Source organism: Hordeum vulgare, chromosome 5H (genome assembly GCF_904849725.1).
Source record: "Hordeum vulgare subsp. vulgare chromosome 5H, MorexV3_pseudomolecules_assembly, whole genome shotgun sequence".
In the NCBI taxonomy this organism is placed as follows: domain Eukaryota; kingdom Viridiplantae; phylum Streptophyta; class Magnoliopsida; order Poales; family Poaceae; genus Hordeum; species Hordeum vulgare.
The window spans coordinates 45101251-45173339 of record NC_058522.1 but is presented as its reverse complement, the minus strand read 5'-3'; positions in this window follow the sequence as shown (position 1 = coordinate 45173339).

The following is a 72089-nucleotide window of genomic DNA, read 5'->3' as shown; positions in this document are numbered from 1 at the left end:
CCTAACCCTATCTCTTTTGAAGTATTAACATTGAAGGAGAATGTTGAGCTACGTGCTCAATTTGATTTACTAACTAGCAATTATGGGAAGTTGGAAGAAAACCATGCAATGCTCACAAGCTCTCATGCCGATCTTCTAACATCCCATAATGTGCAAAAGTTAGCTCATGAGGCTATCATCACCAAGGTAACATCAAGTGAGACTCATGTGGACAATGGCACCACTTCTAATCAAAGTACTATATCTCCATGTGCCAGATCTCGTAATTCGTCTACTCATAATGTTGCTACCTCGTGTGATGAATTACTTTCCTTGCCTTGTTGCTCTAACAATGAAACTTACACTTCCTCTAGTACTTTTATTAACACTAACCGTGCAGAGGAAATGAAAGAGCTCAAGGCCCAAGTCACTTCTTTGAAGAAAGACTTGGAACAGTGTCATGAAGGGATGTCCACACTCAACAACGTCCTATGTGAGCAAACATCTCCGAATGACAAAAATGATGTTGGAGTAAACTCAAACAAGAACCAGAGTGGCCTAGAACGAGATAAGAATTCGGCCAAAATCATTTGCTTCAAGTGCAAAGTTAAAGGGTACCATGTTAGATCTTGTCCTCTGAAGACGAAGTCTCAAAGTCACAAGCAACAAGGGAAGCGGCCACAAACTCAATCACACACTCAGCTACAAGTTGAAGGAAGGCCTCTTCCCAATAAGACCCAAGCCAACACTCCCCGAGGTGAGAAATCAACTGGGAAGAAAAAAAAGGGTAGATGTTGCTACTTATGTCGGGAGAAGGGTCACGTTGCTTCGTCTTGCACGAGAGGTAACTTATCCAACCCAATTACTATTGATGATAGCTATTCCCTTGGGAAGGATAAGGTTGGCAATGTGTTTGCCAAGTTTGTTGGAACTCAAAATGGTGTCAAGAAAAGAACCATTTGGGTTGCCAAGCCTATTGTGACTAACCTCTTAGGACCCAACGTGGTTGGGGACCAACGAGCTCAAACTTGATCAATAGGTGACTCTGGGGGACATTGGAGACTTGGATACACAATGAAGATTTGAGGACTCTTCATCATTCGTATCATCTCAAGCCAAGTCACTTGGATTATCGAGCCCATATCACATATCCAATGTGCCTCTTTGCGGTGACTTGTACTTAAATTGTTTACATTGAAAGTTGCCTGCCCCACTCCCTCTCATGTTTAGGTTTGGTTCCTAGCATGTACTTTGACATGTTGCGCCTACTAGTATGATTGTTATATGTTATCTATCATGTGTAGGTCGTTACGTATGCCACATAGTTGTGTGTAGTCCTGATCATTACTTGCATCCTAGTTGCACCGTTGTGTGGGTCTTTTGCGACGTTAATGGCTCATCACATTAAGGGGGAGTGTTCTGCTCTACGCACACCACTAACCCAAAATGTGTACATATGTGTTGGACTCCATGTAGTATTCGGTGCAAGATTATCCAATCAATTAGTTTGATGTCAAGGCCATCCGAAGTTTAAATTGGCATCCACCATCACCTTAGTTGGATGGTTGATTGCCTTGTATGATAAATACATGGATTATCACATTATGTGAGGATGATATGCTTTGTGCATGTCACATCCCCTTGTAAGACAAAACATCCGATGTATGCCACTCAGAATGCATCACATGTGGTTATCCTGTAACTGTGTGGTGTGTCATGCTACACATATCTTAATTCGCATAATAAGCCCTGTTGGTATCTAAATTCCTTAGATGTGCGTGAGTATAATGTCCTACTACACCAATGCTCATGGCTTAGCCTCTAGATCGTATCTAAAATAAGGGCATTGTTGATGCATGCCTTTCGAATTAATCCTCCACACTATGATCTAACTAATTGGGATGTTAACGTATGTCATCTAAATATTATGCTTATGGTTGAACTCCCATATCACACTTGTGTGAGTATGAAACGATCCTTGTGCTCGTTGGCACCTACCACCACTGATAACTCTAAATGTCATGTGTTCTCTCACACATGGTATCTCTGGCTTGGTAGTGTTTTTCATGGTCACTTTATTTCGGCTCTATCTTCAGTTGACCTACATAACGTGCCGAGAAATTCATGTGTCTCCCGGTAGAGCTCGCACTACTTATTTCATAATGTTGTGGGAGTTATAATCATATTATCTACACCTATAAATCTACTGGGTGAGACATGCATGTAAGGTTATGCAAAATGCATGCCTTACATGGCTTGATGCCTTGGCCAGTTCGTGTGTTGAACTTGGGGTGCTACCATGTGTTGATTTATCACCCTTATCCATTTTGGATGACATGAATGTTCTGTAATATAAAATTATGTGTTCATTTGTCCAAATTGTATATCCTTGGATTTTGATAGGATTGTGTAAGCATATCTACTATGTGTAGATGCACATGCCGTGTCTATCGTATCTTTGATCCAATATATGTATATGGTAAATTAGACGTATTCATTAAAAAGGTTAGGGTGTGCTTGAAAGTAAACCTTATATCTATATGCACATAATTGAGTGATCTTACCCTATATATATATATTGTAGTTGGACTAACTACTTCGGACCCAATAAGTTTGGGGACCATATTGTGCTTAATTGGTGGTTTAGGTACTTTGGAGAAGCATTGCTATTTTGACTTGTTCTCAGAAAAAAGATGGTGCGAGTCACAAAGAAATTAGAGTCAAGACAGGACTCGGCTACTTCTACGTCATACCAATGCTTTTCCGGTAACAAGTATTTACTTCATGCATATACAACATTAGAGTCAACACTGTGTAGGTTGCATCATGGCATGAACATAGTACTTTTTCCCACTTTGTAATTTCCTGCCTGTCCTTGTCAATCACATTGATGAAATGCTTAGTGTTGGTGTTCTCTTAGCTTTTCATGGTCATATGAATGAGACAAATTTGTGCCATGACCCTTGTGTCATGTGCCTTGCTCTCATAAGAGGATAACTTGTGCATGATTCTATGCACTCATGCGTTTGACGTATTTTGGACCCACATTTATCGTAGTAATCGTATTAAAAGACTTACATCAGACCATGTCCAAAATATGTTAGTTGAGAGGTCTCTTTGGCTGCTACACATGCGAGAATACTTAGTATCACCTCATCATAATTTTTTTTTTCCAGAATCAGATTCTTCCTCCTCCTCTCTCTCGGTCGTCCGACTTGTCTTGGACGTCCGGCGGCAAATCTCCTTCCGGTCGTCCGACCAGTGTCGGTCGTCCGGCGGCACAATCCTCTCCGGACGTCCGACGCCTGTCGGACGTCCGACGCATCGGGGCCTATAAATAGCTGGGCGCGGGGCTGGGCTTTGCCCTAGCCCTCACGCACCCCCTTTCTCCCCTACAACCGCCGTCGCGAGCTCTAGGAGCTCCCGCTAGCGCCGCCAGACTCGAGATCGGGCCGATCTCCTCCGCGGATCCTCCTATTCTTCCTCCTCTTCCTTCGCGGGATCCGTCTAGAGGTTGCTCCTCCGTTCCCTTCGCGTTTGTTTTGGTTCCCTCTCCCAAGTCTCCATGTTCGTTCCTTATTTGGGATTTTTTTTTCATCCACGTAGGATATTGTGCACCATGCCGAAGACCAAGCACGCCGCTCAGAAGAACGTGGCTGGCTCATCATCTCGCGCCCCTCCTAGCACGGGGTCGGACTCGGATGGGCCATGCCGTCCCTTCAAACGGACTGCCCGGCGTTCTCCGGCCCGGCGTTCTCCGTCTCCACAACTCCCCTCGTCGTCTGATGGTGATGACCCCGACTTCGAGGAGGAGCTTGCCGTCGAGGACCTTGCTGACCAGCACGCCGATCGGAGGTCCAAGCCAAAGCCCAGGACTCGCAGGGCGTCCTACATGCCACCACCTCCTCCTACCCAGCCCGCAAGTGAAGCTCGTCGCATCTCACTAGAACCCCCTGCTACCTTAGGTCGTGCAATCACGAACTTCACCACACTTGCCAAGTCGTCATACCTCACTTTGCGCCGCGACATTGATCAATATGCTGTCGTGCGTGACTCTACGGACTCACGTTTCCGCACACACGTCCAGGCGGACATTTTTACCACAGTCATAGTTCCTAAGGGTTTATCTGTTCATCTCTATATAGATGTTGAGCATATTCGCATGCACCCAGCGAAATATCCGGGTGCCATTGAGCTTATTGAGGCATCGGGGCTTGCCGCCCCGTTTTCCTTTCATCGGGACTTTAATGTTGCTGCCATTCACCAGTTCTATGCCACATGCTACTTTGCTCCAAACCACACTGTCAGCTGGATCACCTCTGACGTTCGCTTCACAGCTTCTTATGATACATTTGTTGCCGCACTTGGTTTCCCCAACTCCGGCTTCAAAATACATAGGGATGATCCTAACCATGCGCCTAAGTCCATTGAGGCGTGTGGGTATCTTCTCAAACCACTAAGTGAGATTGATGCGGATGAACGCATGAAGGACCTTAACCAGGTATCCATCTGACGCTCACCTTACTTCGTCATTTTTCAGTGTCTCATCCGCACCATCTATCCCAAGATGGGTGATAAGGGTTCTTGCAGTGGCTATTGTATTGACATCATGTCTCACTTGTACGAGCACCTGAAGAGCAAAATTAATGTGCCTCACTTTCTATGGCATGAGATTCGGCTTGCTAGCTTTCAGTACAAGCGAGCCTTTCCTCATGCCCCCTTCATCCAGGCTCTTATTAATCATGTTGCTGATTTCTCTATTGCTGTCACTCACACACATCGCAAGTGGGTCATTCCCGCTCACATGGCAGATAACTATGCTCCCAAGAAAGCCCCATCCTCCAAATCCACTTTCCGCACTGCTGCCCGGTCAGCCACCCCCTCATCTAGCTCCGCTCCGCTCGGTCGCATTGCCAAATTCCTTGGCAAGGCACATTCTGCTATGATGAAGGTCGTCTCTTTCCAGTGTGGTCAAACCCATGATGTGGTTTCTCGCTTAGTCTCCTCCAATAATGCCCTCAAGGCTCGTCTGAGAGCCTCGGGCGCTCTTGATGTGAGTGATGATGAGGCCCCTCCTGCCGGTCCTCCTTCTGACTTTGGCTTCCCATCTGGTCCGGAGTGGGCTGATTTCCTTGACGAGGCTGGTGGCAGTGGTCTGCCTGATGATGAGGATGATGAGGATGATGATGTTGAGGATGATGCCTGATTAATGATGATATTGATGAGGGTGATCCTTGAGTATGTGATAGCATTGCCGGTTTTCCCTCCTTTTTGGTCCTTGATGCCAAAGGGGGAGAACATTATCTTATCTTAGTTTTCGATTTTAGTTCCTCTCACAATGTATGGTATGATGTATTATGTCGAAGTTAATGATGTATCATCATGTAACGATACTTATGGATGGTGTGTTATGCGATCACCTATGGATGATGTATTGTTGAACTATCATGTGGAGTTTTATGCTATCCTATTGATTCATATGATATGATATGTATTGTTGAACTATTATGGTGTTATATCATGCTATTATCTTCAATGCACACATTAAGGGGGAGCTCCCGCACTTACCTATTTTACTATGCATATAATAAGGGGGAGCTTCATAAGCATCGTAACAAAACTCTCCTAAGCCACACATGTCTATTACTATTGTTGAGAGCTATATGTATGTTGTCATCAACTAACAAAAAGGGGGAGATTGAAAGTGCAGTCATGCCCTTAATCATGTTTTGGTGTTGCTGACAACACACATATAGATAATTAATCACTAACCCTTTTTAAGCTACTGTGAATGATCATGTGTTGATAAGGACAAGCTCATGTGCTAACAAGGACAAGATCAAGATAAGCATTCCTGAGCACTACATGCTTGATCCTTGTGGATGTTCACATGGTGGACAAATGAAGATAAATATATAAGCTAGGCTTTCCACATTGTGTATGGGAGAGCTACTTGAAGACTTCATCATTGTCACGCCCAAGATGCGACCCTATCCTCAATTTGGCACGAGGGCCTCGTCAGGGATAGAAGCGCATCTCGTCGTGTCACAAGAATGGATATCGTTACAAGTACATGTACTGAGGAGAAGAGATAAATATAAAGAATTGGCTTACAGTCGCCACATGCTACATCAGAGTCACATCAGTACATTACATAATCATCAAGAGTAAGAGCAGGGTCCGACTACGGACGAAAACAAATGACAAAAGAAGAACGACGTCCATCCTTGCTATCCCAGGCTGCCGGCCTGGAACCCATCCTAGATCGATGAAGAGGAAGAAGAAGAAGCAACTCCAAATGAACAATCAATGCGCTCGCGTCATGTAACCTTTACCTGAACCTTCAACTGGTGTTGTAGTAATCTGTGAGCCATAGGGGACTCAGCAATCTCATTTCCAAAGGTATCAAGACTAGCAAAGCTTAATGGGTGAGGTATGGTTAAGTGGTGAGGTTGCAGCAGCGGCTAAGCACATATTTGGTGGCTAACTTACGAGTACCAGAAATAAGAGGGGGAAGATCTACGCATAAGGGACGTGACTACTGATGATCAAATGAATGATCCTGAACACCTACCTACGTCAGACATAACCCCACCGTGTCCTCGATCGGAGAAGGAACTCACGAAAGAGACAGTCACGGTTACGCACCCAGTTGGCATATTTTAGTTAAGTTAACTTCAAGTTATCTAGAACTAGTGTTAAACAAAGTTTCCACGTTGCCACATAACCGCGGGCACGGCTTTCCGAAAAGATTTAACCCTGCAGGGGTGGTCCAACTAGTCCATCACAAATTACCACAAGCCGCATAGAAATGCTCAATCACGAAGCTCGCGATCTCGTCGGATTCCCTAGTGGAAAACCTCAACTCTGAGATTACCCAAAGCATCACCGGAATCCCGATGCACAAGATATCTCGTCAAAGGTAAAACTAATCCAGCAAGGCCGCCCGACGTGTCGACGATCCCGATAGGAGTCGCGTACCTCGTTCTCAGGACACGGCGGATGAGCTAGACGTCGGGATCGCTAAACCTCCGGGTGACCAGAGGGGCGCCGGACATCGCTCAGGTGGGGCCAACACTCATGAGGAGCACTGGCCCGGGGGTTGATTTAATTATCCTCGGGACCGAGGAAGTCCCTATGCAATTTTATTAGGTGATTAGGCAAATGTAGTGCCAAAGTTGGGCCTTGCCAGACCAGCTTTAATCTAAAACGAATTATCAAGGGGGTCCCCATAACAACCCCGATCGTGTTAGGAGCGCTCAATTATGGAACATAACACCGGTAGCCGAAACTAAGGGGGCAAAGGTGGAACAAAACACCAGGCTAGAAAGGCCGAGCCTTACACCTTTTACCAAATATATAGGTGCATTAAATTAGATAGCAATTGATATGGTGATATAACAAGGAACCCATGTTTTCACATGGAAGCATCTGCACCTGCAACTAGCAACGCTAACACAGGGTTAAGCAAGCAGTAACATAGCCAATCAGTGGTTGCTAGGTCGAACAGGTTGAAGGTTAACATGGCATTGTTGAGGGGCTGATATTTAACATGTGGTAGGCAACGAGACATAATCGATAGAAACGGTAAAACTAGCATGGCAATGATAGTAATGGTATCTGGGGAAATGATCATCTTGCCTGAGATCCCGCTTGGAAGAAGAACAACTCGGTGAAGCAGACGAACCAACGTGGATGAACGGGTCCTCACATTCCGACACGCTTGCGGAACTCTATCGAGACAGAGGGAAACGGAAACAAGCATCAACACACAATATTCACCACACGATGCACAACACATATGATGCATGAATGGTTAAAAAATGCAAGGCATGGCATGACAATTCACATCACGCAAACACTACACATTAAATGAAGTTCAATATGCAACGAGTTGCATATTGACGAAACTCCACGTTAATTATTTAGTTATATCCCGATTAGATACATGGCAATATTAAATGAGGTTAAACATGGCAAGAGGTGAAGCGTAATTAAACTACCTATCTATGCATTTTAAATGAGGTCGGAAATGACATATAGCATCTCCGAAACGACCTCACATGTTAATTAACAATTCTGTTCAGATCTGATCTAACACATTTAATTAGTTGTTAAACAGAAAAACAAATAGGTTCACGTGATTCTACGCATCATTTCAAGCAACCTACACATAAAGAACATCTTCAACGGAGCTACGGATCAAAAGATACAAGCACCGCAAGATATGATGGCATGAATGCAATATGTGTGCAACGACAGTCACGAGCACTTCAAAACATTCAAACAGCAAGAGAAAATTAAACTACACGAGATTCTAAGCAAGTTTCATGTAGGACACGAACAAATCGGAGCTACGGTTCAAAAACTACGAGCAAAACAAGAACTGACTACAATCTGCCAAAATCAGCCACATAGCACTTTCTACGCCCCACAGCTACAATAATCTCAAGCAAGGCATGGCACGGAAGAGGGCAAGAAACGCTACTACGAACAACTAACAACAACTAGCATGGCAGCAAGGTACACTAGGGAAAGAAGTCACAAAATGGCTTCCCACACACTATTTCAGACTTAGTGAAAATAACACCTCATGAAAGTGCAGTTTTCAGCCTGAAGGCATATTGACAGCAGCAAAACCATAAGCTACAGGGCTCCAAATGGCATGAAAATTTACAGCATGCTAGAGAAACACAAAGGGTACAACTAACTCCATTGGATCAACCAAAAATGAGCTACAGATCACAAGATACAGGCAAGACAAGACAGCAACAAAATAATAACAGATCCCAGACTTAGAAATATTTCAGCACGTCTAAAACAGCACTATTTCTAGCAACTTGAGGGCAGTCAAACCACACCTAAACATGCATTTCTATTGCAACTAAAAATACCAGGGGCTAGTCTAAACACCCAAGATCAACTCTCTAGTTGACAACACCGTCAAACGACGCACGGAATAAATCCTACGAATTAAACAAAAGGGCAACTTAGCAAAATATCTCGCGATCTAACTTGCTCTAATGCTAAAACTAATTGCACAGAAAAATCCCATGGATTTTTCTATCCCGGAAACATATAAAATATGTGGGGTTTGCAACACAAAATAAAGCCACACATTAATGCGAGATACTAACCTATACGTGGGAAAATAAATTACCGGCAAAACCCTACACGTAAAAATACAATTGAACGCTCTAAAATACATGCAAAAATGATTCCTAAAACATGGGCATTTCTACTACGGCATACGAGCAATCCGGACTTGCACGAAAATTAAATTTAAACTACCTCAAATAATTATGCAAGTTTGATAATCGTGTTCTACGTGCAAAACTAGACAAAAACCATATGCAAGTTAAAAAACACAGAGGGCTAGGGGAGCTCACCTTGGGCCGGCTCGGACCGGCTTGGTGAGGAGGCTGCGACTTGAGGCGACGGGGCGACGCGGACGGGCCGGTGGGGCGGCCTGGCAGGCCGGGGCGAGGCCCACACGGGCGAAGCGGGATTGGGCCGGGGCGACGCGGGGCCCAGCTGGCCGCTGGAGGCTGGTGGATCAGGGGGAAGCCGATCCCGTGGTCAACTCCCTCGTCCCGATCCGATCTGGATTGGGGACGAGGCGGCGGCGGTTGCGGCGAGCGCCAGCACGGCTGCGACCGGCGGGAGGAACAGATGACGGCGGGGACGAGGGGACGGCGAGGCGGCGCTCGTGGCCGGCGGGCTGGAGCCGACCTCCATGGCAAAGGCATGAACCTCTCATGGCGAGCAAGAAGAGAGGCGAGCAGGGGATGGCGGCGCGGGGAAATCGCCGGAGGCGCGATTGACGGGGCCGGCGTGGTCACGGCGCGGCAGCACCGACGAGCGGCCAGCCGGAGGTGAGTCCCGGGATCGGCGGCGCTGGACCAAGGGGGTTGGCTCGGTGCCATGGGCAGGAGCCCGGGGCGGCGGCGGTCGATCCGGCTCGCACGGGCCAGCGGCGACGCCAGATGGGCTTGGCGGGCCGCGCGCGGGCTCGGGCGGGCCTGGCGGCTCGGAGGGAGACACGGGAGAGAGGAGCTGCGGCTGGGGTTGGTGGGGTGCGGAAAACGAGGTAGATGGCTAGGGTTTGCTGTCTAAAATGCATGGGGAGGTCTATTTATAGACAAAGGGGGGCTAGGTTTAGCGAAATTCCGCCCCAGTTTCAACCGCGCGGTCGGATTTGAATAATTCCGAACGCGGGATGGACTAAATGGCCGTGTAGTGTAGATAACCGGAGACGAGAGGGAAAACGGGCGGCACGACAACGATTTTTAAAACACCGACAACCGTCCGACGGTAGACCGAATACGGTGCCGCTACGGTCGACCGTTCGGGTACGAGACGAACTCCGATCGTGACGAAATTCGACAAGCGGCCTAGCTAGAACTAATTACGACTGCACGTCAAATCTCAACCCGATCAGAGAAAGTTTTAAACGCACTTTAAAAACAGGATTTAAACGTTGCCGCGGGCGCGTGCGAGTGCGGTCGGGCTCAGAACGGACAACGACGAGAACCGGCAACTACTAACGAATGCAAGTTTTGAAAACGGGCGGCAACGAAGACGCCGATGCAATGCAGATGATGCGCATGATGCGATGATGATGCCGCAAATAAAATAAATCACATGACAAAAACGAAATAGAAGGGGAATCTTCTGGAACGTTGGCATCGAGCTGTCACAATCATGTCTTGCTTTCAACATTGAGCCAAGAAGAAACAACAACATCAAGCTCAAGTGAAAGGGCTAACTCAAGGTATCAGTTACTTTGATGTTAGCGGTGCGGAGTGATGATCAACGAATAAAAGTACACACTCAAGTATGGATCATCGGTATCCCTTTTACAATTCTTGATTCTTTAGGGATCCCGCACTATTAAGAGGGGATCACAGGTTTTTGTGATTAACTTGCTCAAACTAGATATTCACTATCCTACTCAATACCACATATTCTCTACTCTGCCCCTATCTCAGTACAGGTCTACTGCCTCGGACTTCCGGCTCCCTCCGGACGTCCGTGGGCCGGACGACCGGCAGGCTTCGGAAATCCGGAGCCCTCCACCAGAAGAAATTGAGTTCTATAACTCGGATTTCCGGCTCCCTCCGGACATCCGAGCGCCGGACGTCCGACCAGCTTCGAAAATCCGGAGCCCTGCACCAGAAGAACATAAGCTCTATAACTCGGATTTCTGGATCCCTCCGGACGTCTGAGGCCCGGACGTCTGTCCCTTTCGGAAATCCGGAACCTCCCACGAGAAGAAGTTGAGTCGAATAACTCGGATTTCCGGTCTTCTCCGGACGTCCGGTCGCTGTTCATTTCACAGGGGTTCCAGTCATATCTACAGCCCTCGTACGACCGACCCCTGTCGGACGTCCGACCCCTCGCGGACGCTCGGACATCCGGCAACTGTCGGACATCCGGACCCTGTGTGACTTGAAGTGTCCCCAACGGCTGTTTCACACTCCCCAGTATATATACCCCTCTCCCACTTTGTGTGAGGGTGCCCAACACAGCCATATCCTCATAAGAACACATTTCCACCTCACACACATTTGCTCACATCAAATCTTAGATCCCAAGAGCATTTGTGAGCCCCTTTGAGAGTTGTTCCAATCAAAATATAGATCGTCTCCCTCTCCTTCTCTCAACCCAAGCTATTTGAGATTTGAGCAAGTTTTGAGCATTTCCCGTGATCTTGTTACTCTTGGAGGTTGGAGACTCCTAGGCGGTAGGAGTTCTTCGGAGAGGAATCAATCCGTGTGATTACTCCCGGAAAAGTTTGTGAGGGTTTGGAAGCCACCTCAAAGGCTTACCACTAGTGGTTGAGAAATGCCTTCATGGTGTTATCTCAAAGGGAGAATAGGGTGAGCCTTCGTGGAGTTGGTGTGCCTTTGTGGTAACATCCACCTCTCTAACGGTGACTAGCTTCCCTCCAAGGAAGTGAACATCGGGATACATCTTCGTCTCAGTGACCTTGGTTATCCTTAACCCTAACTCCTTACTTGTGGTTTACTTGTGTTACTTGAGCATACATACATTGCATATTGTTTGTGATCATTATATTGTGTTGGCTATTTCTTGTACAAGATTAATCATTCAAGCATACCTTCTATATCCACACGTTCATACTTGCAGCTTTTGATATATCGTGTGATATAGTGTGATCTAGTATCTTGTGTTGTTCACCTACTTGTCGTGTGATATAGCTCAAGTAAGTTTGTGTAACTTACTTGGGCTTGTTAGTAACTGTATTGTGTCCATCTTGGTAGATCGTGTTGTTGATACACGTTGCAGTGCCTAGTGCATTTAGGATTTGTGCTTGACAAGTACCCTCTTAGTTTATTTCCGCATTAGTTTCAAGCCAAATCCAAAGAAGTTTTTAAATATCCTATTCACCCCCCCTCTAGGCGTCATCGAGGTGTTTTCAATAAGTCATGCTATAAGTAGTCATGTGAATTTGGTATTCGTTCGATATTTTGATGTGTTGTATGTTGTTTTTCCTCTAGTGGTGTTATGTGAACGTCGACTACATAACACTTCACCATTATTTGGGCCTAGAGGAAGGCATTGGGAAGTAGTAAGTAGATGATGGGTTGCTAGAGTGACAGAAGCTTCAACCCTAGTTTATGCGTTGCTTCGTAAGGGGCTGATTTGGATCCACTAGTTTAATGCTATTGTTAGACTTTGTCTTAATTCTTCTTTCGTAGTTGCAGATGCTTGCAACAGGGGTTAATCATAAGTGGGATGCTTGTCCAAGTAAGGGCAGTACCCAAGCGCCGGTCCACCCACATATCAAACTATCAAAGTAACGAACGCGAATCATATGAACATGATGAAAACTAGCATGACAGAAATTCCTGTGTGTCCTCGGGAGCGTTTTTCCTCCTATAAGAGTTTGTCCAGGCTTGTACCTTGCTACAAAAGGGATTGGGCCACTTTGCTGCACCATTGTTACTTTTGTTACTTGTTGCTTGCTACAAATCATCTCACCACACAACCACTTGTTACCGATAATTTCAGTGCGTGCAGATATTACCTTGCTGAAAACCACTTGTCAGATCCTTCTGCTCCTCGTTGGGTTCGACACTCTTACTTATCGAAAGGGCTACGATAGATCCCCTATACTTGTGTGTCATCATAGAACGATGAACTCCTTGCTCTTGTGCTTCAAAATATAGTCTCCTCAACACTCAATCACTCTCTCACACATTTGGCATGGGTAGGAGAGATTGATTTTGTGGAAAGCAACTTGGGGAGGCTAGAGATCAAGTTTCAAATGGTTGGATTGGAATCTCTTGATCTCAACACATGAGTAGGTGGCTCTATCTCACAAAAATGGATCTGGCAAGTGGGTGGGTGTTTTGAGTGCTTCCTTTGTGAAAGAGAGGAGGTGGAGGGGGTATATATAAGCATCCCCCAAAATCCAACCGTTACAACATTATTGCCCAACTCGGTGACACATAAATGAATCTCGGTGGTACCGAGTTCCACTGAATATGAATTTTTTTGAATTCTCAGCGAGACCGATATATAAATCTCAGTGGTACCGATATGATGACCTAGGACAGTTTCCAAATCTCGGTGAGACTGATTTCAAAATAGGAAATTCAGATTCTTGAAATCTACTCAACAGAAAGTTGGTCACATGCTTTTCCGTGGCACCGCATGATACTTGGGTGTACCGAGAGAAAAGGATTTGGCAAAGGATCCGTCACTTGAAAAATCGGTAGGGATGAGTGGGAAAAGTTGGCAGCATCGATTTTGCTATTTTGGCTTGGAATAGAGATATTTGTGGGAGAATGACTGAATAATTTTGGTGGCTATATCTAAGCACTTGAGCAATCAATTCGTCATAATAAAATTGGAAATATGCCCTAGAGGGAATAATAAAACAGTTATTAATATATTTTCTTGTTAAAGATAATCGTTTGTTATCCATGCTAGAATTGTATTGAATGGAAACTCAGATACATGTGTGGATACATAGACTACACACCGTCCCTAGTAAGCCTCTAGTGGACTAGCTCGTTGATCAAAGATGGTCAAGGTTTCCTGGCCATAGACAAGGGTTGTCACTTGATAACGGGATCACATCATTAGGAGAATTATGTGATGGACAAGACCCAAACTATGAACGTAGCATGTGATCGTTTCGTTTTATTGCTACTGTTTTTCTGCATGTCAAGTATATGTTCCTATGACCATGAGATCATGTAACTCACTGACACCGGAAGAATACCTTGTGTGTATCAAACGTCACAACGTAACTGGGTGACTATAAAGGTGCTCTACAGGTATCTCCGAAGGTGTCCGTTGAGTTAGCATGGATCAAGACTGTGATTTGTCACTCTAGGATGGAGAGGTATCTAGCGGCCCTCTCGGTAATACAACATCACAACAAGCCTTGCAAGCAATGTGACTAAAGAGTTAGCCACGGGATTTTGTATTGTGGAACGAGTAAACAGACTCGTCGGTAACGAGATTCAAATAGGTATAGAGATATCGACGATCTTATCTCGGGCAAGTAACATTCCCAAGAACAAAGGGAATGTTATACAAGATTAACTGAATCCTTAACATAGAGGTTCAACCGATAAAGATCTTCGTAGAATATGTAGGAGACAATATGGACATCTAGGTCATGCTATTGGTTATTGACCGTAGAGTGTATCAGTCATGTCTGCATAGTTCTCGAACCCGCAGGGTCTCCACACTTAAGGTTCGGTGACGTTACGGTGTAGTCTTACGTATGTTGGTGATCGAATGTTTTTCGGAGTCCCGAATGAGATATCGGATGTCACGAGGAGTTCCGGAATGGTCCGAAGACAAAGATTGATATATAGGAAGGGTGTATTTGGCTTATGGAAAGATTTCGGGCATTACCGATAAAGTACCGGGAGTGACAAATGGGTTCCGGGGTTCCACCAGGAGGGGCCACCCACCCAAAGTGGGACCAAATAGGCCTAAAGGTGGTGCACCAACCCCTGGTGGGCTCGGCGGCCAGCCCAATAGGCCTATTCGACCGAAATAACAAAAAAGGAAGGAGTCCACTAGGAAAGAGAGTCCTCCTCCACCAAACCGAATTGGAGGAGGACTCCTCCTCCACCTTGGTGCGTCGGCTGGCCCTAGGTTTTTTCCCTAGTTTCAAGAAGGGTAACTCAAAGAAGAGTGGCAAAGCAGTTGCTCCTCCCACGAAGAAACCCAAAGCTAGATCTAAGCCGGAAACTGAGTGCTTTCATTGCAAGGGGGCTGGTCAGTGGAAGCGGAATTGCCCAAGTATCTGGCCGATAAGAAGGCGGCCAACGCCAAAAAAGGTATATTTGATATACATGTTATTGATGTGTACCTCACGAGCTCTCGTTGTAGTGTCTGTGTATTTGATACCGGTTCGGTTGCTCACATTTGCAACTCAAAGCACGAACTACGGAATAGACTAAGGTTGGCAAAGGACGAAGTGACAATGCGCGTGGGAAATGGTTCCAAGGTTGATGCGATCGCCGTTGGTACGCTCTCACTTCAGTTACCATTGGGATTAGTGATGAACCTGAATAATTGTTATTTAGTGCCTGCATTAAGAATGAACATTATATATGTATCTTGTTTATTGCAAGCCGGTTACTCATTTAAGTCAGAGAATAATGGTTGTTCTATTTATATGAGTAATATCTTTTATGGTCATGCACCCAATTTGAGGGGTTTGTTAATATTGAATCTCGATAGTGATGACACACATATACATAAAACTTATGCCAAAAGATGTAGAGTTGATAATGATAGCACCACTTTCTTGTGGCACTGCCGCTTAGGTCATATTGGTATAAAACGCATGAAGAAAATCCATGTTGATGACTTTTGGAGTCACTTGATTTTGAATCACTTGACACATGTGAACCATGCCTCATGGGCAAGATGACTAAGACTCCGTTCTCTGGAACAATGGAGCGTGCAAGTGACTTGTTGGATATCATACATACTCATGTGTGCGGACCAATGAGCATAGAGGCACGCGGTGGTTATCGTTATTTTCTGACCTTTCACACATGATTTGAGTAGATATGGTTATATTTACTTGATGAAACACAATTTTGAAATGTTTGAAAAGTTCAAGCTATTTCAGAGTGAAGTTGAGAATCAGCATAACAAGATCAAATTCCCGCGATATGGTTGGGGAGGTGAATATCTCAGTTATGAGTTTGGCACTCACTTAAGACAATGTGGAATTGTTTCACAGTTGATACCGCTTGGAACACCACAACGTAATGGTGTGTATAAATGTCATAATCATACTTTATTAGATATGGTGCGTTTTATGATGTCTATTACGGATTTGCCATTATCATTTTGGGGTTATGCATTAGAGACAACGGCATTCACTTTAAACAGGGCACCATCAAAATGGGTTGAGACGACGCCATATGAACTGTGGTTTGGCAAGAAGCCAAAGTTGTTGTTTCTTAAAGTTTGGGGATGTGGTGCTTATGTCAAAAAGCTTCCGCCTGAAAAGCTGGATCCCGAAGCGAAAAAGTTGGTCTTCATAAGATACCCAAAAGAAACAGTTGGGTACACCTTTTATCTCAGATCCGAAGGCAAAATGTTTGTCGCTAAAAATGGAGCTTTTCTTGAGAAAGAGTTTTTCTCGAAAGAATTGAGTGTGAGGAAGATAGAACTTGATGAGGTTGTAGAACCTTTACTTCAGCCAGAGAGTAGCACAACACATAAAGATGTTTCTGTGACTACATCACTTGAAGAAGAAGCTAATGATGATGATCATGAAACTTCAGATCAAGTTGCTATCGAACCTCGTAGGTCGACAAGGACACGTACTGCTCTTGAGTGGTACAACAACCCTGTCTTATCAATCATGTTGTTAGACAACGATGAACCTACGAGCTATGAAGAAGCAATGGTGGGCCCGAATTCCAATAAATGGTTAGAGGCCATGAAATCCGAGATATGATCGATGTATGAAAACAAAGCATGGACTTTGGAAGTATTACGTGAAGGGCGGAAGACCATTTAGAACAAATGGATCTTTAAGAAGAAGACAAATGTGAACGGTAATGTCATCTCTATAAAGCTCGACTTGTGGCAAAGGGTTTTTCACAAGTTGAAGGAGTTGACTACAATGAGACTTTCTCACCTGTAGCGATGCTTAAGTCCGTCAGAATCATGTTAGTAATAGGTGCATTTTTCGATTATGAAATTTGGCAGATGGATGTCAAAATAGTGTTCCTTAACGGTTTCCTAAAGGAAGAGCTGTATATGATGCAACCAAAAGGTTTTGTCGATCCAGAGATTGCTGACAAAGTATGCAAACTTCGGCGATCCATTTATGGACTGGTGGAAGCGTCTCGGAGTTGGAATCAACGCTTTGATGAAGTGATCAAGGCATTTGGGTTTATACAAGTTTATGGAGAAGGTTGTATTTACAAGAAAGTGAGTGGGAGCTCTACATCATTTCTGGTATTATATGTGGATGACATATTGCTGTTTGGAAACAATGTAGACCTTTTGGGAAGCATAAAGGATTATTTGAATAAAAGTTTTTCAATGAAGGACCTAGGAGAAGTTGCTAACATATTAGGCATCAAGATCTATAGAGATAGATCAAGTCATTTAATAGGACTTTCATAGAGCACATACATTGACAAAGTTTCGAAGAAGTTCAAAATGGAACAGTACAAGAAAGGGTTCTTGCATGTGCTACAGGTGTGAAGTTGAGTAAGACTCAATGCCCAGTAAGTGCAGATGATAGAGAAAAGATGAGTGTCATCCCCTATGCTTCAGCCATAGGCTCTATCATGTATGCAATGTTGTGCACAAGACATGATGTCAGCCTTGCCATAAGTATGGCGGGAAGGTTTCAAAGTAATCCAGGAATGGAGCACCAGGACAACGGTCAAGACTCTTCTGAATTACCTGAAAAGGGCTAAGGAAATGTTTCTCATTTATGGAGGTGACAAAGAGCTTGTCGTAAAGGGTTACATCGATGCAAGCCTTGACATTGATCCGGATGACTCTAAGTCACAAACCAAAAACGTATTTATTCTTAATGGGGGTGCGGTAAGCTGGTGCAGTTCCAAGCAAAGCGTGGTAGCTGATTCTACATGCGAAGCATAGTACATAGTTGGCGTAGAGGCGGCTAAAGAAGGTGTCTCAATGAAGCAGGCCACGACAAATCTTGGCGTGAGTGTTTAATCACGACATCAGCCATGGGTAGGCTAAACATGAGTGGTGGGAACCGAGAGGACACCGGCGGGCTCTGGGAACGGGGTTGGTGTTCGGGAACGTTGCATGGGAAACAAAAAACTTCCTACGCACACGAAGACCTGTCATGGTGATGTCCATCTACGAGAGGAGATTTGGATCTACGTACCCTTGTAGATCGCACAGCATGAAGCGTTTAAGAAACACGGTGTAGTGGAACGTCTTCACGTCCCTCGATCAGCCCCACAAACCGTCCCGCGATCCGTTCCGATCTAGTGCCGAACGGACGACACCTCCGCGTTCAGCAAACGTACAGCTCGACGATGATCTCGGCCTTCTTGATCCAGCAAGCAATACGGAGAAGTAGATGAGTTCTTCGGCAGCGTGATGGCGCTCCAGTGGTGGTGACGATCTACTCCTGCAGTGCTCCGCCCGAGCTCCGTAGAAATACGATCTAGAGGAAGAACTATGGTGTCTAGATCTGAGTGGCACGTGGCAAAAGTTGTCTCAAATCTGCCCTAAATCACCACTATATATAGGAGGGAGGGGGAGGAGGCTTGCCTTGAGGGCCAAGCCCTCAAGGGTGCGCCGGCCAAGGGAGAGGAGGAGTCCTACTCCAATCCTATTCCAACTAGGATTGGAAAGTGGAGTCCTTCTCTTCCTTCACACCTCTTTTTTTTCTTCGGCTTTTCTTTCTTGGCGCCAATGCCCTCTTGGGATGTCCCACCAGCCCACTAAGGGCTGGTGAGCCACCCCTAGGGCCATTGGGCTTCCCCCGGGTGGGTTGCCCCCCTCCCGGTGAACTTCCAGAACCCATTCGTCATTCCCGGTACATTCCCGGTAATGCCCGAAAAACTTCTGGTAACCAAATGAAGTCATCCTATCTATCAATCTTTGTTTCCGGACCATTCCGAAAACCCTCGTGATGTTTGTGGTCTCCTCCGGGACTCCGAACAACATTCGGTAACCACACATATAACTCAACTATACTAAAACATCGCCGAACCTTAAGTGTGCACACCCTGAACTATGTAGACATGCCCCGAGGTACTCCTCGGTCAATATCCAATAGCAGGACCTCGATGCTTGATACGTCTCCATTGTATCTACTTTTCCAAACTCTTTTGCCCTTGTTTTGGTCTCTAATTTGTATGATTTGAATGAAACTAACTCGGACTGACGCAATTTTCAGCACAATTGCCATGGTGTTGTTTTTGCGCAGAAATAAAAGTTTTCAGAATGACCTGGAAATCTACGAGGATTTTTTGTGGAATATATAAAAAATACTGGCGCAAGAATCAACTGGAGGGACGGAGCAAGGAGCTCACAAGCCCACCAGGCCCCCCCTGGCCGGGCCTGGTAGGCTTGTGAGCCCCTCGGGGCTCTGCCGCCTCCAATTCCAGCTCTATATATCCTTCTTCGTCCGGAAAAAAAATCAAGGAGAAGAGTTCATCGCGTTTTACGATACGGAGGCACCGCCACCACCCGTTCTTCCTCTGGAGGGCAGATCTGGAGTCCGTTCTGGGCTCCGGAGAGGGGAGATCGTCGCCATCGTCATCACCAACCATCCTTCATCACCAATTCCATGATGCTCTTCACCGTTCGTGAGTAATCTCATCGTAGGCTTGCTCGACGGTGATGGGTTGGATGAGATCTATCATGTAATCGAGTTAGTTTTGACGGGGATTGATCCCTAGTATCCACTATGTTTTGAGATTGATGTTGCTACTACTTTGTTGTGCTTAATGCTTGTCACTAGGGCCCGAGTGCCATGGTTTCAGATCTTAACCTATTATGTTCTCGTCAATATATGTGTGTTCTTGATCCTATCTTGCAAGTTGTAGTCACCTACTATGTGTTGTGACCTGGCAACCCCGGAGTGACAATAGCCGGAACCACTCCCGGAGATGACCATCGTATGAGGAGTTCATGTATTCACTAAGTGTTAATGCTTTGTTCCGGTTCTCAATTAAAAGGAGAACCTTAACATCCCTTAGTTTCCATTAGGACCCTGCTGCCACGGGAGGGATGGACAATAGATGTCATGCAAGTTCTTTTTTATAAGCACGTATGACTATATACGGAATGCATGCCTACATTACATTGACGAACTGGAGCTAGTTACATATCTCCCCATGTTATAACTGTTGCATGATGAATGTCGTCCGGCATAATTATCCATCACCGATCCAATGCCTACGAGCTTTATCCTGCTGTCACTTTTGCTACTCTTACCGTTGCTACCGTTGCTATCACACTACTTTGCTACTGAAACTTTGCTGCAGATACTAAGTCTTTCAGGTGTGGTTGAATTGACAACTCAACTGCTAATACTCGGGAATATTCTTTGGTTTCCCCTTGTGTCGAATCAACAAATTTGGGTTGAATACTCTACCCTCGAAAACTGTTGCGATCCCCTATACTTGTGGGTTATCAATGCCCATTTTGGATCCTACATATTCTCCGAAGATCTTATCGGTTGAACCTCAGTGTCAAGGATTCATATAATCACGTATGTCATTCCCTTTGTCCTTCGGTATGTTACTTGCCCGAGATTCAATCATCGGTATCCGCGTACCTATTTCAATCTCGTTACCGGCAAGTCTCTTTACTCGTTCCGTAATACAAGATCCCGTGACTTACACTTAGTCACATTGCTTGCAAGGTTTGTGTGTGATGTTGTATTACCGAGTGGGCCCCGAGATACCTCTCCGTCACACGGAGTGACAAATCCCAATCTTGATCCATACTAACTCAACGGACACCTTCAGAGATACCTGTAGAGCACCTTTATAGTCAAGAAGTTATGTTGTGACGTTTGATGCACACAAGGTATTCCTCCGGTGCGAGCGAGTTATATGATCTCATGGTCATTGGAACAAATACTTGACATGCAGAAAACAATAGCAATAAAACAACACGATCAATATGCTACATTCATAGTTTGGGTCTTGCCCATCACATGATTTTCCTAATGATGTGATCCCGTTATCAAGTGACAACACTTGCCTATGGCCAGGAAACCTTGACCATCTTTGATCAACGAACAAGTCAACTAGAGGCTCACTAGGGACAATGTGTTGTCTATGTATCCACACATGTATTTGAGTTTCCAATCAATACAATTCTATCATGGATAATAAACAATTATTATGAACAAGGAAATATAATAATAACTAATTTATTATTGCCTCTAGGGCATATTTCCAACAGTCTCCCATTTGCACTAGAGCCAATAATCTAGTTCACATCACCATGTGATTTTAACGAATCCAACACCCATATAGTTCTGGGGTTTGATCACGTCTTGCTCGTGAGAGAGTTTTAGTCAACAGTTCTGAATCTTTCAGATCCGTGTGCTTTACAAATCTTTATGTCATCTTATAGATGCTGCTACTACATGCTATTCGGAAATACTACAAATATCTACTCTACTAGACGAATCCGTTTTACTACTCATAGTTATTCGGATAGTGTCAAAGCTTGCATCAATGTAACCCTTTACGACGAACTCTTTAATCACCTCCATAATCGAGAAAAATTCCTTAGTCCACTAGGTACTAAGGATAATTTTGACCGCTGTTCTAGTGATTCAATCCTGGATCACTCCTTGTACCCCTTGACAGACTCATGGCAAGGCACACATTAGGTGCGGCACACATCATGGCATACTTTAGAGTCTACGGCTAAGGCATAGGGGACGGCGTTCGTCCTTTCTCTTTCTTCTGCCATGGTCGGGCTTTTGAGTCTTACTCATATTCACACCTTACAACACATCCAAGAACTCCTTCTTTGCTGATCTATTTTGAACTCCTTCAAAAACTTGTCAAGGCATGCATTTCATTGTAAAGTTTTGTTTAGCATTTTCATTTATCTCCATAGATCTTGATGCTCAATGTTCAAGTAGCTCTATCCAGGTCTTCCTTTGAAAACCCCCTTTCAAACAACCTTTATGCTTCGCAGAAATTCTACATTACTTCCGATCAACAATATGTCAACCACATATACTTATCATAAATTCTATAGTGCTCCCGCTCACTTCTTTGGAAATACATGTTTCTCATAAACCTTGTACGAACCCAAAAGCTTTGATTATATCGTCAAAGCGTATATTCCAACTCCGAGATGCTTGCACCAGTCCATAGAAGGATCGCTGGAGCTTGCATACTTGTTAGCATCCTTAGGATCGACAAAACCTTCTGGTTGTATCACATATAACCTTTCCTCAAGTAAACCGTCGAGGAAACAATGTTTTGACATCCTATGTGCAATATTTCATAAATAATGCATCAACTACTAACATAATTCCAATAGACTTTTAGCATCGCTACGAGTGAGAAAGTCTCATCATAGTCAACTCTTTGATCTTGTCATAAACATATTTGCGACAAGTCGAGCTTTTCTTAATGGTGACTTTTCACCATCACCGTGTGTCTTCCTTTTAAAAATCCATCTTTACTCAATAGTCCTACGACCATCAAGTAGTTCTTCCAAAGTCTACACTTTGTTTTCATACATGGATCCTCTTCTCGTATTTCATGGCCTCCAGCCATTTGTTGGAATTCGGGCCCACCATCGCTTCTCCATAGCTCGTAGGTTCATTGTTGTTCAACTGACCTCTAAGACAAGGTTACCGTACCACTCTGTAGTAGTAAGCCACCTTGTCGACCTACGAGGTTTGCAGTAACTTGATCCGAAGCTCAATGATCACCATCATCAGTTTCCACTTCAATTGGTGTAGGCGCCACACGAACATCTTCCTGCGCCCTGCTACACACTGGTTGAAGTGACGATTCACTAACCTCATCAAGTTCCACCAGCCTCCCACTCAATTCCTTCAAGAGAAACCTTTCCTCAAAAAAGGACCCGTTTCTAGAAACAAACATTTTGCTTCCGGATCTGAGATAGGAGATGTATCCAACTGTTTTGGACATCCTATGAAGATGCATTTATCCGCTTTGGGTTCGAGCTTATCAGACTGAAACTTTTTCACATAAGCATCGCAGCCCCAAACTTTCAAGAAACGACAACTTAGGTTTCTCCAAACCATAATCTATACTGTGTCATCTCAACGAAAATACGCGGTGCCCTATTTAAAGTGAATGCAGTTGTCTCTAATCAAACATTTTGCTTCCGGATCTGAGATAGGAGATGTATCCAACTATTTTGGACATCCTATGAAGATGCATTTATCCGCTTTGAGTTCGAGCTTATCAGACTGAAACTTTTTCACATAAGCATCGTAGCCCCAAACTTTCAAGAAACGACAACTTAGGTTTCTCCAAACCATAATCTATACTGTGTCATCTCAACGGAAATACGCGGTGCCCTATTTAAAGTGAATGCGGTTGTCTCTAATGCATAACCCATACACGATAGTGGTAATACGATAAGAGAAATCATAGTATGCACCATACCAAATAGGGAGCGATTATGACGTTCGGACACACCATCACACTATGGTGTTCCAGGTGGCATGAATTGCGAAAGAGGTTCCACATTGTCTCAACTATGTACCAAAACTCGCAACTCAGATATTCATCTCTATGATCATATCGTAGACAGTTTATCCTCTTGTCACAACGATCTTCACTCTGAAATAGCTTTGAACTTTTCAATATTTCAGACTTGTGATTCATCAAGTAAATACTCCTGTATCTACTCAAGTCGTCAGTGAAGTAAGAACATAACGATATTCACTGCGTGCCTCAGCACTTATTGGAATGCACACATCAAAAATGTATTACTTCCAACAAGTTACTCTCTTGTTCCACGTGGTATTATTTTGCATGTCTCAAGTGATTCAAAATCAAGTGAGTCCAAACGATCCATCTGCATGGAGTTTCTTCATGCGTTTATACCAACAGGTATGGTTTGCATGTCTCAAACATTTCAAAAATGAGTGACTACAAAGATCCATCAGCATGGAGCTTTCTTCATGCATTTTACACCAGCATGACTCAAGCGGCAGTGCCACAAGTAAGTGGTACTATCATTATTACTTTGTATCTTTTGGCACCAATATTATGAATATGTGTAACACTACGATCGAGATTCAGCAAACCATTGAAGGTAATTATTCAAGCAAATAGAATAACCATTATTCTCTTTAGATGAATAATCGTATTGCAATAAACACGATCCAATCATGTTTATGCTCAACGCAAACACCAAATAACAATTATTTAGGTTTAACACCAATCCGGATGGTAGAGGGAGCGTGTGATGTTTTGATCACATCAACCTTGGAAGCACTTCCAACACTTATCGTCACCTCGCCTTTAGCTACTCTCCGTTTACTTCGTAGCTTTTATTTCGATTTACTAATCACTTAGCAACCGAACCAGTATCTAATACCCTCTCACCACTAGGAGTACTAGTAAAGTACACATCAATATCATGTATATCAAATATACTTCTGTCAACTTTGCCAGCCTTCTCATCTACCAACTATCTAGGGCAGCTTTGCCTCAGTGGCCGTTCCTCTCATAATAGAAGCACTTAGTCTCGGGTTTGGGTTCAATCTTGGGTTTCTTCATTAGAGCAGCAACTGGTTTGCCGTTTCATGAGGTATCCCTTCTAGCCCTTGCCCTTCTTGAAACTAGTGGTTTTACCAACCACCAACAATTGATGCTCCTTCTTGATTTCTACTTTCGTAGTGTCAAACATTGCGAATCTCTCAAGGATCATCATATCTATCCTTGATATTTTATAGTTCATCACGAAGCTCTAGCAGCTTAGTGGTAGTGACTTTGGAGAACCATCACTATCTTATCTGGAAGATTAACTCCCACTTGATTCAAGTGATTGTTGTACTCACACAATCTGAGCACATGCTTAACGATTGAGCTTTTCTCTTTTACTTTGTAGACAAAGAATCTAGTCGGAGGTCTCGTACCTCTCAACAAGGGCACGAGCATGAAATCTCAATTTCATCTCTTAGAACACCTCATATGTTCCGTGACGTTTCAAAACGTCTTCGGCGCCTTGCTTCTAAGCCATTAAGTATTACGCACTAAACTATCACGTAGTCATCAAAAACATGTATGTCACATGTTCGCAACATCCACAGACGACGCTCGAGGTGCAACACGCTGAGTGGTGCATTAAGAAAATAAGCCTTCTGCGTAGCAATGAGGACAATCCTCAGTTTTATGGACTCAGTCCGCAAAGTTGCTACTATCATCTTTCAACTAAATTTTCTCTAGGAACACATAAAAACAGTAGAGCTATAACGCGAGCTACATAATAATTCACAAAGACCTTTTGACTATGTTCATGATAATTAGAGTTTAATTAATCAAATTACTGATAAACTCCCTGCTACCTCTTGAGCTTTGATACGTCTCCAACGTATCTACTTTTCCAAACTCTTTTGCCCTTGTTTTGGACTCTAATTTGCATGATCTGAATGGAACTAACCCGGACTAACGCTGTTTTCAGCAGAATTGTCATGGTGTTGTTTTGCGCAGAAATAAAAGTTCTCGGAATGACCTGGAAATTTACGGAGAATTTTTGTGGAATATACAAAAAATACTGGCGCAAGAATCAACGGAGGAAGTGGAGCGTGGAGCCCACAAGCCCACCAGGGGCGGGCCCCCCTAGCCGCGCCTGGCAGGCTTGTGGGGCCCACATTGCTCCACCACCTCCAATCTCAGCTCTATTTAGCCTCTTTTGTCCGAAAAAAAATCAAAGAGAAGAGTTCATCGCGTTTTACGATACGGAGGCGCCGCCACCTCCTGTTCTTCCTGTGGAGGGCTGTTCTGCAGCCCGTTCTCGGCTCCGGAGAGGGGAAATCATCGCCATCGTCATCACCAACCTTCCTTCATCGCCAATTCCATGATGCTATTCACCGTTCATGAGTAATCTCATCGTAGGCTTGTTGGACGGTGATGGGTTGGATGAGATCTATCATGTAATCGAGTTAGTTTTGATGGGGATTGATCACTAGTATGCACTATGTTCTGAGATTGATGTTGCTACTACATTGCCATGCTTAATGCTTGTCACTAGGGCCCGAGTGCCATGATTTCAGAACCTATTCTGTTGTTGCCAATATATGTTTGTTCTTGATCCTATCTTGCAAGTTGTAGTCACCTACTATGTGTTATGACCCGGTAATCCCGGAGTGACAATAGCCGGAACCACTCCCGGAGATGACCATAGTATGAGGAGTTCATGTATTCACCAAGTGTTAATGCGTTGGCCCGGTTCTTTATTAAAAGGAGAACCTTAATATCCTGTAGTTTCCATTAGGACCCCGCTGCGACGGGAGGGATGGACAATAGATGTCATGCAAGTTCTTTTCCCTAAGCACGTATGACTACATAAGGAATACATGCCTACATTACATTGACGAACTGGAGCTAGTTACTTATCTCTCCGTGTTATAACTGTTGCATGATGAATAACATCCGTCATAATCATCCACCACCGATCCAATGCCCACGAGCTTTTCCTACTGGTCCTTGCTATGTTACTTTGCCGCTATTGCTGTCACTGCTGCTTCTGTTACTCTGTTGCTACTGCTGTCACTTTGCTGCTACTGTTACTCTACTGCTACTGTTGCTATCACACTACTTTGCTACTGATACTTTGCTGCAGATACTAAATCTTTCAGGTGTGGTTGAATTGACAACTCAACTCCTAATACTTGAGAATATTATTTGGCTTCCCCTTGTGTCGAATCAATAAATTTGGGTTGAATACTTGCTACCCTTCCCTGGCAGTGGTGCAGAGATCCTTCTGTCGTCTCTTGAGCTTGCGTTGGTTTTTCCCTTGAAGAGGAAAGGGTGATGCAGCACAGGAGTAGTAAGTATTTCCCTCAGTTTGAGAACCAAGGTATCAGTCCAGTAGGAGAATCTTGTTAAGTCCAGAGTACCTGCACAAACACAAACGAGCTTGCACCCAACGTTGTAAAGGGGTTGTCAATCCCTTCAGATTGTTTGCAAAGTGAGATCTGAAGGCGGAAAGTGCAAGAAAGTAAAAAGTGTAAGGCTGAAAATATGGTGTGGAGTAGACCCCGGGGGCCATAGTGTTCACTAGAGACTTCTCTCAAAATAGAAAGTATTACGGTGGGTGAACAAATTACTGTCGAGCAATTGATAGAATCGCGCAAGGTCATGACGATATCTAAGTCAATGATCATACATATAGGCATCACGTCAGAGACAAGTAGACCGATACTTTCTGCATCTACTACTATTACTCCACACATCGACCGCTATCTAGCATGCATCTAGTGTATTGAGTTCATGACGAACAGAGTAACGCCTTAAGCAAGATGACATGATGTAGAGGGATAATCTCAAACCAATGATGAAAACCCCATCTTTTTACCCTTGATGGCAACAACACGATACGTGCCTCGCTACCCCTTCTGTCACTGGGTGAGGTCACCGCATGGTATGAACCCAAAACCAAGCACTTCTCCCATTGCAAGTATCATAGATCTAGTTGGCCAGACAAAACCCACAACTCAAAGAGAATTACAAGGATATGAAATTATGCATAAGAGAGATCAAAAGAAACTCAAATAAGATTCATAGATAATCTGATCATAAATCCACAATTCATCGGATCTCAACAAACACACCACAAAAGAAGATTACATCGGATAGATCTCCATGAAGATCATGGAGAACTTTGTATTGAAGATCCAAGAGAGAGAAGAAGCCATCTAGTTAGTAGCTATGGACCCGTATGTCTATGGTGAACTACTCACGCATCATCGGAGAGGTCATGGTGTTGATGAAGAAGCCCTCGGTATCCGAATCCCCCCCTCCGGCAGGGCACCAGAACATGCCCCAAATGGGATCTTGCGGAGACACAAGCTTGCGGCGGCGGAAAAGTACTTTCGATGATCTCCTATTTTTTTGGAATTTTTGGGGATATATAGGCGCAAAACCTCGGGCAAAGGAGGTCGAGGGGGCCCACAATCCCGAGGGCCGCGGCTTCCCCCTGGCCGCGGGGTGGGGGCTTGTGGGGCCCCTGGGGACCCCCTGCCTTGGCTCTCAAGTCACCTGATCTTCTTCCATTACGAAAAAAATCTTTTCGGGGATTTTATTTCGTTTGGACTCCGTTTCAAATTCTCCTCTGAAAGGGGTCAAAAACATGGAAAAAACAGGAACTGGCACTTGGCACTGAGTTAATAAGTTAGTCCCAAAAAATATATAAAAGGCATGCAAAACGTCCAAAGATTGACAAGATAATAGCATGAAACCATAAAAAATTATAGATACATTGGAGACGTATCAAGCATCCCCAAGCTTAACTCGTGCTCATCCTTGAGTAGGGAAGTGATAAAGAATGAATTTTTGATGTGGACTGCTACCTAGCATAGTTGTCCTTTGCAACTTCTTTCACGTGACATGAATGTTTAGATCCGTAAGATTCGAAACAATTGTTTGCTATTGACATGAAAACAATGATACTTCAAGCAAACTAGCAAAGTAATCATGAACTTTCAAAATAACAAGGCCAAGGAAAGTTATCCCTACAAAATCATATAGTTTGGCTATGCTCCATCATCCTCACACAACTAATGTATATCATGCACAACCCCGGTATTGGCCAAGTAATTGTTTTCGCAATCTTACTTTATCAAACTTTTTATAACTATCATGCAATACATGAGCGTGAGCCATGGATATAACACTATAGGTGGAATGGAATGTGGTGGTGGTTGTGAGACAAAAAGGAGGAGATGGTCACATTGACTCAGCGTATCAAAAGGCTATGGAGATGCCCATTAATACATATCAATGTGAATGAGTAGGGATTGCCATACAAGGGATGCACTAGAGCTATAAGCATGTGAAAGCTCAAAAGTAGAACTAGTGGTTGTGCATCCAACTTGCTTGCTCACAAAGACCTAGGGCAATTTTGAGGAAGCCCATCATTGGAATATACAAGCCAAGTTATATAATGAAGATTCCCACTAGCATATGGTAGTGACAAATCAAGAATCTCTCAATCATGAAGAACATGGTGCTATTATGAAGCACAAGTGTGGAAAAAGATAGTAGCATTTTCCCTGCTCTCTTTTTCTTTTTCTTTTATTTGGGCTCTTAGGCCTCTCTCTTTTTCTCTTTTTTTCTTCTTTTCTCTCCTTTATTTTTATTTTTGGGCTCTTTGGCCTCTTTTTCCCCCTCACATGGGACAATGCTCTAATAATGATGATCATCACACTTTTATTTACTCACAGCTGAAAGCTCAAAATGATGATGACTCTATAGGAAATGGCTCCGGTAGTGTACCGGGATGTGCAACGACCTAGCATGGCGTATGACGTTGAATCATCTCGCTAGCTATCTTACGATCATGCAATGGCAATATGAGAGTGACGGCACAAGTCATGAGACGGAACGGTGGGAGTTGCATGGCAATATATCTCGGAATAGCTATGAAAATGCCATAGTAGGTAGGTATGGTGGCTGTTTTGAGGAAGGCATATGGTGGGTTTGTGGCTTTGTGCACCGGCGAGAATTGCGTGACACTAGAGAGGCTAGCAATGGTGGAAGGTGAAAGTGCATCTATGCAATGGACTCACATTAGTCATGAAGAACTCACATACTTGTTGCGAAAGTTTTATTAGTAATCGAAACAAAGTGCTAAACGCATACTCCTAGGGGAAGGGTTGGTAGGTGTTAACCATCGCGCGATCCTGACCTCAACACAAAGGATGACAATCAATAGATTAATTATGCTCCGACTTCCTAACATAGCGGTTCACCATACGTGCATGCTACGGGAATCACTAACTTCAACACAAGTATTTCTAGATTCACAACACCCTACTAACATAGCTCTTAATATTACCAAATCCACGTCTCCAAACTAATTGAGAGGAATCAAGACTTCTCTTTCTACTCAATGCACATGAAGATGGAGGTTTTTGCATCCTCTTTGGGTACCTATCACATTTGGGACTACTTTCATAGCATAATCCAACTACCAAGTCATGCACCACCGTGCTCTAAAACATATAAGTGAAGCACATAGAGCAAAAGTATCTAGCTCAAAAGATATCAGTGAAGCACTATGAACATTCTAGAAAAAATCATGATGAGTGCATGTCTCTCTCTCTAAAAAAGGTGTGAAGCAAGGATGATTGTGACACAACAAAAATAAAAGACTCCTACGATACAAGACGCTCCAAGAAAAACACATATCATGTGGTGAATAAAAATATAGCTCCAAGTAATGTTACCAATGGATTGAAGACGAAAGAGGGGATGCCTTCCCGGGGCATCCCCAAGCTTAGGCTTTTTTGTGTCCTTTAATTTGGCTTGGGATGCCTGGGCATCCCCAAGCTTGAGCTCTTTCCACTCCTTATCTCTTTGTCCATGAGAACATCACCCGGAGCTTGAAAACTTCACAACACAAAACTTAAAGAGAAACTCGTGATAACATTAGCACAAGAAAACAAACTACCACTTCTTTTGGTACTGTAGCAAACTTGAATTCTATCTATATTGGTGTTGGGCTACTGTATTCTCACTTTTACATGGCTAGTACCCCCGATACTAACCATAGTTTCATCAAAACAAGCAACCAACTCAACAAAAACAGAATCTGTCAAAAACATACCAGTCTGTAGAAATATGTATACTTTGTATACTTCTGGTACCTCAAAGAATCTGAAAAATTACGAAGGACTGAGAAAACGGCATATCAACCAGCAGCAAAAAGAATCAACTCAAAAGATCTTTCTGAATAAAAATGAAAAATCATCTCGTGAGCGAAAAGTTTCTTTCTTTTTCCAGCAGGATCAAACAACCATTACCAAGACTAGTCATAAAGGTTTTGTTTGGCTCAAACACAAAAACAAACATAAACAACACAATTACAACAGAATTGTGATGGTGTGGACACAACAAAACAAAAATAAAAAGATAAATTCATTGGGTTGCCTCCCAACAAGCGCTATTGTTTAACGCCCTTAGCTAGGCATAAAAGCGATAGAATCACGTACCGTCGTCTTTGGTGCTCAAACCATAAGTGGCCCTCATCATGGATTCATAAGGCAATCTTATTTTCTTTCTAGGAAAGTGTTCCATGCCCTTCCTTAAAGGAAATTGAAATCTAATATTCCCTTCCTTCATATCAATGATAGCACCGATAGTCCTTAGGAAAGGTCTACCAAGAATAATAGGGCATGTAGGATTGCAATCAATGTCAAGCACAATGAAATCCACGGGTACATAGTTCCTATTTGCAATAATAAGAACATCATTGATCCTTCCCATGGGTTTCTTGACAGTAGAATCAACAAGAAGAAAATTAAGAGAACACTCTTCAATCTCATTAAAACCCAGAACATCACATAAAGACTTTGGAATCGCAGAAACACTAGCACCCAAATCACACAAAGCATTGCATTCGTAGTTTTTGATTTTGATTTTGATGGTAGGTTTCCACTCATCATGAAGCTTCTAGGGATAGAGACTTCCAATTCAAGTTTCTCTTCAATAGATTTTATCATAGCTTCGACGATATGATCGGTAAAGGCCTTGTTTTGGCTATAAGTGTGTGGAGAGTTTAACATGGATTGCATAAAAGAAATGCATTCAATCAAGGAGCAACTATCATAATTGAATTCCTTGAAATCGATGGTAGTAATTTCATTACAACTCAAAGTTTTAATATCTTCTACTCCACTTTCAATGCTTTTAGCATCAAGATAGATGGACTCCGAATCATTGGGGCACTTTTCAACCAAAGTGGATTCATACCCAGCCCCATAATCATTAGGTTTGAGACAAGAAAACAAAGATTCAATGGGAGTCACACCAAGTACTTTAAGATCTTCATGATTCTCATCACGAGAACACGCCTTTTTAAGCCATTCATGTCTAGGACGAATTTGGGCGGTTCTTTCTTGGCTCTCAATCATGGAAACACGTATAGCTTTCAAAGTTTCATCCATATTGATTTTGGGAGGAGCACATCTAACTTTCAAAGCATCAACATCACTAGACATTCTATCATCGCACTTAGCGAAATCGTCAATTTTGAGTAGCTTTTCCTCTATGGACGCATTGAAAATATTTTGAGAGTTGATGAACTCTTTGATATTAATCTCTAGATCATAGGGTAATCTATTGTAATTTTCATGAATATTGTTGTAGGAGTTGCCAAAGTTATTAGAGGAGTTACTAGGAAAAGGCCTAGGAACATAGTTTCCTCTAAAAGCATTATTGTTGCCAAAGTTATTCCTACCAACAAAATTAACGTCCAAGCTAGTGTTGCTACTCTCAATCAAAGAAGACAAGGGCATATCATTAGGATCCAAAGGAGCACTTCTACTAGCAACCAAATTCATCAACTCGTCCATCTTAGCACTCAACAAGTTAATTTCTTCTATAGCGTGTACCTTCTTACTAGTAGGTGACCTTTGAGTGTGCCACTGAGAGTAGTTCATCTTGATATTGTCTAGGAGCTTTGTGGTCTCCCCCAACGTGATTTCCATGAACGTTCCACCTGATGCGGAGTCCAAGATATTTCTAGAAGCGAAATTCAAGCCAGCGTAAAAGATTTGTATAATCATCCAAAGACTCAAGCCATGAGGGGGACAATTTCTAATCATTAATTTAATTCTCTCCCAAGATTGTGCAACATGTTCATGATCTAGTTGCTTGAAATTCATGATATCATTACAGAGAGAGATAATCTTAGCCGGCGGAAAATACTTGGATATATAAGCATCTTTGCACTTATCCCAAGAATCGATAATATTTTTGGGCAAAGAAGAGAACCAAGTTTTTGCGCGATCTCGCAGCGAGAAAGGAAAAAGCTTCAATTTAATCACGTAATTATCCACATCTTTCTTCTTTTGCATATCGCAAAGCTCAATGAAGGTATTGAGATGGGATGCGACATCTTCACTAGGAAGGCCGGAGAATTGCTCTTTCGTAACAAGATTCACCAAAGCGGCATTGATTTCGTATGACTCTGCACTAGTGGCGGGAGCAATCGGAGTACTAATAAAATAATTATTATCAGTATTCGAGAAGTCACAAAGTTTGGTGTTTTCATTCATGGTGAAAGAGCAAGCGAGAAAAAGGCGAACGAAAAAGGCAAACGAAAAAGGCAAACGAAATAGGCAAATTGGTGAAGTGGGGGAGAGGAAAACGAGAGGCAACTGGCAAACAAAGTAATTGCAAGAGATGAGTTTGCGACACCTACTTGGATGAGTTCTTGACTTGATCCTCCCCGGCAACGGCGCCAGAAATCCTTCTGCTACGTCAACAAAAGTCCTTCCCTGGCAGTGGTGCCAGAGATCCTTCCGTCGTCTCTTGAGATTGCGTTGGTTTTTTCCCTTGAAGAGGAAAGGTCATGCAGCACAGGAGCAGTAAGTATTTCCGTCAGTTTGAGAACCAAGGTATCAATCCAGTAGGAGAATCTCGTCAAGTCCAGAGTACCTGCACAAACACAAAAGAGCTTGCACCCAACGCTGTAAAGGGGTTGTCAATTCCTTCAAGATTGTTTGCAAAGTGAGATCTGAAGGCGGAAAGTGCAATGAAGTAAAAAGTGTAAGGCTGAAAATATGGTGTGGAGTAGACCGTGGGGGCCATAGTGTTCACTAGAGGCTTCTCTCAAAATAGCAAGTATTACGGTGGGTGAACAAATTAATGTCGAGCAATTGATAGAACCGCGCAAAGTCATGACATATCTAAGGCAATGATCATACATATAGGCATCACGTCCAAGACAAGTAGACCGATACTTTATGCATCTACTACTATTACTCCACACATCGACCGCTATCCAGCATGCATCTAGTGTATTGAGTTCATGACGAACAGAGTAACGCCTTAAGCAAGTTCATGACATGGGACAATGCTCTAATAATGATGATCATCACACTTTTATTTACTCACAACTCAATACTTAGAGCAATGATGACTCTATAGGAAATGTCTCCGTCAATGTACCGGGATGTGCAACGATCTAGCTTAGCGTATGATGTTGAAACATCTCGCTAGCTATCTTACGATCATGCAATGGCCATATGAAAGTGACGGCACATGTCATGAGATGGAATGGTGGGAGTTGCATGGCAATATATCTCAGAATGGCTATGAAAATGCCATAATAGGTAGGTATGGTGGCTGTTTTGAGGAAGGTATATGGTGGGTTTGTGCACCGGCGAAAGTTGCGCGGCACTAGAGAAACTAGCAATGGTGGAAGGTGAAAGTGCATCTATACCATGGACTCACATTAGTCATGAAGAACTCATATACTTATTGCGAAACTTTTATTAGTAATCGAAACAAAGTGCTAAACGCATACTCCTAGGTGAAGGGTTGGTAGGTGTTAACCATCGTGCGATCCCGACCGCCACGCAAAGGATGACAATAAATAAATCAGTTATGCTTTGACTTCCTAACATAGCGGTTCACCATACGTGCATGCTACGGGAATCGCTAACTTCAACACAAGTATTTATAGATTCACAACACCCTACTAACATGACTCTAATATTACCAAATCCATATCTCAAAACTAATTGGGAGGAATCAAACTTATCTTTACTAATCAATGCACATGAATATGGAAGATTTTATTATATCCTCTTTGGATGCCTATCATCTTTAGGACTACTTTCATATCACAAGCCAATTACCAAGTTACTCAGAGAGAGCACTCTCAAAAAGATATAAGTGAAGATCGAGAGTTCTTATTTCTCCAAAATATAACACTGCCGTGCTCTAAAAAGATCTAAGTGAAGCACTAGAGCAAAGTTATCTAGCTCAAAAGATATAAGTGAAGCACATGGGAGCTGAATTGCCCAACTCAAAAGATATAAGCGAAGCTCAATGAGTATTCAAGCAAATTCACGATGAGTGCATGTCTCTCTCAAAAGGTGTGCAGCAAGGATGATTGTGACACAACAAAAAGAAAAGACTCCTATAATACACGACTCTCCAAGCAAAACACACATTATGTGGTGAATAAAAATATATCTCCAAGTAACGCTACCCATGGATTGAAGACGAAAGAAGGGATGCCTTCCCGGGGCATCCCCAAGCTTAGGATTTTTGGTGTCCTTGAATTTGGCTTGGGATGCCTTGGGCATCCCCAAGATTGAGCTCTTTCCACTCTTTATCTCATTGTCCATGAGAACATCACCCAAAACTTGAAAACTTCACAACACAAAACTTAAACAGAAACTCGTGATATCATTAGCATAAGAAAACAAACCACCACCTCTTTAGTTACTGTAGCAAACTTGATTTCTATTTATATTGGTGTTATATTACTGTATTCTCACTTTTCCATGGCTAGCCCCCTCGATACTATCCATAGTTTCATCAAAATAAGCAATCAACACAACAAAAACAAAATCTGTCAAGAAGAGACCAGTGTGCAGCAATCTGTATACTTCGTATAATTCTGGTATCTCACAAATTTTGAAAAATTACGACAATTAGGGCAATTGGCAAATCAACCAGAAGAAAAAAGAATCAACTCAAAATCTTTTTCTGGATAGGAATTAAAAATAATTTCGTGAGCGCAAAGTTTCTGTCTTTTTCAGCAAGATCAAACAACCATGACCAAAACTAATCATAAAGGTTTTACTTGGCACAAACACAAAGAGAAACACAAAAACACAATCATAACAGAATTATGATGGTGTGGATACAACAAAACAGAAAGCAAAAAATCAAAGATAAATTCATTGGGTTGCTCCCAACAATCGCTATTGTTTAACGCCCTTAGCTTGGCATAAGGCGATAGAATCAAGTATCGTCGTCTTTGGTGCTCAAACCATAAGTAACCCTCATCATGCATTCATAAGGCAATCTTATTTTATTTCTAGGAAAATGTTCCATGCCCTTCTTTAATGGAAATTGAAATCTAATATTCCCTTCCTTCATATCGATGACAACACCAATAGTCCTTAGGAAAGGTCTACCAAGAATGATAGGACATGTCGGATTGCAATCAATATCAAGCACAATGAAATCTACGGGTACATAGTTCCTATTTGCAATAATAAGAACATCATTTATACTTCCCATAGGTTTCTTAACAGTAGAATCCACAAGATGCAAATTAAGAGAGCACTCATCAATCTCATTGAAGCCTAGGACATCACATAAAGACTTTGGAATAGCGGAAACACTAGCACCCAAATCACACAAAGCATTGCATTCATAGTTTTTGATCTTGATTTTGATAGTAGGTTCCCACTCATCATGAAGTTTTCTAGGAATAGAAACTTCCAACAAGTTTCTCTTCAAGAGATTTCATCATAGCATCGACGATATGATCGGAAAGGCCTTGTTTTGGCTATAAGCGTGTGGAGAGTTTAGCATGGATTGCATCAAGGAAATACATTTAATCAAAGAGAAACTATCATAATTAAATTCCTTGAAATACAAAGTAGATCCAAAGTAGTTATTTCATTACTACTCAAAGTTTTGATATCCTCTACTCCACTTTCAATGCTTTTAGCTCTACTCCACTTTCAATGCTTTTAGCATCAAGATGGATAGACTCTGAATCATTGGGGCGTTTCTCAACCAAAGTGGATTCATATCCAGCCCCATCATCATTAGGTTTGACATTAGAAAATAAGGATTCAATGGGAGTCACATCAAACACTTTAAGATCTTCATGATTCTCATCACGTGAACAATCCTTTTTAAGCCATTCATGTCTAGCACGGATTTGGGCGGTTCTTTCTTTACACTCATTCATGGAAACACGCATAGATTTCAAAGTTTCATCCATATTGATCTTGGGAGGAGCACATCTCAATTTCAAAGCATCAATATCAAGAGACATTCTATCAACGGTCCTAGCCAAGTCATCAATTTTGAGCAGTTTTTCTTCTGCGGACACATTGAAAATCTTTTGCGAGTTGATAAACTCTTTAATATTACTCTCTAGATCAGAGGGTAATTTATTGTAATTTCCATGCGCATAGTTGTAGGAATTGCCAAAGTTATTAGAGGGATTACTAGGAACAGGCCTAGGAATATAGTTACCTCTAAAAGCATTATTGTTGCCAAAATTATTCCTACCAACAAAATTAACATCCAAGCTCTCATTGCTACTCTCAATCAAGGAAGATAAGGGCATATCATTTGGATCTAAAGGAGCACCTTTACTAGCAAACAATTTCACTAACTCACCCATCTTAGCACTCAAAGAGTTAATTTCTTCTATAACATGCACTTCTTTTACTAGTAGGTGACCTTTCAGTGTGCCATTGAGAATAGTTTGTAATGATATTGTCTGGGAGTTTTGTGGCTTCTCCTAATGTGATTTCCATGGAAGTTCCACCGGAAGCGGAATCCAAGATATTTCTAGAAGCAAAATTCAAACCAGCATAGAAGATTTGTATAATCATCCAAAGACTCAAGCCATGAGCGGGACAATTTCTAATCATCAATTTCTTTCTCTCCGAAGATTGTGCAACATGTTCATGATCTAGTTGCTTAAAATTCATGATATCATTACGGAGAGAGATAATCTTAGCCGGTGGAAAATACTTGGATATATAAGCATCTTTACACTTGTTCCAAGAATCAATGCTATTTTTGGGTAAATATGAAAACCAAGTTTTTGCTCGATGTCGCAATGTGAACGGAAATAGCTTCAATTTAATCACATCATTATCCACATCTTTCTTGTTTTGCATATCGTATAACTCAATGAAGGTATTAAGATGGGATGCGACATCTTCACTAGGAAGGCCAGAAAACTGCTCTTTCATAACAAGATTCAGCAAAGCAGCATTTATTTCATATGATTCCGCACTAGTGGCGGGAGCAATCAGAGTACTAATAAAATCATTATTATTAGTATTCGAGAAGTCACAAAGTTTGGTGTTTTCAGTCATGGTGACTTCAGCAAGCAGACAAGCACACAAGCGAACGGAAAGCAAGCTAAAGAAAAGGGCGAACGAAAAAGGCAAATATTTTTGTAAATTTTTGTTTTTCAGAAGTGGAGGGGAGAAAAACGAGAGGCAAAAAAAAGTAAATGCAAGAGATGAGTTTGCGACGGTTACTTGGATAAGCTTCACTTAGAATAGCCCCTGGTGCCAGAAATTGACACATTGGAGGAAGACTATTCTTGACTTGAAACTCCCTGACAACGGCGCCAGAAATTCTTCTTGCTACCTCTTGAGCTTGCGTTGGTTTTTCCCATGAAGAGGAAAGGGTGATGCAGCATAGTAGCAGTAAGTATTTCCCTCAGTTTGAGAACCAAGGTATCAATCCAGTAGGAGTATCAAGGCAAGTCTCCAAAGTACATGCGCAAAAACAAGCAAACTTGCACCCAATGCTACAAAAGGGTTATCAATCCCTTCACGGTTAATTGCAAGGTGAGATATAAAGGCGGAAAGTGCAACAAAGTAAAATTGTAGAGCTGAAAATATGATGTGAAGTAGACCTGGGGACCATAGTGTTCACTAGAGGCTTCTCTCATGATAGCCAACATTACGGTGGGTGAACGAATTACTGTCGAGCAATTGATAGAACCGCGCAAAGTCATGATGATATCTAAGGCAATGATCATACATATAGGCATCACGTCCGAGACAAGTAGACCGATACTTTCTGCATCTACTACTATTACTCCACACATCGACCGCTATCCAGCATGCATCTAGTGTATTGAGTTCATAACAAACAGAGTAACGCCTTAAGCAAGATGACATGATGTAGAGGGATAAATTCATGCAATAGATATAAACCCCATCCTTTTACCCTTGATGGCAACAACAGGATGCGTGCCTCGCTACCCCTTTTGTCATTGGGGAGGACACCGCACGGTATGAACACAAAACCAAGCACTTCTCCCATTGCAAGAATTATATATCAAGTTGGCCAAATGAAACCCACAACTCGAAGAGAATTACAAGGATACGAAATCATGCATATAAGAGATCAGAGGAGACTCAAATAAGATTCATAGATAATCTGATCATAAATCCACAATTCATCAGATCTCGACAAACACACCGCAAAAGAGGATTACATCGGATAGATCTCCATGAAGATCATGCAGAACTTTGTATTCAAGATCCAAGAGAGAGAAGAAGCCATCTAGCTACTAGCTATGGACCCGAAGGTCTGTGGTGAAGTACTCACGCATCATCGGAGAGGCAATGGTCTTGATGAAGAAGCTCTCCATGTCTGAATCCCCCCTCCGGCAGGGCACCAGAACGTGCCCCAGATGGGATCTTGCGGAGACAGAAGCTTGCGGCGGCGGAAAAGTATTTTCGTGGCTCTCTCCCGTGGTTTCAGAGTTTTAGGAAATTTATAGTCTGAAGAAGTAGGGCAAAGGAGCCACGGGGGCCCCACAAGCCTGTTAGGCGCGCCCCCCAGGCCGCGGCTAGGGGGCTTGTGGCCTCCCCCACGAGCCTTTGCCTTGGTTCTCAAGTTCCGTGCGTATCTTCTGTTCCGGAAAAAATCTTTCCGGAGGTTTTATTCCGTTTGGACTCCGTTTGATATTCTCGTGTGAAAAAGGTCAAAAACACGGAAAAAACAAGAACTGGCACTTGGCACTGAGTTAATTGGTTAGTCCCAAAAAAGATATAAAATGCATACAAAACATCCAAAGTTGAGAGGATAATAGCATGGAACCATCAAAAATTATATATACGTTGGAGACGTATCAGGCTACAAGTTGTTCTTGCTGGTCTGCTGCCGTTGAGAGCCGGCTTGGGTAGCCGGCGCATCTTCCTCCATGCTAGCCACTTGCTTGCTTGTAGAGCGCGAATCCAGTTGATCCGCCTTGCGCTTGTTGTTCTGGCCGCCTCGGTTGTCGCTAGCTGGCTTAGGAGTAGACGGCGTGGGGAAAATTTTGTCCAAGGCGGTGACCTTGACCCGCATAGCAGAGTCGTCCATGGCGTACTTGTCCGCCTTGGCCACGAGCACCGCCAGAGAGGTGGGCTCGGAGCACATGAGCTTGTGCTTGAGTAGGGTGCCGTCTCGGCAGCCGTCAATGAAATATTGAATGGCTTGTACCTCATGAACTCCTTCGTAGGAGTTGCGTAGCTCCGTCCAACGCGTGACATAGTCGCGAAGAGGTTCATCAGGCCTCTGGACGCACATGGCCTGATCGCGAGGCCAACCAGGGCGTTCATAGGTGCGAGTGAAGTTGCGGATGAACGCTTCCTCGAAGTCAACCCAAGAGTTAACGCTGCCGACTGGAAGGCTATTGAGCCATGGCCTGGCTGAACCGGCCAGCATGAGAGGCACGTAGCGGACTGCTACGCACTTGTTGCCCTGAGCGATGCCAACCGTAGTGGTGTAGTCGATTAGCCAGTCTTCTGGCTTGGCCGTGCTATTGTATTTGGGGGTGTCCCGAGGGAGAGTGAAGCCTCTGGAGAACGACTCCCCTCGGGTCCGGGGTCCGAAGCATGCCGGACCATTGGGACCATCCTCCTCAAGGAGGGCCAACTGCACAAGAAGGTTGAGGCGTCGGTGAGCATCGTTGTCGCTCTGAGGGACACGAGGGCCGATTCGGGCTGAGACCGGAAGGGTGTCGTGGGAGCTTGTGGCGTTGGCCCCTTCCCGCCGCCTCGTGGGAGGAACCTCACGCACTGAATCCCCCTCGTAGCCAGCATCCGCGTGATGCCGGCCTGAAGTCGTCTTGCTCTAGCGCAGGGAACGCATGTCTTGTCTTCCCTCGGCCTTCTGGCTAGTAGTGTGATGCGAGGAGGAACCGTCGGCATGATGACGGCCGCTAGAGTTGCGGTGTGCTTCGGAATTGGCTCCCGGAGACACCGACTGTGCATGACCAGGGTCAAGAAGAGACTGCTACTCATTAGCGGCATCAAGGAGATCCTTGACCCGCTTCTCTTGAAGGTCGCGCTCCTCGCCCTCCAAACCAGACATTTCTGCCATAGCCGCCTGAGCGGCCCGCAAGTTTTTTTTGACCGGTACTGTAGGGAAAACTCCCCACATCCTTTTTTCTTTTATTCCCATATATAAGAGCAGTATGTACAAGAAGAAATTAGAATGTACAAAAGGGAAGAGGAGCTAAGGCTACAAACCTCAAGGAGGTAAAAAGGAAACCCATTTAAGGAGATCATCCCTGAAACTAGCCTTAATTCTATGAGCTAACATGGAAATGTCATGAATGAAGCCAGATCTCCATTTTCTGAACTTTGGCTGCTCCTGGTTGAAGACCTTTGCATTTCTGATAGTCCAGATGTTCCAACATGCAGTGAATACCACCTCAGCAAAGAAGGGGTTATGGAAGTCTCTTTTAGCAGCAACAGTAGCACCCCACATGGATGGACCCTGCCATGTGATCTACAGGTAATTCCAGACCCTGGTACTGAAAAGACAGGTGAAGAATAGGTGATCTATGTCTTCCTTGACTCGAGCATGACATAGAACATAGAGATTGGAGTCGGAAACATTCCAGTGACGCCGTTCAAGCATGTCTTGAGTGTTAAGCCTGTCCATGATGAGCATCCAGGCAAACATCTCAATCTTCATGGTACAACAGCTTTTCCAGATCCAGTTGAGTAAAGGGTTTGGTGTAATACTGCTGTGAATGTGAGTATAGTATCTCTTGGCTGTGTAGGCCTTAGCATCTTTTCCCCATACCCATCTGTTAGAGGCCTGATGATCAATATCCAGGTCTTGAAGCAAAGATTGGACTGAAAGCAGCTCCTGGTAGGCTTGAGCAAACAGTGGCAAGTGGAACATAGAGAGCATGCTGTCATCATAAAAGGCTGTAAATACCTCTTGAGCTGTGCAGAAAGGATCAGCCACAAAAGAAAACAGTCTTTGGAATCTAGCAGCCAGGGGCCTAGTGGAGTTTCCAATCAACCAGGAGTCAGACCAAAACAGGAAGGAGTCACCCTTGTTAGGTTGAACATATGTAACTGATCTGAATTTGTCAAGCCGTTTATAGATATCCTTCCACCAAAAAGAACCACAAAGGGCAGTTCCCTGAGGTACTGTGTCATGATAGTAAGTGTTTCAAATCAAGTGAACCCATGGGATATCAGCATGATTTAGAAATTTATCAACATGCTTGAGCAGGAGTGCTTCATTCTGGATTGCTAGGTTCATAATTCCTAACCCCCCTTTATTTTTAGGTCTGCACACCAGTTGCCAGGCAGCAAGAGAGGGTGCATGATCTTGCCCATTTTTTCTCCATAGACATTGCCTTTGAATTCTTTCAAGCTGCTTCAATATGCCTAGTGGGATATCCAGACTGCCTAAAAAGAAGATAGGCATAGAAGACAGTGCTGAGTTTAAATACTGTAGCCTTCCCCCGTGAGCTAGAAAAGATGGACTAGCACTGAGTCTTCTTTCCATGTTATCAACCAATGGCATGAGATCAATGATTCTTGGTTTAGTTATCCCAACTGGTAGACCAAGGTATGTGAAGGGCAAAGATCCCACTTTGCAGCCAATGGAGTCTGCCAGGTCCTTGAGTTGCTGTGGAGGAGTGTTGACAGGTAGAAGGGCAGATTTATGATAATTCACCTGTAATCCAGTGGACTAGGAGAAAAGTAAGAGCATTTTCTTGAACTGTAACAATTGAGGTTTATCAGCAGGTAGGATGATAAGGGTATCATCAGCATATTGCACTATGGGGAAATCCTTATCATGACAAGGTATGGGCAGCTAAATCAGACCCTCCACCAGCAGTTGGTTCACCAGAGTCTGTAAAAAATCAGGAGCAATAGAAAAAAAGGAGTGGGGACATGGGATCTCCCTGCCTGACTCCTTTCTTGCACATAAATTTCTTTCCAGGCACACCATTGATCAGGACCGAAGATGAGCCAGAAGTTAGTATCCATCTGTCATTGAAGCCTTTGTGCTTGAGAATCTGAAAAATGAACTCTTGTTCCACGGAGTCAAATGCCTTTTCAAAATCCAGCTTGAGAATGACTATAGGTTTCTTGGATTGATGGCGTTGGTGCAGGTACTCCAGAGTCCATCCAACACAATCTTGAATGGTTCTAGACTTGATAAAACCATACTGATTCTTGTGAAGACACTTCACAATCTGCAACTGTAGCCTGTTAGCAATCATTTTGGACAGAAATTTGAGACCCATCCCAGTAAGTGATATTGGTCTGTAATCTCCCACTTGTTTAGGTGATCTCTTCTTGGGAATCAGAGTAATATAAGATGAGTTCATGTTCTCAAGTTGAGCATGACCAGCATGGAAAGCAGCAGCAAGTTGATAAAACTCAGGGGAGATAATGTGCCATCATTTCTTGATGAAAAGACCATTAAACCCATTAGGACCAGGAGCTTTTTCAATGGGAATTTCCTGAACAGTCTTATCCATTTCAGACATAAAGAAAGGTTCTGTGAGAATATCCAGAGCCTCCACCTTATGAAGCATAGATTGTAAATCAAATGCCATGTTAATGCCAAGAGAAGTTCCCATTCTATCCTGAAAAAGATGCCCAAAAGCATGCAACAATTTGATCATGATCAGAGATGATGGAACCATCATTTAACTTGAGAGATGCAATGGAATTCCTCCTATATCTCTCAGTAGCCATAGCATGGAAGAATTTAGTGTTTTCCTCACCAACTTTAACAAATCTGATAGTGGCTCTCTTTTTCCAGTATAACCACTAGAGATGCAAAAGATGCTCCAAATGTAACTTAACAATTTTCCTGAAGTTAGCCTCTGGTCTGAAAAGGGTCCTCAATTCCTCAAGCTCATCCAAACACAACACAACTTGATTACATCTGGAGATGAAAGTTTTCAACTGAGATAGATTTGTCTGCCATTTTTTCAGAGCCTGCCCCGCAAGTTGGCCGCGGGGGTATCATAAATGGGCCGCTTGCCACCTAGGATATCGGCGATGACCCGGCCGCGACCGCGGACCTCCCTGCGTCACCTAGGGCCATCAGCAGCCGGAGTGAGGCTGTAAGCGGAGTTATACTCGCGCCGCGCGGCCTCCATCCAGCGCTTGGCAGCGGCGATGACAATGCCCTCCTCCAGGATCTGCATGCGGGCCTCCTCGAGCGATGCCCGAGCATCAGTTGGGTTTGCAAAGGTGGCAATAGGCGTCTTCAAGCCAGCAAGGGCAGCGTGAAGCGTGTCAGCAGAACCCGCAGCGGGTTCAACTGCCTCCGCTGACGCCTTGTCATGAGGCTTGCTGGTGCCGACACCGATGACCATCACCTCCATGAGGTTGGAGACGACAGCGATGTGGTGCGAGGCAATACACCCCCAGATGATGGTGGACCATCGAAGACGACCACCTCGCTAGTGTACTCATCATGCGCTGGCACCTCCTGGAGGGAGAGCCTGCTGAAGCTGGTGCATAGCGCGTCGATGTCAATGCCCTCGCCGAGGTAGCGAGGCTCATCGTCGAGGCGTAGGTCGCTCAAGAGGACGTTGAGGTTCACAACAACAGCGATGATGATGCCGGGGAGTGACTCGTCGTCAGACTCCTCATAAGGGTCCGTGAGACCAACTGGAATATAAACCAGCATCGCAGAAACCTCCACATGGGCAGGCTCCACGGGGGTGCTGATCAATCCAGACGCGAGGCATCCCGCGGTGTTGGCGAAGGGCCCCGCCCAGAGCGTAACTCCAGTCGGTGCCGCGGACGCCCCCACGGTGGGCGCCAAATGTCGGTGTTTACTCACGACATCGGCCATGGGTAGGCTAAACATGAGTGGTGGGAACCGAGAGGACACCGGCGGGTTGTGGGAATGGGGTTGGTACAAGCGAGCGACGCATGATGTACCCAGGTTCAGGGCTCTCCGTAGAGATAACACCCCTAGTCCTGCCGAAATGTATAATGCACCAAAGAGGTTACAGTGTACTCCTTGAGTTGTTCGACGGAGGAGGAAGAAGGAGTTGTCGGCTCGCGTCTACCTCTCCTGTATGGGTGTGTGTGTGAGCAATTGACCGACCCTGTGCATGGAGGGGGATCCGGGGGGTTTTATAGACGAATCCACCGACCTACAATAAGGATAAAGGTACAAAGGAGGGACCCGCCTGGCAGCCTCGCTGGCTGGCCAGGGGGTCTACAGTGGTCTTGTCTTGTCACTGGAGGGGCCCGCCGGCTGCAAGGTCCTATCTGTTTATGGGACCCGTCGGCCAGCCAATGAAGCTCTCGCGTGAGGCCGACGCAGGACACATGTAGTACGTCCGGCGTCGTCTTGCGAGATTCATCATGGGTTGCCAGTACGTCCGTCTCCACTATTGCCATGCCGAGCTTGGTAACGGAGTGGGTGCTGACGGGCCTGTACTGTGCGCGGTTGACGGATCGGAGTTGGAGTAGGTCAGTGGCATGGCCGCTGACACTGTACCTGTCGTGCGCTCCAACCTTGTACCCGTGCTAACGCGTATTCACCTTTAATCGTAGAGTCTCGTCATGGCTTACGATCTGATGTGACTGGAGCTCCCTGGCCGGCTAGCAGCTTCGCTAGCCGGCCTAGGAACAGTCGTCTCGCCTCTGGCCGGCAGATGCTTCGAAGACGGCCAGAAGGAGGTAGCCGTCTCGCCTCTAGCCGGCAGGTGATTCCTAGTCGGCCAAGAGGAATTGGCCGTCTCGCCCCTAGCCGACAGGGGCTTCCTAGCAGGCCAGGGGGATTCATACGTATGGAGAGAGTTATGGTTTCCCTTTAGTCTTGAATGCAAAGGAGTAGGCTTGATGGGCCTACCCCGGGGTTATCCCCCCGTCACTTGGAGTTGTTCCGAGTGCACTAGTTCCAATGACCCTGTTCTGTGACAACACTAGTGCCATTACTCTAGCCAAGGAACCAAGGTTTCACAAGAGGACCACACACATAAAGCGACGCTTCAATTCCATCTGCGATTACATCAAAGAGGAGGACATAAATATTTGCAAAGTGCACACGGATCTGAATGTTGTCTACCCGTTGACTAAGCCTCTTCCATGAGCAAAACATGATCAATACGTGAACTGTATGGGTGTTAGATTTGTTACATTGCAAATCACATAGTGATGTGAGCTAGATTATTGGCTCTAGTGCAAGTGGGAGACTGTTGGAAATATGCCATAGAGGCAATAATAAAATAGTTATCATTATATTTTCTTGTTCAAGATAATCATTTATTATCAATGCTAGAATTGTATTGAATGGAAACTCAGATACATGTGTGGATACATAGACTACACACCGTCCCTAGTAAGCCTCTAGTGGACTAGCTCATCTATCAAAGATGGTCAAGATTTCCTGGCCATAGACAAGGATTGTCACTTGATAACGGAATCACATCATTAGGAGAATGATGTGATGGTCAAGACTCAAACTATGAACATAGCATGTGATCATTTCATTTTATTGCTACTGTTTTTCTGCATGTCAAGTATATGTTCCTATGACCATGAGATCATGTAACTCACTCACACCAGAACAATACCTTGTGTGTATGAAATGTCGCAACGTAACTGGGTGACTATAAAGGTGCTCTACGGGTATCTCCGAAGGTGTCCATTGAGTTAGCATGGATCAGGAGTGGGATTTGTCACTCCGTGTGATGGAGAGGTATCTCGGGGCCCACTCGGTAATACAACAACACAACAAGCCTTGCAAGCAATGTGACTAAAGAGTTAGTCATGGGATTTTGTATTGTGGAACGAGTAAAGAGACTTTCCGGTAACAAGATTCAAATAGGTATAGAGATAGCGACGATCGAATCTCCGGCAAGTAACATACCAAAGGACAAAGGGAACGTTATACGGGATTAAATGAATCCTTGACATAGAGATTCAACCGATAAATATCCTAGTAGAATATGTAGGATCCAATATGGACATCTAGGTCCCGCTATTGGTTATTGACCGGAGAGTGCCTCGGTCATGTCTGCATAGTTCTTAAACCCGCCGGGTCTGCACACTTAAGGTTTGGTGACGTTACGGTATAGTTGAATTGCTTACGTTGGTGACCTAATGTTGATCGGAGTCCAGGATGAGATCTCGGACGTTATGAGGAGTTCCAGAATGGTTCAGTGACGAAGATTGATATATAGGAAGGGTGTATTTGGCTTCCACAAAGATTTCAGGCATTACCGGTAAAGTATCGGGAGTGACGAATGGGTTCCACGGTTCCAGCGGGAGGAACCGCCCACCCGCAGGGGGACCAAATAGGCCTAAAGGTGGCGCACCAGCCCGTGGTGGGTGGGCTGGGCGGCCAGCCAAATAGGCCTATTCGGCCAAAATAACAAAAGGGGAAGGACTGCACTAGGACGGAGAGTCCTCCTCCACCAAACCGAATGGTAGGAGGACTCCTCCTCCTCCTTGGTGCACCGGCCGACCCTAGGGGTTTTTCCTAGGTGGGAGAGGCTAGCCGGACCTTAAGCCACGGTGCAACCCCTCTCCCTCCACTACTTCGTGACACCCCGTAGGTTATTCCGGCAGTGCACGACGAAGCCCTGCCGGACTAGCTCCACCATCATCGTCGTCACGCCTTCGTGTTGTTGGATAATTCAGCTACCTCTTAGTATCTCTTGCTAGATCATGAAGGTGGAGATCATCATCGAGCTGCACGCTTGCTGAACGCGGAGGTGCCATCCGTTCGGCGAAAGATCATGATTGGATCGCGGGACAGCTTGCGATTTGGATCGCGAGGAGGTTTTATTCTGTTTGGACTCCGTTTGATATTCTCCTCTGAAAAAGGTCAAAAACACGGAAAAAACAGGAACTGGCACTTCGCACTGAGTTAATAGGTTAGTCCCAAAAAAGATATAAAATGCATACAAAACATCCAAAGTTGAGAGGATAATACCATGGAACCATCAAAAATTATATATACGTTGGAGACGTATCACGCTACCAGTTGTTCTTGCTGGTCCGCTGCCGTTGAGAGCCGGCTTGGGTAGCCAGGGCATCTTCCTCCATGCTAGCCACCTGCTTGCTTGTAGAGCGCGAATCCAGTTGATCCGCCTTGCGCTTGTTGTTCTGGCCGCCTCGGTTGTCGCCAGCTGGCTTAGGAGTAGACGGCGTGGGACAATTTTGTCCAAGGCGGTGACCTTGACCCTCATAGCAGAGTCGGCCATGGCGTACTTGTCCGCCTTGGCCATGAGCACCGCCAGAGAGGTGGGCTCGGAGCACATGAGCTTGTGCTTGAGTATTGTGCCGTCTCGGCAGCCGTTAATGAAATATTGAATGGCTTGTACCTCATGAACTCCTTCGTAGGAGTTGCGTAGCTCTGTCCAACGCGTGACATAGTCGCGAAGGGGTTCATCAGGCCTCTGGACGCACATGGCCAGATCGCGAGGCCGACCAGGGCGTTCATAGGTGCCAGTGAAGTTGCGGACGAACGCCTCCTCGAAGTCAACCCAAGAGTTGACGCTGCCGACTGGAAGGCTATTGAGCCATGTCCTGGCCAAACCGGCCAGCATGAGAGGCACGTAGCGGACTGCTACGCACTTGTTGCCCTGAGCGATGCCAACTGCAGTGGTGTAGTCGATCAGCTAGTCTTCTGGCTTGGCCGTGCTGTTGTATTTGGGGGTGTCTCGAGGGAGAGTGAAGCCTCTGGAGAACGGCTCCCCTCGGGTCCGGGGTCCGAAGCATGCCGGACCAATGGGACCATCCTCCTCATGGAGGGCCGACTGCAACAGAAGGTTGAGGCTTTGGCGAGCATCATTGTCCCTGTGAGGGACGCGAGGGCCGATCCGGCTGAGACCGGAAGGGTGTCGTGGGAGCTTGTGGCATTGGCCCCTTCCCGCCGCCTCGGAGGAGGAACCTCACGCACTGAATCCCCCTCGTAGCCAGCATCCGTGTGATGCCGGCCTGAAGCCGTCTCGCTCTAGCGCAGGGAACGCCTATCTTGTCTTCCCTCGCCCTTCCGGCCAGTAGTGTGATGTGAGGAGGAACCCTCGGCATGATGACGACCGCTAGAGTTGCGGTGTGCTCCGGGATTGGCTCCCGGAGACACCGACTGTGCATGACCAGGGTCAAGAAGAGACTGCTACTCATTAGCGGCATGAAGGAGATCCTTGACCCGCTTCTCTTGATGGCCGCGCTCCTCGCCCTCCAAACCAGGCATTTCTGCCATAGCCGCCTGAGCGCCCTGCAAGTTGGCCGCGAGGGTATCATAAATGGGCCGCTTGCCACCTAGGATATCGACGATGACCCGACCGCGACCGCGGACCTCCCTGCGTCAGCTAGGGCCATCAGCAGCCAGAGTGAGGTCGTAAGCGGAGTTATAGTAGCGCCGCGCGGCCTCCATCCAGCGCTTGGCAGCGACGATGACAATGCCCTCCTCTAGGATCTATCTGCGGGCCTCCTCGAGCGATGCCTGAGCATTAGTTGGGTTTGCAGAGGTGGCAATAGGCGTCTTCAAGCCGGCAAGGGAAGCGTGAAGCATGTCAGCAGAACCTGCAGCAGGTTCAACTGCCTCCGCTGACGCCTTGTCATGAGGCTTGCTGGTGTTGACACCAATGACCATCACCTCCATGAGGTTGGAGACGACAGCGATGTGGTGCGAGGCAAGACACCCCACAGATTATGGTGGATTATCAAAGACGACCACCTCTCTAGTGTACTCATCATGCGCAGGCACCTCGTCGAGGGAGAGCCTGCTGAAGCTGGCGCATAGCGCGTCGATGTCGATGCCCTCACCGAGGTAGCGAGGCTCATCGTCGAGGCGCATGTCGCTCAAGAGGACGTTGAGGTTCGCACGAGCAGCGTTGACAACGCCGGGGAGTGACTCATCGTCAGACTCCTCATAAGGGTCCGTGAGACCGACTGGAATATCAACCAGCATCGCACAAACCTCCGCATGGGCAGGCTCCACGGGGGTGCTGATCAATACGGACGCGAGGCATCCGGCGGTGTTGGCGAAGGGCCCCGATGACCCACAAGTATAGTGGATCAATCGTAGTCCTTTCGATAAGTAAGAGTGTCGAACCCAACAAGGAGCAAAAGGCTCTAATAAATAGTTTTAAGCAAGGTAATAACTGCAAGCACTGAAAGTAGCGGTAACAAGTGATGGTGTAGCAAGGTGAAACGTAGCAAGCGAAAAGTAACAAGTAACAAGTAGTAGCAACGGTACAGCAAGTGGCCCAATCCCTTTTGTAGCAAGGGACAAGCCTTAACAAAGTCTTATAGGAGGAAAAACGCTCCCGAGGACACACGGGAATTTCCGTCATGCTAGTTTCATCATGTTCATGTGATTCGCATTCGTTACTTTGATAGTTTGATATGTGGGTGGACCGGCGCTTGGGTACTGCCCTTACTTGGACAAGCATCCCACTTATGATTAACCCCTCTCGCAAGCATCCGCAACTACGAAAGAAGAATTAAGACAACGTCTAACCATAGCATTAAACTAGTGGATCCAAATCAGCCCCTTACGAAGCAACGCATAGACTGGGGTTTAAGCTTCTGTCACTCTAGCAACCCATCATCTACTTACTACTCCCCAATGCCTGCCTCTAGGCCCAAATATGGTGAAGTGTTATGCAGTCGACGTTCACATAACAACACTAGAGGAAAAGACAACGTACAGCATATCAAAATACCAAACGAATACCAAATTCACATGACTATTATCAGCATGACTTATCCCATGTCCTCACGAACAAAAGTAACTAATCACAAAGCATAATCATAGTCATGATCAGAGGTGTAATGAATAGCATTAAGGATCTGAACATAAACTCTTCCACCAAGTAATCCAACTAGCATCAACTACAAAGAGTAATCAACACTACTAGCAACCTTACAAGTACCAATCGGAGTCGCGAGACGGAGATTGGTTACAAGAGATGAACTAGGGATTGGAGAGGAGATGGTGCTGATGAAGATGTTGATGTAGATGACTCCCCTCCGACGAGAGGAGTGTTGGTGATGACGATGGTGATGATTTCCCCCTCCGGGAGGGAAGTTTCCCCGGCAGGATCGTCCTGCCGGAGCTCTAGATTGGATCTGCTCAAGTTCCGCCTCGTGGCGGCGGCGAAACCACGAAAAAGCTCCCTCTTCATTTTTTCTGGAACGAAACCCTTCATATAGCAAAAGAGGGGGGCCAGTGGGCCGTCAGGGAGCCCACTAGCCCTGTAGCCGCCACCAGGGGTGGCGGCTACCAGGCTTGTGGGGCCCTGGTAGCTCCCCTCTCGTACTTCTTTCGCCCAGTACGACGTTGATTTTCAGGGCATTTGGAGTTGTGCAGAATAGAGGACTCGGACTTGCTCCTTTTCCAGTCCAGAATTCCAGCTGCCGGTATTCTCCCTCTTCAAATAAACCTTGCAAAATAAGAGAGAAAAGGCATAAGTATGGTACCACAAGGTGATATAACAGCCCATAAAGCGATAAATATCAACATGAAAGCATGATGCAAAATGGACGTATCAACTCCCCCAAGCTTAGACCTCGCTTGTCCTCAAGCGAAAACCAAGTTCAATAAACATGTCCACATGTTTAGGGAAGAAGGTGTCGATAAAACAAAATACGGACATGAGGGCATCATGATCACACATAGAACAACAATACATCATAAAGATTCTTATGGGAAAGTAACAATTCCTTCACAAAGCAAAGTATGAAGCAAAAACCTTACCGAGAAGTAGCCAACAACAGTCCATAGTCATTGAAGCAATTGCAATTTATCATAACATCAGAAAGAGTCAAATAAGAGCTTGTAAAGCAAACCCACATACTCAATCATCTCTTTTGTTTTCCACAATTGTTACAACTCATGTGGTACTCCTGGGATCAAAGTTTCAGCTGGACACAGAGGAAGATAGGGGCTTATAGTTTTGCCTCCCAACCATTTACCTCAAGGGTAAAGCCAACAATAATAAAGCATAAGTACTCATCTCCAAGTTGATATATGAATATAGATCTTTCCCAAGCATGTGACGGTAGCCAAGACAAAGGCAAAATAGGGAATTGGTGAAGATCACCAAGACTCTTACAAGGGCAAAAAGTAAAGGTACAAGATAGGCCCTTCGCAGAGGGAAGCAGAGGTTGTCATGCGCTTTTGTGGTTTGGATGCGTGTCCTCTTAGTGCGGAGGAACGTCACTTTATATTGCCACCTGTGATAAAGAACTTTATTATGCAGTCTGTCACTTTTATGTCTTCCTCGTCTCATGTTTGTATAAAGCTTATTTTCCACATACTAATAGATCATACATATTAGAGAGCAATTTTTATTCCTTGCACCGATGACGACTTACTTGAGGGATCTTATTCAATCCATAGGTAGGTATGGTGGACTCTCATGGCAAAACTAGGTTGGAGGTTTATGGATGCACAAGTAGTATCTCTACCTGGTGCGGGAGTTTCGGCTAATATGAGGTGGAAGCAATCGTCACATGCTAAGGGATCTCTAATCATATAACATTGTTTGGAACCAAGCAAACACAATTCATTATGTTGTCTTCCTTGTCCAACATCTACTTCTAAGCATGTAATAGTTTGGTGAGTGCTCACAATTATAGAAAGTGTCTAAGATGATATATTTATATGTGAACCTCTCTTTCCTTATTACTTCTTATTAATTGCAACAATGACTGGGGTCTATGTTGGTCTATTCTCAACAAGTTTCAACCATCATACTTGTTATATGTGAAGCTATCACTTTCCATAAGATCATCACATGATCTTTCATGCTATCGTTCTTTTCATGCTTTTGATCACAACACAAAACAAAGCTCTTGACTAAGATACTCTTTATTATATAGCTCGCAAGCTCGAATACATCGGGGGAGAGACAAAGAAAAAGACTCAAACTAAACACTAAAGACTTATTCCACTAAGAGAAGAAATAAAAACTGAAAAGGAAAGAATTAAAACAAAGGTAAAATCAAAAGATATAAAGTTGATACGATAGCAGGGCAACTCCCCCAAGCTTGGGAAAAGCCAAGGGGATTGCCCATACCAATGCTTACTTTTCTTCCTTTGGTGGTGATGGTGGTGGAGTTGTTGGAGTAGTCTGATCCTCCGTCTTCCAAGGCATAGGTGCTCCATCATGGCAGGATGAACGAGTCGCCGGAATCCTCAAATCTGCAGCCAACCTTATTGATTTAAATCTATACTCATACTCACAGTTTGGTTCTGCAGGTCATAGATCGGCCCTGAAGTTGATCAGCCCTGTCATAAAGCATGGAGAGGTGCTTCCCAATGTCAATGGCATCCATCTTGTGATTGCTGGTGAACTCCATGATCATCATGTGGTTGGCGTTGAGTACACGCTCCACCATCCCTTGGCACTTGAAGACTTGTTGCTCCATTGCTTCGAGCCTCGTCTCCACGCTTCTGGTCTTCTTAGGCCCCTCAACATCACGGATGTGCAACATCCCCTAGCTCATCTTGATAGATTGAGGGTGTTTCACCACTTCCGTGAGATAGGGATTGATGACCTTCTCGAAGATCTTGTCCTTTGGAGCATTTGGGGAAGTCATGACGATCTAGATCTGCAACAAAAACAGGCTCGAAACGAAACCAGAGGAAAACTGCACGATACGGAGATCAAAACCCTCTAGCGTATATATAATGATTTTTTCTGGACCAGAAGGAGTACTCTACAAGAAAACGGAGTCCTGGAGGCACACGAGGTGCCCACAAGCCCTGTAGCCGCCGCCACGGGGGTAGGTGGCGGCTACCAAGCTTGTGGCTGTCTCGTGGGCTCTCCGGACTGCTTTTTATTTTTCTAATTTTCCAAAAATTCCAAAACAGAGAAAATTTCCTATGGGAAAAGTTTCGGAGTACAATTACTTACCGAAACAGATACCTCTTCGTTTTCAGGGTCTGAAACAGGCTGATAAACATTCCTTATGTACGCCTCTGGAGTTATGACATTGATGATATTGGTCTCAGCATTTATGGGAGTACCAGAGATGTAATGCTTGCTTCTTTGCCCATTTACCACTCTAGGAAAATTTCCTTCCGTGTTATTGATTTTGATGGCACCGGAACGATATACTTCCGCGACAACGTAAGGACCTTCCCATTTAGAGAGAAGCTTGCCTGCGAAGAATCTTAAGCGAGAATTGTATAGCAGGACATAATCACCTACATTGAACTCTCATTTCTGTATTCTTTTATCGTGCCATCTCTTAACCTTTTCCTTGAACAACTTGGCATTCTCATATGCGTGGGCCCTCCATTCATGTAATGAGCTGATATCAAACAACCGCTTCTCACCGGCAAGTTTGAAATCAAAGTTGAGCTCTTTGATTGCCAAATAAGCTTTGTGTTCCAGCTCAAGAGGTAAATGACAGGCCCTACCGTAAACCATTTTATACGGCGACATGCCCATGGGATTCTTATAAGCAGTCCTATAAGCCCATAGTGCATCGTCAAGTTTGCTAGACCAATTCTTTCGAGATCTATTGACGGTCTTTTGTAAGATCGATTTGATCTCCCTATTACTCAACTCCACTTGACCACTAGACTGAGGATGATAAGGAGATGCAACTCTATGGTTGACATCATACTTAGCGAGCATCTTGCGGAAAACACCATGAATGAAGTGTGAACCGCCATCAGTCATCAGATATCTAGGGACTCCATATCTTGGGAAAATGACTTCTTTAAGCATCTCAATGGAGGTGTGGTGATCATCATTTCTAGTGGGGATAGCTTCTACCCACTTAGTGACATAATCCACAGCAACTAAGATGTGAGTGTACCCATTGGAACTCGGGAAGGGTCCCATATAATCAAAGCCCAAGACATCAAACGGTTCAACGACAAGTAAATAGTTCATAGGCATTTCCTGATGCTTACTGATGTTCCCTATTCTTTTGCATTCATCACAAGACAAGACAAACTTGCGGGCATCCTTGAAGAGAGTGGGCCAATAGAAACCTGATTGCAATACCTTATGAGCAGTTCTATCTCCAGCATGGTGTCCTCCGTAGGCTTCCGAATGACACTTCTGCAGGATTTGTCCCTGTTCATGTTCAGGCACACAACATCTAATAACACCATCTACTCCTTCCTTATAAAGGTGAGGATCATCCCAAAAGTAGTGTCTCAAATCAAAGAAGAATTTCTTCTTTTGCTGGTAGGTGAAACTGGGAGGTATGTATTTTGCTACGATATAATTTGCGTAATCAGCATACCATGGTGCACTATGTGAAGTGCGGATGACACTTAGTTGCTCATCAGGAAAGCTGTCATCAATAGGTGTGGGTCATCAAGGACATTCTCTAGCCTTGACAAGTTATCTGCTACTGGGTTATCAGCACCCTTTCGGCCAACAACGTGCAAATCAAATTCATGTAGCACGAGAACCCATCTGATTAGCCTAGGCTTAGCGTCCTTCTTCTCCATAAGGTACTTAATAGCAGCATGATCAGAGTGAATAGTGACTTTGGAGTCAACTATATAAGATCTGAACTTTTCACATGCAAACACGACTGCTAAAAACTCCTTTTCCGTAGTGGCATAGTTTCTTTGGGCACTGTCTAGAGTTTTACTAGCGTAGTGAATAACATTCAACTTCTTGTCAACTCTTTTTCCTAGAACATCACCAACAGCATAATCACTAGCGTCGCACATGATTTCAAAGGGCAAGTTCCAGTCAGGTGGTTGAACAATAGGTGCGGTTATCAAGGCCTTCTTAAGTATTTTGAAAGCTTCCTCACAATCCTCATCAAAAACAAAAGGAACATCCTTCTACAAGAGGTTGGTAAGAGGCCTAGAAATCTTAGAGAAATCTTTAATGAACCTTCTATAGAAACCAGCATGACCTAGGAAACAGGAAACTTCGTATGCCTCTGATATCTGTGGGGCAAGGCATTTTCTCAATTGCATCAACCTTAGCCTTATCAACTTCAATGCCTCTTTCAGAAATTTTATGTCCTAAGACGATGCCTTCATTAACCATAAAGTGGCACTTCTCCCAATTCAAGACGAGGTTGGTATCTTTGCATCTCTATAAGACTCGATCAAGGTTGCTGAGACAATCATCAATGGAAGACCAGTAAACGGAGAAGTCATCCATGAAAACCTCGACGATCTTTTCACAAAAGTCAGAGAATATAGCCATCATACATCTTTGAAAGGTGGCAGGTGATTGCAATCCCCGGCAACGGCGCCATAAAAATGCTTGATGTCAACTATTCTTCCCCTTGCAACGGCACCAGAAGAATGCTGCTAGCACTCTCCAGCAATCGAAACTAGAAGAATGTTGTTGACAGGCTCACCAGCGCGTGGGATCGTAGCAGTTTTCGAGGGTAGAATATTCGACCCAAATTTGTTGGTTAGCCAGACAGGAGGTGAGAGAATACTCTCAAGTATTAGCAGCTGAATATGTCAGATTCAACCACACCTGAAAGATTAGTATCTGCAAGCAAAGTAGTAACAACAAAGTAGTATGATAACAACGGTGTCAGAAACGATCTGTTGACACGGCAGACTATTTCTAACGATTGTATCAATGGCGCCAAATTGCCTCGTTGACGGAAATTGTCGGTTCCCGTCAACGACCAGCGAACCAAAATTGTAGCAGGTAGCAGCAGTGTAACGAGCAATAGCAGTGGCAAGGAACAACAGTAGTGACAGCAGTAGCAAGTAGCAACAGTAGAAAGCAACAGTAGTAGCAACAGCAGAGCAAGACAAGTAACAGGGGTAGCAACAGTAGTAACAGCAGCATAGGACAAACTCGTAGGCAATGGGTCGGTGATTTGTTTGGATGATATTCATCATGCAACAGTTATAACACAGAGAGATATGTGGCTAGCTCCCGTTCGTCAATGTGATGTACGCAAGCATTCCGTGTGTCGTCATACGTGCTTAGGGAAAAGAACTTGCATGCCATCTATTGTCCATCCCTCCCGTGGCACCGGGGTCCAAAAAGAAACTACGGGATATTAAGGTTCTCCTTTTAGTAAAGAACCGGACCAACGCATTAGCCCTTGGTGAACACATGAACTCCTCAAACTATGGTCATCACCAGGAGTGGTTCCGGTTATTGTCACTCCGGGGTTGCCGGATCATAACACATAGTAGGTAACTACAACTTGCAAGATCGGATCTAAAACACACATATATTGGTGACAACATAATAATTTCAGATCTGAAATCATGGCACTCGGGCCCTAGTGACAAGCATTAAGCATGGCAAAGTAGTAGCAACATCAATCTCAAAACATAGTGGATACTAGGGATCAATCCCCATCAAAACTAACTCGATTACATGATAGATCTTATCCTACTCATCACCGCCCAGCGAGCCTACGAATAGATTACTCACGAACGACGAAGAGATTCATGGAATTGGAGAGGGAAGAAGGTTGATGACGACGATGGCGACGATTTCCCCTCTCCGGAGCCCAAGACGGACTCCAGATCTGCCCTCTAGATGAAGAACAGGTGGTGGCGGCGGCTCCGTATCGTAAACGCGATGAAAACTTATCTTTATATTTTTTCTAGGACGAAAGGGAACTTATAGACCTGAGGTTGGGGGCGGCAGGGCCGTGTGGGCCCCACAAGCCTGCCCACTGCCACCAGGGGGTGGTGGCGGAGCCAGGTCTTGTGGCCCACCCCCTCAGGTGGAACTTGGCGTAGATAACACCAAGGCAATTCTGTTGAAAACATCGTTAGTCGAGGTTAGTTCCATTCAAATCATGCAAATTAGAGTCCAAAACCCGGCAAAAGAGTTCTGAAAAGTAGATACGATGGAGACGTATCAACTCCCCAAGCTTAAAACCTTGTTTGTCCTCAAGCAACTCAGTTGACAAACTGAGAGGGAAAGAAAAACTTTGACAAACTCTGTTTGATCATGTTGTTGCAACTATGTCTAACTCATAACCAGAATTTCAGCAAGATCACAAGTTAACCACATAAGCAAATGACACAAAGGTCTCACGGTAAACTAATATCAATGGCATAATCAGCTAACGAACAAATAATAATGAGTTTCAAATACCAACACTTCAATCAAAACAAGCATGAAGCAATATGAATAGGTGGTATCTCGCTAGCTCTTTCTGAGACCGCAAAACATAAATGCACAGCACTTTCAAAGATCAAGGGCTGACTAAACATTGTAGTTCATACCAACGAAGATCCAGTCATAGTCATACTCAATATCAATCAAAAGCAAAGCATAAAAATGACAGAGGTGCTCTCTAATTGGTGCTTATATAAGAGGAGGATGACTCAACCGGAAAATAAATAGACACGCCCTTCGCAGAGGGAAGCATTGATTTGCAGAGGTGCCAGAGCTCAAGCTTTGAAAACCGAGATAATAATTTTGGGTGGCATGCTTTCATTGTCAACGCAATGACCAAGAGTTCTCAATATCTTCCATGCTACTCATACTATAGGCGGTTCCCAAACAGAAAAGTAAAATTTTAACTCCCCCACCACCAATCAATCACACTCCACGGCTAGCCGAATCCTCGGGTACCGTCTATACTAACATCAATCCCGGGGGAGTCTTGTTTTACAGTTATGTTTTTGATTTAAGCGTGGAACTAGACATTCCAATTACCGGGCCCTTTCTCGTGAATGACAGTGAATAAACACATGTCGAGGATAACACTCCTAACATGGAAGATACCAATAGCCCTGTGTCACCATATGAGCGGTTCAGGCATGCAAAATATATTATTTCTTGAAGGTTTAGAGAATGGCACATGCAAATTTACTTGGAACGGCAGGTAGATACCGCAAATAGGTAGGTACGGTGGACTCTCATGGAAAAACTTTAGGGTTTATTGAAGTGGATGCACAAGCAGTATTCTGCTTAATACAAGTGAAGGCTAGCAAAAGACACGGAAGCAGCCAACTAGAGAGCGACAACAGTCATCAAGATGCAATGAGTTTGACTAACATTAAATGCAAGCATGAACATGATATAAATCACCATGAACACGAACATCATAGAGGCTATGTTGATTTTGTTTCAACTACATGCATGAACATGCGCCAAGTCAAGCCACTTGAAACATTCAAAGGAGAATACCATCCTATCCCACTACGTCATAGTCATTTCAAAATCTATGTTGGCATTCAAGACAAACCATTATAAGCTCTCAGCTAAATAAGCATGGCATCAGAAACTATGATCTCTAAGCTGTCATTGCAAACATGGTTCTCTCACAACAAAGCTAAATCTGGGTCGACAAGCTAGTCATATTTACAAAAACAAAATAGATAGAGTTCATACCAGCTTTTCCAATCTTAGTCACTTCATCATATATCGTCATTATTGTCTTTCATTTGCACGATCGAACGATGTGAACGATAATAAGCGCATTGGACTAAGCTGAATCTGCAGGCAAACACAAAGGAGAAGACAAAGTAATATGGCTCTTTGAAAGCTAAACAGGTAAGCATGTAAGAACCAATAAACATTGAAACCAATATCTTCTACCTTGACCCAAAGAAAAAGAAAACTATTTACACGGGAAAGCTCCCAACAAGCAAAAGAAGGAAGAAAAATCTTTTTGGGTTTTCTCAACAGCACACGAAACAAGAAAACAAGAAAACGAAAATGAACTAGCATGGATAATACAGTGGCAAAGTGTAAACACCGGCTAACAAAGTGAAAGCATAAGCATGAATGTAAAGTCGGTGAGAACACGTACTCCCCCAAGCTTAGGCTTTTGGCCTAGCTTGGTCTACTCCCAAGGATGGTCCTGGTGAAACCCAAAATCATAATGGGTGTTATACGGGAGTGTTGCAGCCACTGCCTGAATAGCTGCCTCACGAAGTCGAGCAGCAGTCGCCTCCCCCTCATACTCCTCTGCCTCTCCTATGGTCATGTAGTATCTTCGTTTTACCCGAAAGTCAAAGAAAGCAGGAGCAGGAAGGATAATATGGAAAACACGTTGCCGGTAAAATATCAAGCGGTATAGGAGGGATCCATGATCTCTCTCAAGGAACTGGTAGCGCGTTAGAGCGACACGATCAAGGTAGGATGTACGGAGAGGAGGGTCTTCTGGACGGATCGATACTCCAAGAAAATTTGCTAAGCGTGTGGCATAAACTCCACCAAAGAAATGCCCCTCACTGGCATTTTTATTCAGCCTCCTTGCTATTATAGCTCCCATATTGAAGCTCCTGTCACCTGTTACCGCGCTCTTAAGGATACTAAGGTCGGAAGCGCATAGGTGACAATGTGCACCCTTGTCGTTAATGCACCTACCTATGAACAGGGCAAGGTAGTGCAAGGCAGGGAAATGGATGCTTCCTATGGTGGCTTGCGTGATATCTCTGGTTTCTCCAACAGTTATACTGGAGACAAAGTCTCTGACCGAAGACTTAGAAGGATCATTAATACTACCCCCATCGGGTATCTTGCAAATCCTATTGAAATCCTCCAAATCCACGGTATAGGATTTATCGTACAGATCAAACAGTATGGATGAGTCACGGCCAATTGAAAATTTAAATCTACGCACGAAAGAGGCAGTGAGCATAGCATACTGTTCACATTTATCTGATAGGAATTCTTCTAACCCGGCATTGCAGACAAGTGTATCAAACTCATCCTTGAAACCTGCTTCGATCATGAACTCATCGGAAGGCCATTCACATGGTTGTACCGGTGCGTCCCTTGGTTGAAAAGGTTCGGGCTGCCGAAAAGAAAGACGAGGACCCTTCTTACTTGAGGAACCACCATGAAACTTCCTCCTGAACATAATTTCCTTTTGCTGAAATTTTTTAAGTTCAAGAGAAAAGTGAATGAAGACCCACCACACCTTGTAGCAACTACTCCTACTAGTGCCTAGAGATCGTATCACACGCTAAAACTACTTGGGACCAGCTAAAATCAACATTTCTAGCTCAAGAACAGGGTCACCAAGGTAGCAAGAATACGCGAAGGATAAAGCACTAGAGCAAAAACTAATTGAACCAATGGAGGAGTCACCTATCAAGGAGTAATTTCCCCAAAACGGTTCGGAGAATGGTGCTTTGAGCAAGGAGATCGAAAATCACAGCCAAATGAGCAAGAACACGGGTTTGAGCTGCGAAACAATTTTTTCTGGAGGTGGAAGAAGAGGCTGGGAGCTGGAATGAGTGGAGGGGGTCCCTGTGGGCCCCACAAGCTTGCACTCCGCCACCAGGGGGGTAAGTGGCGGTGGCACAGCTTGTGGCCCACTGGTCTGGCCCCGAGGCCAGCTCTGAGGCCCAGAAATTTTCAAAAATTCCAGAAAAAATCATACTAAATTTTCAGGACCATCGGAGAACTTTTTTTTTTGAGGTATTTTTCTCCAGGACGCTAAAACAGAAAACAGGGAAAAACTAATCTAATTCTAACATTTTTCTTCTAAGCAAAAGAAAGTGAAAGCTTAAAATAGAGGTATGTGACTCTTCGATTCATCCGTTTCGTGGTCATCGAAAGAAATATGTCAATGGGATTGATCAAGTCCTTATGACAAAACCTTCTCAAATCGCAAGAGAGAACGGAGAATTTTCGAATAGCCACTGAGTCACCTCAATGGGGATATGTGTCTCCCCAACAAGCAAATCATACTTCATCTTGACATGAGGAATAGGGCATTCAAAGCTCCCAATAAGAATCGATGAAGTCTTTTCGATAGCATTGATGCAATGTACTTGATATCGTTTCTTTGGAAAGTGCACTGTGTGCTCCTTACCATTGACATGGAAAGTGACATTGCCTTCGTTGCAATCTATAACAGCCCCTGCAGTGTTTAAAAAGGGTCTTCCGAGAATGACAGCCATGGCATCGTCCTCGGGAATATCCAAGATAACAAAGTCTGTTAAGATAGTGGTGTTAGCAACCACAACAGGCACATCCTCGCAAATGCCGATAGGGAAAGAAGTTGATTTGCCAGCCATTTGCAGAGAAATTTCAGTGGGTGTCAACTTATCCAATTCAAGTCTACGCTAAAGAGAGAGCGGCATAACACTAACACCGGCTCCAAGGTCACATAAGGCAGTTCTTATGTAGTTTCCTTTAATGGAACAAGGTATAGTGGGCACTCCGCGATCACCAAGTTTCTTAGGAGTTCCACCTTTGAAAGTGTAGTTGGCAAGCATGGTGGAGATCTCAATATCTGGTATCTTCCGTTTATTAGTCACGATATCTTTCATGTACTTGGCATACGGAGACATCTTGAGCATATTAGTTAACCGCATCTGCAGAAAGATGGGTCTTATCATCTCAACGAAGCGCTCAAAATCCTCATCATCCTTTTCTTGGATGGCTTAGGAGGAAAGGGCATAGGTCTCTGAACCCATGGCTCCCTTTCTTTACCATGCTTCCTAGCAGTGAAGTCATTCTTATCGTATTTCTTAGGTTGTGGGTTATTAGGATTAACCGTAGGTTCCATCTCCACATCCTCATCATTGCTAGGTTGAGCATTATTATGAACATCACTGTCCATATTGTCACCAGGTTCATGTTCATCACCAGATTGTGTTTCTGCATCAGACGCAGAAATATCATTAGGTTCTTCAGGTGTGATAGTATTTGGTGAACTGGCATGCAGTCTTCTATCATCCTTCTTCTTATCCTTAGGATGAATAGGTGTATCAGCATTGACTCCTTGAGAATCTTGATCAATTCTCTTAGGATGACCTTCAGGATACAAAGGTTCCTGAGTCATTTTGCCTCCTCTAGTAATGACTCTGACAGAGTTGTCATTTAATTCATTGAGCAAGTCATTCTGAGCTTTAAGTACTTGTTCTACCTGAGTAGCAATCATAGAGGCATGTTTACTCAGAAGCTTCAGATCATTGACATTTCTGTCTACACAAGCACTTAAATGGCTAAGCATACAAGTACTTTGTTCCAAATGTCTGCTAACATAATCATTGAAACTCTGTTGTTTGGCAACAAAGTTGTCAAATTCATCAAAGAATAGGCTAGCAGGTTTTTCAAAAGGAACATCACTCTTATCAAACCTACGCAGAGAATTCACCTCTACTACCTGTATCGGGTTATCGAGACCATGGATCTCTTCGATAGGTGGTAGATTTTTGACATCTTCAGATCTAATGCCTTTCTCTTGCATAGATTTCTTGGCTTCTTGCATATCTTCGGGACTGAGGAATAGAATACCTCTTTTCTTAGGAGTTGGCTTAGGAGGTGGTTCGGGAATAGTCCAAGCATTATCGTTGATCAAGATGTTATTCAGTAGAGTCTCAGCTTGTTCTACAGTTCGTTTCCTAAAAACACAACCGACACAACTATCTAGGTGGTCTCTAGAGGCATCGGTAAGTCCGTTATAGAGGATATCAAGTATCTCGTTCTTCTTAAGAGGGTGATCAGGCAAAGCATTTTGTAGCTGGACGAGCCTCCCCCAAGCTTGTGGCAGACTCTCTTCTTGGAGTTGAGCAAAGTTGTATATTTCCTGCAAGGCAGCTTGCTTCTTATGGGCAGGGAAATATTTCTCATAGAAGTAATAGACCATCTCCTGGGGACTACTCACACATCCAGGAGCAAGAGAGGTGAACCAGGCTTTAGTATCATCCTTTAGAGAGAAAGGAAACAGCTTAAGGATATAGTAGTGGCAGATCTTCTCCTCGTTAGTGAAAAGGGTGGCTATATCATGTAGTTTGGCAAGATGGTCTACGACCGTCTCAGACTGATAACCATCAAAAGGATCAGATTCGACTAGAGAGATTATCTCAGGATCGACAGAGAATTCATAATCCTTATCGGTGATAAAGATAGGTGAAGTGGCAAACTTCGGGTCACATTTCATCTTAGCTTTCAGAGATTTTTCCTTCCACTTGAGAAGTAATTTCTCAGTGTCATAGGCATCCTTACACGCAAGAAAATCCTCAGCTATCTCTCCCTCCATAACATAACCCTCATGTATATCAGGCAATTCATATCTAGGAGAGCTAGATCTAGCAGGAGCAAAAGCAGGTTCTATCTCAATAGTATCGGCAGTATCAGAAGCATCACGAGCATTGGCAGTAAATCTAGCAATATGAGCATCAAGGAACACCCCTAGTGGAACATCATGCAAAGTAGCATCTCTAGCAGTATCAAGCATAGCATCATCAGGCAAAATAGCATCTCTAGCATCATCAGGCAAAGCAGTATCAAGCATAGCATCTCTACCACTATCAAGCATAGCATCTCTAGCAGTATCAGGCATAGCATCAGGCATAGTATCAAGCATAGCATCTCTAGCAGTAGCATCATAAGCATCATCAAGCACAGGCGACATATCAAGATTTCTAGCAGGAGGTGATGTCGCAAACTTACTCATAACTGAAGGTGAATCAAGTGTAGAGCTAGATGGCAATTCCTTACCTCCCCTCGTAGTTGAGGGCAAGACTTTGGTCTTTGGATCCTTCAGATTCTTCATAGTGATCAGCAGATATAAATCCCAAGTGACTCAGAGAATATAGCAATACCTCCCCGGCAACGGCGCCAGAAAAATGCTGATTGCAATCCCCGGCAACGGCGCCAGAAAAATGCTTGATGTCAGCTATTCTTCCCCTTGCAACGGCACCAGAAGAATGCTGCTAGCACTCTCCGGAAATCGAAACTAGAAGAATGTTGTTGACGGCCCACCAGCGCGTAGGATCGTAGCAGTTTTCGAGGGTAGAGTATTCGACCCAAATTTGTTGGTTAGCCAGACAGGAGGTGAGAGAATACTCTCGAGTATTAGCAGATGAATATGTCAGATTCAACCACACCTGAAAGATTAGTATCTGCAAGCAAAGTAGTAACAACAAAGTAGTATGATAACAACGGTGTCACAAACGATCTGTTGACACGGCAGACTATTTCTAACGATTGTATCAATGGCGCCAAGTTGCCTCGTTGACGGAAATTTTCGGTTCCCGTCAACGACCATCGAACCAAAATTGTAGCAGGTAGCAGAAGTGTAACGAGCAATAGCAGTGGCAAGGAACAACAGTAGTGACAACAGTAGCAAGTAGCAACAGTAGCAAGCAACAGTAGTAGAAACAACAGAGCTAGACAAGTAACAGCAGTAGCAACAGTAGTAACAGCATCATAGGACAAACTCGTAGGCAATGGGTCGGTGATTTGTTTGGATGATATTCATCATGCACCAATTATAAAACGAAGAGATATGTGGCTAGCTCCCGTTCGTCAATGTGATGTAGGCATGCATTCCGTGTCTCATCATACGTGCTTAGGGAAAAGAACTTGCATGACATCTATTGTCCATCCCTCCCGTGGCAGCGGGGTCCAAAAGGAAACTACGGGATATTAAGGTTCTCCTTTTAATAAAGAACCTGATCAACACATTAGCACTTGGTGAACACATGAACTCCTCAAAATATGGTCATCGCCGGGAGTGGTTCCGGTTATTGTCGTTGCTGGATCATAACACATAGTAGGTAACTACAACTTGCAAGATCGGATCTAAAACACACATATATTGGTGACAACATAATAATTTCAGATATGAAATCATGACACTCGGGCCCTAGTGACAATCATTAAGCATGACAAAGTAGTAGCAACATCAATCTCAGAACATAGTGGATACTAGGGATCAATCCCCATCAAAACTAACTCGATTACATGATAGATCTCATCCTACTCATCACCGCCCAGCGAGCCTACGAATAGATTACTCAAGAACGACGAAGATCTTCAGGGAATTGGAGAGGGAAGAAGGTTGATGATGACGATGGCGACGATTTCCCCTCTCCGGAGCACAAGACGGACTCCAGATCTGCCCTCCAGATGAAGAAGAGGTAGTGGCGGCGGCTCTGTATTGTAAATGCGACGAAAACTTCTCTTTTTATTTTTTGTGGGACGAAAGGGAACTTATAGACTTGAGGTTGGGGGCGCCAGAGCTGTGTGGGGCCCACAAGCATGCCCACCGCCACCAGGGGGTGGTGGCGGAGCCAGGGCTTGTGGCCCACTGGCCCACGCCCTCAGGTGGAACTTGGCGCACATATTTTTCATATTTTCCAAAAATGCTCCCCGTAAATTTCAAGGACGTTTGGAGAACTTTGATTTCTGCAAAAAAATAACACCAAGGCAATTCTGCTGAAAACAACGTCAGTCTAGGTTAGTTCCATTCAAATCATGCAAATCAGAGTCCAAAACAAGGGCGAAAGAGTTTGCAAAAGTAGATACGATGGAGACGTATCAGCAGGTGCATTGCATAAGCCAAAAGGCATACGTCTATAAGCAAAGGTACCAAAGGGGCAGGTGAAAGTGGTTTTCTCCTGATCAGATTGTGCAACAGGTATTTGAGAGAAACCTGAATAACCGTCTAGAAAGCAGAAGTGTGTGTGTTTAGATTGTCTTTCTAGCATCTGGTCGATAAACAGCAAAGGATAATGGTCTTTCCTGGTTGCCTTGTTCAGTTTCCGAAAGTCTATCACCATCCTATAGCCAGTAATAATCCTTTGTGGGATTAATTCATTCTTATCATTAGGAACGACGGTGATACCTCCCTTCTTAGGTACGCAATGTACTGGACTTACCCAATCACTATGAGCAACAGGATAAATGATTCCTGCTTCCAGAAGCTTTAATATTTCTTTTCTCACGACCTCTTTCATCTTAGGATTTAATCTCCTTTGATGATCAACAACTAGTTTAGAATCAGGGTCAGTTTTAATCTTGTGCTGACATAGAGTGGGACTAATACCCTTAAGATCATCAAGAGTATATCCAATAGTCGCACGGTGCTTCCTCAAAGTTTTTAGTAACTTCTTCTCTTCGTGATTCGAGAGGAGAGTACTAATAATAACAGGATATATCTCCTTCTCATCAAGATAGGCATACTTGAGAGTATCAGGCAACTGTTTAAGCTCGAACACAGGATCCCCTTCGGTGGGGGAGGATCCCCAAGCAGTTCAACAGGCAGATTATTCTTGAGAATAGGATATTGCTCTAAGACAATTTTATCTATCTCATCTCTTTCATCCATATGCATATCATTTTCTTGCTCAAGCTGATATTGCTCTAAAGGATCCGTAGGAGGTACGGCAATAGAGGCAAGAGCAATGGTTTCATCCCTACCAGACGACTCTTTTTCATGGGGTTGTCTTCCAAACTTGGAGAAGTTAAATTCATGAGACACACCCTCGAAACTAACAGTGACAATCTGCTTAATGCAATCAATGTGGGCACTGAAAGTGTTGAGAAAAGGTCTGCAAAATTTGTTGGGACAAAAGCTATCTTGTGCAGTAGCAAGGACGAGGAAATCAGTAGGATACTTCGTCTTACCACACAGGACTTCTACGTCTCTCACAATTCCCAGAGGGCAGATAGTGTCTCTATTAGCTAGCTTAATAGTGACATCAATGGGTTCTAACTCAGCAGGTGCAATCTCATCTTTGATTTCATCATATAGGGAACGGGGTATTGCACTAACACTAGCACCCATATCACATAAACCATGGTAACAGTGATCTCCTATCTTGACTGAAATAACGGGCAGGCCAACTACAGGTCCGTATTTTTCTTTTGCGTGAGGTTTAGCAATTCTAGTAGAGTCCTCACAGAATTTGATAACATGCCCGTCTATGTCTTCGGCTAAGAGATCTTTGATAATAGCAACACTAGGTTCAACTCTAATTTACTCAGGGGGTGCAAGTGGTCTAATGTAACCCCTACGTATCACAGTTGGAGCTTTAGAATAATCGTTTTTCCTAGCAGGGTAAGGTGGTTTCTCAGCGTAGGCACAAGGAACAATAGGATCACTAAAAGCAATGACTTTCTCCTCAACTAGTTTGGGTTTAGCTATGTTGACTTCTATAGGGGGATTATATTTAAACCTCTTCTCTTTGGGAAGCTCAACATGAGCAGCAAAAGATTCACATAGAGAAGCTACTATCTCAGATTCAAGTCCATACTTAGCGCTAAAATCTCTAGAAGTGTTGTTTCAACAAAAGATTTAACGTAATCAAACTGGAAATTTATACCTGACTCCTTACCTTCTTCCAACTCCCAATATTCAGAGTTACGTTTGATTCTTTCCAATAAATTCCACTTGTGGTCAATATCCTTCTTCATAAAAGAACCGGTACAAGAAGTGTCATGCATGGTACGATCTTCATGAGAAAGCCGTGCATAAAACTTTTGAGTGATAATTTATCTCGAGAGCTCATGATTGGGGCATGAATATAACATTGATTTAAGCCTCCCCCAAGCTTGAGCTATGCTCTCCCTATCACGAGGCCAAAAGTTATAAATATAATTCCGATCACGATGTACTAAATGCATAGGATAGAACTTTTGATGAAATTCCAATTTCAACCGATTGTAGTCCCATGATCCAGTATCATCACTTAGCCTATACCATGTCAACGCCTTATCCTTCAAAGATAAAGGAAACACTTTATTCTTTACCTCATTCTCGGGCAAATCTGCAAGCTTAAATAAACCACAAACTTCATCTACATAGATCAGTTGCAAGTCTGGATGTGAAGATCCATCTCCTGTAAAAGGATTAGCCAGCAGTTTCTCAAGCATACCCGAAGGAATTTCATAAAAGATATTTTCAGTAGGTACCTCAGGTTGAGGAACAACTCCTCGTGCTTCCGTTCGTGGTGAAGATACCCCGAACAAATTCCTCAAAGGAATAGTTTCCATAGTGACAAGTGACAATAAATTTCAGCACAGTATATAAATGTTTCCTTACCAAATTCCACTTACCAAAGGCGCTTCACTCCCCGGCAACGGCGCCAGAAAAGAGTCTTGATGACCCACAAGTATAGGGGATCAATCGTAGTCCTTTCGATAAGTAAGAGTGTCGAACCCAACGAGGAGCAGAAGGCTCTGATAAACAGTTTTCAGCAAGGTAATAACTGCAAGCACTGAAAGTAGCAGTAACAAGTGATGGTGTAGCAAGGTGAAACGTAGCAAGCGAAAAGTAACAAGTAACAAGTAGTAGCAACGGTGCAGCAAGTGCCGAATCCCTTTTGTAGCAAGGGACAAGCCTGAACAAAGTCTTATAGGAGGAAAAACGCTCCCGAGGACACACATGAATTTCTGTCATGCTAGTTTCATCATGTTCATGTGATTCGCGTTCGTTACTTTGATAGTTTGATATGTGGGTGGACCGGCGCTTGGGTACTGCCCTTACTTGGACAACCTTGTGGGGCCCTCATAGCTCTCCTCTCGTACTTCTTTCACCCAGTATTTTTTACATATTCCCAAAAAATTCCACGTTGATTTTCAAGGCATTTGGAGTTGTGCAGAATAGAGGACTCATACTTGCTCCTTCTCCAGTCCAGAATTCCAGCTGCCGGTATTCTCCCTCATCAAATCAACCTTGCAAAATAAGAGAGAAAAGGCATAAGTATGGTACCACAAGGTGATATAACAGCCCATAAAGCGATAAATATCAACATGAAAGCATGATGAAAATAGACGTATCAAGCCCCGCCCAGAGCGTAACTCTGGCCGGTGCCGCGGACGCCCCCCCGGTGGGCGCAAAATGTCGGTGTTTACTCACGACATCAGCCATGGGTAGGCTAAACATGAGTGGTGGGAACCGAGAGGACACCCGCGAGCTGTGGGAACAGGGTTGGTACAGGCGAGCGACGCACGATGTACCCAGGTTCAGGGCTCTCCGTAGAGATAACACCCCTAGTCCTGCCGGAATGTATAATGCACCAAAGAGGTTACAGTGTACTCCTTGAGATGTTCGACGGAGGAGGAAGAAGGCGTTGCTGGCTCGCGTCTACCTCTCCTGTATGGGTGTGTGTGTGAGCAATTGACCGACCCTCTGCATGGAGGGGGATCCGGGGGGTTTTATAGACGAATCCACCGACCTACAATAAGGATAAAGGTACAAAGGAGGGACCCGCCTGGCCGCCTCGCCGGCTGGCCAGGGGATCTACAGTGGTCTTGTCTTGTCACTGGAGGGGCCCGCCGGCTGCAAGGTCCCGTCTGTTTATGGGACCCGTCGGCAAGCCAATGAAGCTCTCGCGTGAGGCCGACACAGGACACATGTAGTACGTCCGGCGTCGTCTTGCAAGATTCGTTATGGGTTGCCAGTACATCCGTCTCCACTATTGCCATGCCGAGCTTGGTAATGGAGTGGGTGCTGACGGGCATGTACTGTGCGGGGTTGACAGATCGGAGCTGGAGTAGGTAAGTGGCATGGCCGCTGACACTGTACCTGTCGTGCACTCCAACCTTGTACTCGTGCTGACGCGTATTCACCTTTAATCATAGAGTCTTGTCATGGCTTATGATCTGATGTGACTTGAGCTCCCTGTCCGGCTAGCAGCTTCGCTAGCCGGCCTAGGAACGGCCGTCTCGCCTCTAGCCAGCAGATGCTTCAAAGACGGCCTGAAGGAGGTAGCCGTCTCGCCCCTAGCCGGCAGGTGATTCCTATTCGGCCAAGAGGAGTTGGCCGTCTCGCCCCTAGCCGGCAGGGGCTTCCTAGCAGGCCAGGGGGATTCGTACATATGGAGAGAGTTATGGTTTCCCTTTAATCTTGAATACAAAGGAGTAGACTCGATGGGCCTACCCCGGGGTTATCCCCCCGTCACTTGGAGTTGTTCCGAGCGCACAAGTTCCAATGACCCTGTTGTGGGACAACACTGGTGCCATTGCTCTAGCCAAGGAACCAAGGTTTCACAAGAGGACCACACACATAAAGCGACGCTTTAATTCCATCTGCGATTACATCAAAGAGGAGGACATAAATATTTGCAAGGTGCACACGGATCTGAATGTTGTATACCCGTTGACTAAGCCTCTTCCACGAGGAAAACATGATCAATACGTGAACTGTATGGGTGTTAGATTTGTTACATTGTAAATCACATAGTGATGTGAGCTAGATTATTGGCTCTAGTGCAAGTGGGATACTGTTGGAAATATGCCATAGAGGCAATAATAAAATAGTTATCATTATATTTTCTTGTTCAAGATAATCATTTATTATCAATGCTAGAATTGTATTGAATGGAAACTCACATACATGTGTGGATACATAGACTACAAACCGTCCCTAGTAAGCCTCTAGTGGACTATCTCATCGATCAAAGATGGTCAAGATTTCCTGGCCATAGACAAGGATTGTCACTTGATAACAGAATCACATCATTAGGAGAATGATGTGATGGACAAGACTCAAACTATGAACATAGCATGTGATCATTTCATTTTATTGCTACTGTTTTTCTGCATGTCAAGTATATGTTCCTATGACCATGAGATCATGTAACTCACTCACACCAGAACAATACCTTGTGTGTATCAAATGTCGCAACGTAACTGGGTTACTATAAATGTGCTCTACAGGTATCTCCGAAGGTGTCCATTGAGTTAGCATGGATCAAGAGTGGGATTTGTCACTCCGTGTAATGGAGAGGCATCTCGGAGACCACTCGGTAATACAACAACACAACAAGCCTTGCAAGCAATGTGACTAAAGATTTAGTCATGGGATTTTGTATTGTGGAACGAGTAAAGAGACTTGCCGTTAACGAGATTCAAATAGGTATAGAGATACCCACGATCGAATCTCGGGCAAGTAACATACCAAAGGACAAAGGGAACGTTATACGGGATTAACTGAATCCTTGACATAGAGATTCAACCGATAAAGATCTTAGTAGAATATGTAGGATCCAATATGGACATCTAGGTCCCGCTATTGGTTATTGACCGGAGAGTGCCTCGGTCATGTCTGCATAGTTCTTAAACCCGCCGGGTCTGCACACTTAAGGTTTGGTGACGTTACGGCATAGTTGAATTGTTTATGCTGGTGACCTAATGTTGATCGGAGTCTAGGATGAGATCTCGGACGTTACGAGGAGTTCCCGAATGGTTCAGAGACGAAGATTGATATATAGGAAGGGTGTATTTGGCTTCCAGAAAGATTTCGGGCATTACCGGTAAAGTATCGGGAGTGACAAATGGGTTCCACGGTTCCAGCGGGAGGGACCACCCACCCGCAGGGGGGCCAAATAGGCCTAAAGGTGGCGCACCAGCCCATGGTGGGTGGGCTGGGCGGCCAGCCCAATAGGCCTATTCGGCCAAAATAACAAAAGGGGAAGGAGGCCACTAGGATGGAGAGTCCTCCTCCACCAAACCGAATTGTA